We start from the raw sequence: 72,089 nt of genomic DNA, 5'->3' as shown, positions 1-72,089 counted from the left end.
TTCCCAAGGAGCAAGCAACAAACAATACTGCAGAGTATGAAGGCTTGCTTGCCGGTCTCAGGATCGCGGCAGACCTTGGGATCAAGAAGCTCATTGTCAGGGGTGACTCGCAGCTTGTCGTCCGCCAAGTGAACAAGAGCTATCAGAGTCCATTGATGGAAGCCTACGTCGACGAAGTGAGGAAGCTAGAAGAGCACTTTGACGGCCTGCAGATGGAGCATGTTCCAAGAGCTCAGAACGCCATTGCCGATGGCCTATCAAATTGCGCTGCACTTAAGTTTCCTGTGGAACCAGGGATCTTTGCGCTCAAGCTGACTCGACCGTCTGTAACGCCATCAACTGGACAGAGCAAGAAGAGGACGTTGATTTCTGGTGACTATTTTCCGGCAGAGCTTCCCAAAGCCGCCGCCAAGAAGGTCCCCAAGATCAACGCCAAGAGTGCTGAGGAGCAGTCTGCTCCGGCAAGCCCTAGGGTTTGTTCCGTTGAAGCAGAAGCTCCCGACAAGTTTTGCTCCACCAAGCTTGCCGGGGAATGTCAAGCTCCGGCAGAGCCGCAGGTTCTCGCCGTAGAAGCGGATGTTCCCGCAGCAGCAGATTTGCCTTTAGTCCTTGTTGTCGAGCCACAAGCTCCAGCATGGGCACAACAGATTGTCCGTTTCCTTCAGACAGGAGAACTTCCCGAAGAGCAAGAAGAAGCGAAAAGAGTAGCCCGGCAGTCAAGTATGTACCAGTTTGTCGACAACACACTGTACAGAAGAAGACTCAACGGTGTGAAATTGAAGTGTATTCACCGGGAAGACGGACAAAAGCTGTTGGCAGAGATACATGGAGGCATATGTGGTCACCACATTGGCGCAAGAGCACTTGCCGGCAAAGCATTTCGGCAAGGTTTCTTTTGGCCGACAGCCCTCCAGGATGCAACTGCACAAGTAACCAAGTGTGAAGCGTGCCAGTTCCATTCCAAGCAGATACACCAACCAGCTCAAGCTCTCCAGATGATCCCTTTATCCTGGCCATTTTCGGTCTGGGGGCTCGACATCCTCAGCCCCTTTCCCCGAGCAGTCGGGGGCTTTGAGTACTTGTACGTTGCAATCGACAAGTTCACAAAGTGGCCGGAAGTGGAAGCAGTGAGGAAGGTGACAGCACAGTCAGCAGTCAAGTTCTTCAGGTCGATTGTTTGCCGCTTCGGGATCCCTAACAGGATAATCACCGACAACGGTACGCAATTCACGAGCCGCACCTTCATGCAGTACGTCCAAGATCTTGGCGCCAAGGTCTGCTTCACTTCTGTTGCTCACCCGAGAAGCAACGGTCAAGCGGAGAGGGCAAATGCTGAAGTGTTGCGTGGGCTCAAGACTAGGACTTTCGATAGGCTGCACAAGTGCGGAAGAAACTAGATCGAGGAGCTGCCGGTGGTTCTTTGGTCGATCAGGACGACGCCAAATCGAGCCACTGGCCAGACACCTTTCGCTTTAGTCTATGGAGCAAAGGCAGTTCTCCCCACGGAACTCGTATACGGGTCACCTCGAGTGCTCGCTTATGATGAGCTTGAGCAAGAGCAGCTCCGACAAGATGACGCGCTACTCCTTGAGGAAGACCATCTTCAGGCTGCTGTACGAGCTGCTCGCTACCAGCAAGCTTTGCACCGCTACCATAGTCGCAAAGTTAACGCCAGAAGTCTCGAGGAAGGCGACCTTGTTCTTTGGCGTGTTCAGTCCGCCAAGAATTCCAACAAGTTGACGCCGAAGTGGGAAGGCCCTTACCGGGTGAAACGAGTCACTAGGCCTGTCGTTGTCCGCCTTGAGACCGAAGATAGCATTCCGGTGAGCAATTCCTGGAACATTGAGCATCTTCGTAAGTTTTACCCGTAAGGCGCACTTGCCGGAACCTGTTCCGGCAACCACCTTTTGTATAAGTCTTGCCACTGTTGCATGTAATCCTTTGTACAAAGCCGGGCGCAGACCCCGTGCATAAGTAAAGCTCATATGCTCCGCACATCTTGTCAATTTCATGCTTTTTATTTTTTGCATATGTGATCTGACACTTTGTGCAGCACCTACTCCCCGGTAAGCAATAACGAGCCGTCAGGCTCCATATCTTTATTTTCTCCTCTTTCTTTTTTCTCAAGGAAAGGAAGGTTCCCTTGCCCACAAGTTTGCCGGGGGGAAAGGAGAAGATAATGGTATGGACCAGGCGTCGTTCAAGAAAGTTTTGCCTTACCGGGAAGCAAACAACAGAAAAGCTAAGTTGCCAAAGTTTGAGCAATCAGATTTTTTAAATTTTTAAGTTATCTCCCTTGAACGACCGCACTTTGTATGGAAAACCTGTGCGCGGAGGAACCAACTCGTAGCTAGTTGCGCCCTTACTTTGTTTCGAGTCCACTCAACAACTTAAGTGAGCTGCGACTAGTTGCGACAAAGTTTCTTGTCGGTAGCGGCACCGCCAGCAGGCTGCTGACGTCCCGCACTCAGGGCTCGCGGCTAAGGTGCCTGCACCGGCAAGTTCCCTAAAAGCATAGGGCAAAAACATACAAAGGGAGGAATCAAGTAAAGGGAATAACATTACAATCATTACCCGGAATAGAGTTATATTACAAGGTAGCTTGTCGCGGCTCTAACAGATTGTTCTCATAACATGACTAGCAGCGACAAGAAAAGAAGAAAACGGGCGGCCTAGTCTACGCGATCGCCCTCAATCCTCTTGATCCCGCTCACCTTTTCCACAATGGGTGCGACAAGGGTCTTGAGCGCCTCCAGATCAGCATCCGGCGGTAGGGTCTTGAGGACGTTGGTGAGGTTGAGGCCCGGGTTGCGGAAGGCCACCTTCACCAACACCTTTTGAAGAGCTCCCGCGCAGATCTTGCGCGACTCGTCAGCCAGCTGCTTTGGGATCTTCTCCCGGAGCCGCTGGAGGGCCGTCGCCACGCCTTTGGAGAACAAGATGAGCTTGGCGCTGGGTTGGAGGTTCTCGTCGGAGAAATACCCGAGACCCTCCATCCCCAGCTGCGCTAGCTCCCTGTCAATGTCTGCGGCAACATTCACGAGACCCTCCGTCCAGTGCTCCACATTCTCCCTAAGAGCATTCTGGGCGGCGGCAGCACTCGCCAGCAGTGCCTTGTCGGCCTTGATCTCCTCCTTCAAGGCCACCTCCTGCTCCCTGGCGCCGTCCAGCGTCTTGGTCAAAGTGGTCAACTTCAACTCAAGATCTGCGTTGGAGTCCTTGGCGGCGCTGAGCTCCTTGCCCTTCTCGGCGAGACGAGCCTGCAGCTCTGAGTGGCTGTAGGCGTCCTTCTCCCGCTCACGCTTGAGCGCGGCAAGCTCCTCACCGCTCGCCTTGAGATCGTCCTCCAGCTGCGCCACCTTCGTCTCCAGCTCCTTCTTGGCGGCCTCGGCGGCTGCGGCAGCATCCTCCGCTTGCTTGAGGGCTCCGCCAAATGTTCGCTCGCGCGTGGCAAGCTCCTCCTCGTGGGCGTCAAGGTTGACCTTCCGCTGCACCAGCTCGCCCTCCTGCGCAGACAGCTTCTCAACGGCAAGCCGCTGTTGCTCTTCAACTTCGGCCTTCTCGAAGAAGAAGGCCTTCTGCTCTTCGGTGAGTTGCTCCCGCTCCTCTGCCAGGGACCGGAGAGCTTCCTGGTTGAGACCACGAAGCTCCTCCGCGCGCTTCTCGATATCCGCTCCCGCCTTTGCGACAAGCGTCTCGCGGGATTCCAGCTTGGCTTGCCGTGCGCGGTAGAGCGACAACAGCTTCCGCAGCAGCCGCTCCTCCTCAGGCTCGCCGCTGCTGCTGCTCGGCGCGTCAACTAGCGTCAGCCCAGCGGAGGCGAGCACCTCTCCATCAAAGCTCTCTCCCTCGACCGGCGCACTGGAGCTTGACGCCCAAGGGAGGTTGATGAAGACGCCATCGCCGGCCTTCAAGTAGACACCTGGCTGGGGCTCTTCGGAGCCTGGCGCTGCGGCAGCGGCGGACAGGTCGGCGGTCGACGTAGCGCCTGGCGCTCCTGCGGCCTCACGGCCGTCAGTGCGATCGCCAGACCCCTCGCCAGCTGCTGTGGCGGCAACTTTGGCGGCCTCATCGCCGGCGGGATCATCAGCGCCGGCTGTTTCTTCAGTGGCAGCGGCGTCGTCGGCAGCAACCTCGGTCTCCATCAGCTCCGCAGCAGATGGGTCTGATGGCCGGAAAAGTGAGAAAAGTCAAGCAAATATCCAAAAAAAGAAGATCAAAATAAGAAGAACCCAAGGGAAGTTTTGAAGCGAGAGGATTACCTGTACCGGGTTCTGCAGTCATTGTCTTCGCCGCCGGGGGGCCGCTGGTGCTGTCCCTTGCCGGAGAACTCTCCCTTGCCGGAGACTTCTCCCTTGCCGAAGAACTCTCCCTTACCGGAGACTTCTCCCTTGCCGGAGAACTCTCCCTTGCCGGAGGACTCTCCCTTGGCATTTCGGGGGCGGCCTCCGGGCGCTCCTGGTGGGGCTGCTCTGCTCCTACACAAACCAACAGTCAGATGTCAGCAAAGAAAGAGTATCCATGCGCGCCCAACAGCGGAAAGTGAACCATATACTTACGCTGGGGGCTGCTCTGGAGAACAGTTGCCGGGTCCGGCAAGGTTGTCTCGGACGCACCCCTGCTGTCGCGGTGGGTTCATCCTCGATGATAATCACCGGGACCTTGGCCCTCTTCGTTGCTCTCTAGGCCAGAGTCCTAAAAAGGAATAAGGTCAGAGTAAAGCAAATGAGATACAAGACAAAACAACAAGAATTGAAGAACTACAAGTACAACAAGAGAATCTTACTCTTCTTCTTCCTCATCAGAGCTAAACGCGGAGAAGTCGAAGTCCGGCTCATGTCCGGCGCGAGGAGGCGGAACCCGTAGGTGTTCATAATATCACAGAAGAACTCAGAGAAAGGCGGGCAGAGCCCGCAGTAGAAGAACAAGGCGAAGAAAGGATATCCATTTGGAGCCGTTTTCCAAGCGGCATCTGGAAGTACCTTCGTGCGCGGATGCACTCACGTCTCCGTCGACCAGAAGAGGTAGTAATTCTCCCTCAGCTCCCTCGCGGCGAGCTTGGGGGGGAAGATTGCTTGCTCCTTTCGCAGCGCCGCAAGCCGCTGCGCCTCGGTCGACTTCACAACCTTCCCTTTGTCGGTTCTCGGAGCCATGGTGGAAGTGGTGGAGGAGGTCGACGGTGTTGGTGGCGCTGGTGGTGATGGGGGGCGGGGCGCTGCTCTCTTTCAGCTTTGGGAAGACGAGGGAGCGGCGGAGATTTCCGAGTTGGAGTAGCAACCGGCGAATGGGCGAACTACCCCTGTTTCCCATGCTTATAAAGAGGGAGGGGGCGGACATTCCGCCTTTCCGAATAATGAAACCACCCACGATCTCTCCCACGATGCCGCATTCACCGCGTGCCGTTCGGGGAGGGCGCGGTGGATACAGGGAGATATACAGCGTAACCCAGGCCGCGCCTGCCCGTGCCCTGTTTTGGGCCTGGCCCAACAGCGCTCGGCACTGTGTATGGCCCAGGCCCGGGGGCTCCTGTCGGTGTACTAGAGTAGGGGTACCCTAGTATCCCGAACTTGTGCACGGGCAGTCGCAGCATCCCGCGGCAAGGCTTGCCGGGTGACCGCCAAGGTCCTCCGTGGTTCCTTTGGAGCCATTCAAGGACAAATTATCCAAGCCAAGGAGACAAGACCCCGGCAAGAGGAGCTTGCCGGGAAGGCCAACCAAGACATCTCAAGGAACTTGCCGCGACGCGCCACGCGTCCCGGCAAGGCCCGGTGAGCGACAAGCTCCCGGACACGACAAGACAACGACCGCGGCAAGGCGCTTGCCGCGGCAAGCTACCACTCTGTGCCCGCGCTCCAGCACATCCACCAACGTGTCGCTCTGGGACCCTTCCAGGCGTACGTGGCGGGAGGCTGTGCAGCCAGCGGTGCGCGGTGGCAAGCGGCGCTGACAAGATTGCCTTCGTGGCGAGCGGTGGCGTCCCTGACGGTCCCTTTTGCACTATTTAGGCGACGCAGACGGGCATTTAATGCCCTTGTCCCCTGCCGTCAGGGTTAGGTATGATACACTGTAGCAGGTAGCTATACCTACTGCAACACCTTCCCATTTTTACCCTTGTCTACGTTGCCACCTGTCGGTGACCCCTTGAGCATATAAAAGGAGGCCCATGCGCAATGTAGAGGGGGGAAGGCAGGAAGAGAACACTCGGGGAAGGGAGGAAGAGAACACTCAGGCTCGGTTTCGTTAGCTGCTGGGGTGTACTGTAGCACTCCGCGCTCCCAAGCAAGAACTCAATACAAACTACAAAGCAGGAGTAGGGTTTTACGCATCCGTGCGGCGCGAACCTGGGTAAACCGCTCGTGTGCTTCGCCTCGATCCGCTCTTCGTGCGACCCTCGCCCCCGCTGAACCGAAAGGGACTCAGTCCGCCGGTCCCATAGGTGCTCGTGGATTAGTCCCCCGGCATCCACTATCGAGGACCCACTCAGTGGCTTTGGGTTGATCATCCTGCAGTTGAATTAGTGCAACTTATGAACTCATATACTTCATCAGTGAAGAATATGACATCAATTCATCAGATCAATTTCATCAAGAAGAAGAACAGATAAAGCAGTATGAGGACGTGAGAAATGAAGGTTCATTTCTTCATGATTAGCCTGCGTCCTTTCAGGCATACTCAGGTCTCTAGCAAATTCTTCAGACAATTACGTACGTCTAGAGACCGGACCCTGCAGAAGAGATTATTTCTTTTTCATCACCACCCACATCTAAAGGGGTGGCAAAGAGTTCATCATTCTGCGAGCTCCATACGAGAAGGATGGCATAGAAGCCAGTCCATTTCGTTTCACATAAGATGGGTTAGAGTAAGCATAAGAGTAAGCAGAGAAATTCTTCGAGGACTTATGGACATAATGATTTGAAGAATAATGCACATATCCATAATCCTTAGATCTTCCCTGCGAAACAGACGGGTTAGCACGATGTTGTTCATATGAGGACTTTATCCATATGACGAATATGATCCATGTGAGGAGTTTGGTCCGTATGAGGACTTGGATCCATATGAAGAATTTGGTCCATATGAAGAATTTGATCTGGGGTTCCTATTCTTCACAGGTGGCGTCATGATGACATTCACCTGAAGATTTTCAAGGCATCTTTTGGGAACCCAGATTTTCTTCATAGGGGGACCGTTCCTGCAGTTAGTGCCAACATATCTAGCAAATACTTCACCATTCTGATTTTTGAACAGTTTATAGTTGGAGTCAATTGACTCATCATCAGAATGAGGAGATTCACATGCAAATCTAGATAAGTTAGATGGATCAACTGGAGGTCCCTTTGCAGCAACCCAAGTAGTTTTGGGGTACTGCTCAGGCTTCCAATACGTACAATCAGCATTGAGTTTCCTCTCAAAGGCAATACCCTCTTTCCTAGGGTTCCTGTTGAGGATTTGCTTTTTAAGCACATCACAAAGAGTCTGATGCCCTTTGAGGCTTTTGTACATGCCTATCATGTACAATTCCTTCAGCCCTGCATCGTCAGTGATACTAGCAATGTCCTCAGATGAGGAATTACTGATAGCAGAGGCATGTGAAGAATTTGAAACATTAGAACATTTGAACATTCAGGTGAAGAATTAGCAGATTCACGTTCAATGCACTTCAAGCATGGAGGAACAAATTCTTCCTGAGAAGCGCTGATTTGTTGAGCAAGTAATGAATCGCGCTCCTTCTGAAGATCTTCATAACTCACTCTTAGCTTCTCAAGGTCTTGCTTTCTTTGAAGAAATTCATTAGAAAGCTTCTCATGATCCGATAAGAGAGTGTTATGATTACTTTGAAGTTTTTCAAGCTAGGACTGAAGTCTCTGAAGATTTTCAGTCAAAGTTTCAGTGCGATCCATTTCTTCACCCAACATATCATCACTTTTATCTAGCATGTTTTGAACCTTTTCTAAAGCCCTTTGTTGTTTTATAGCAATCTTAGCAAGTTTAGAATAGCTGGGCTTAAGGTTTTCATCAAATTCATTCTCACTTGATTCAGAGGAGGTATATTTGAGTACCTTGGCACCCTTTGCCATGAAGCAATAGGTGGGAGCGTAGTCATCATCTCCTTCATCAGCCTTGTTGGTGAGGTCATTTTATTCAGTGTTGAAGATAGACTTGCTGACGAATGTAGTAGCGAGAGCTAGGCTCGCCACTCCGGATTCGGATTCCTCAGATGTCTCCTCTTCCTCATTTTCTTCAGATTCGGCCTCAGAGTCCATTTCCTTGCCAATGAATGCCCTAGCCTTCTTGGTGCTGCTCTTCTTGTGATATGAAGACTTTGAGGATTTTGATGATGAAGATTTTGTGGATTTCTTCTTTTTCTTTGCATCATTAGAACTGTAATCCTTGTATTTCTTCTTCTTTGATTCCTTTTCCCACTAAGGACAATCTTGAATGAAATGTCCAGGTTTCTTGCACTTGTGACAGAGCCTATTCTTGTAGTCATTGGGTGAGGAATCATTGCTCCTTGAGGATCTTCCAAGGCGACCACGTCTTGAGAACTTTTTGAACTTCTTCATGAGCAAAGCCAGATCATGGCTCAGTTCTTCAGGATCACCAAGGCTACTACCAGAGTCTTCATCTTCGGACTCAGATACTACCTTGGCCTTCAGTGAACGTGATCTGCCATAACTTGAACCATAGAGATCTCTCTTTTCAGCAAGTTGGAACTCATGAGTATTTAGCCTGTCGAGAATATCAGTGGGATCAAGTGACTTGTAATCAGCATGTTCTTGTATCATCAATGCCAGAGTGTCAAATGAGGAATCAAGCAATCTCAGCAATTTCTTCACCACCTCATGGTCGGTGATGTCAGTGGCACCAAGTGCTTGAAGCTCATTTGAGATGTCAGTGAGACGATCGAAGGTTTGTTGAACATTTTCATTGTCGAGTCTTTTGAAGCAGTTGAAGAGATTGCGAAGAACATCAACTCGAGAGTCACACTGAGTTGAGACTCCTTCATTCACTTAGGACAACCTGTCCCAGATAAGCTTCGTTGTCTCCAAAGCACTCACTCTGCCATGCTGTCCTTTGCTCAGATGGCCACATATGATGTTCTTTGCTTGAGAGTCGAGTTGCTTGAATCTCTTCACATCAGCAGCATTCAGAGAAGGTGTGACTGAGGTAACACCATTTTCCACAACATACCATAGATCGTTATCAATTGCTTCAAGATGCATTCGCATCTTATTCTTCCAGTAGCAGTAGTCTATCCCATCGAACGTAGGACACCCAGCAGAGACCTTGATCATACCTGCGGTCGACATAACTAAAACTCCAGGCGGTTAAAACAAAATCACACAGAACAAGGGAGTACCTTGCTCTGATACCAATTGAAAGTGCATTATATCGACTAGAGGGGGGTGAATAGGCGATTTTTATGAAATTCTTCACTGAGGAATTTGCCGGTGAGGAAATTCCTTAGCGAAGAACTACTAGCAGCGGAATAAGTACTCAAAAGTAAACATGACAGAATACAAGCATGGTCATCATGATGAAATGAAGATAGGCACAGAGTACAGGTAGCATGAGCACAAGATAACACAGGATGAAGACAAACAGACTGAAGAAATTGAAATGAGGAAATTAAGAAAGTCTTTAGTCAATGTCTTCAAGCACAGATATGAACAAGCACACAACACAGTTATGGGGAAATGAAAGAGTTGAGGAAATAGAACTAGTAAGCTTGGTGAAGACAATGATTTGGTAGACCAGTTCCAACTATTGTCTCAGTTGTACGTCTGGTTGGAGCGGCTGAGTACTTAAACTCGAGGACACACAGTCCCGGACACCCAGTCCTGAACACGCAGCTCAGGACACCCAGTCCTCACCGTATTCTCCTTGAACTAAGGTCACACAGACCTCGTCCAATCACTCGTGGTAAGTCTTCAGGTGACTTCCGAACCTTCACAAACTTGGTCACTCGGCTATCCACAATTCCTCTTGGATGCTCTAGACCATGATGCCTAACCGTCTGGAAGAAGCACTGTCTTCAAAGGTAACAAGCGTCGGATCCACTCAGGATCAATCTCTTCAGTGATGCTCAATAACTTGGTGTTTGTAGGTGTTTGGGTTTTGGGTTTTTCCTCACTTGATGATTTTCGCTCAAAGTCCTTGGAGGATGGGTTGCTCTCAAATGACAAGTGTCAGTTTCGCTCGGAGCAGCCAACCAGCTAGTGGTTGTAGGGGGCGGCTATTTATAGCCTAGGGAGCAGCCCATCATGATAAGACATAAATGCCCTTCAATGATATGACTGTTCGGTGGATAGATATTTTGGGACAGCTGGCGCATAGCACAACAACGGTCGGAATTTCGAGTAGCAACATCCTCAGGGCTATCATGTTCCTCACTGTGTAGGCAATCCGCACTGGCGAATTCCTAACTTCTCAGTCAGAAAAAATTCCTCAGAGACCAGAAGAACTTCGTCTCTGTCACTGAAGAATATGACTGGACTGTATGAGATTTCCAATGGCTTCACTCGAAGGGATTGGTAGGTGTAGGATTTTGAGTTGAGCATCACATGGAAATTTTTCCTTAGTATTTCCTCGACCCCCTTTGACAGTACGGTGTTTCCTATGACTCAAGAAAGAGAAAATGAAACTACAAAAACAAAAGTCTTCATGCTTCATGTTCCTCGAAAGAATACCAAGTCTTCAAGGTCACACCAATTTCTTCACTTTCAATGTCTTCAAAGATCCAAAGTCTTCAGTCGAAGAACTTCATTTTTAGGGGTCAACTTTCTCTGTAAATATCAAACTCCTCATAGACTTATAGACCTGTGTACACTCACAAACGCATTAGTCCCTTAACCTATAAGTCTTCAATACACCAAAATCACTAAGGGGCACTAGATGCACTTACAGTCTTATTTATTCCGGCGTTTATTATTGTTTGTTGCGCCGTGATTTCCCGTTTCCATCTCTAACTTCGGATGTACTGGGGTCGCTGGTGCTGCATCTGGCTAGCTAGCTATCCTCACCCGCGCAAAAGCGGGTCATGAGGCTTGTTAATGATGCCATTGTTCTCGGCTTTTCTTGGCCGAGGTGTCTGGCAAGCCATTCATCACGGACGCTATGCTTAAAAGCTGCCAAGGCTTCGGCGTCCGGACAGTCAACTATTTGGTTCTTTTAGTAAGAAACTTGTTCCAAAGCTTTCGGGCTGACTCTCCGGGCTGTTGAGTTATATGACTCAAATCATCCGTGTCCGGAGGTCGGACATAAGTCCCTTGAAAATTTGCCAGAAAAGCATCTTCGAGCTCTTCCCAGCTTCCAATGGAGCTTTCGGGGAGGCTTTTAAGCCAGTGCCGAGCTGGCCCTTTGAGTTTGAGGGGTAAATACTTAATGGCGTGGAGATCATCTCCTCGAGCCATATGGATATGGAGGATATAGTCCTAAATCAAGACCCCACGGTCTGTTGTTCCGTCGTATGCCTCTATGTTTACGGGTTTAAATCCCTCTGGAAATTCATCGTCCATCACCTTATCGGTGAAACATAGGGGGTGTGCGGCACCCCTGTATCTGGGTGTACCGTGTTGTTCGGATGTTTGTTTGTGTTGCATCGTATGCTGGAGCAAGCTTGCGTGGTCCATAGATGGATCTGGTTGCGCCGTCCTTTTGATGCGAGCCCTCGCGTGGATCGCGTATTGGCTTATGTGCGGCCTTGCTTGCCGCTCTATGTTGGCCGTGAGGTCGTCTATCCGGCCAGATGGCTGTTTTAATTTTTGGTTGTGGGGGATCTAAGGCCTCCTCATCGAATTCAGGTAGCAACTTCCGCTTCGGGTAGCTCTTGGTGGGGCGATTACCGCCGTACTTCGCTGTTGTGTCGAGTACTTTACTCCATCTGATTTGGAGTGTGTCTTGCGCAGCCTTGAGCCTTTGCTTCTGCATTTTTAGACTCCTCGCGGTGGCAACAAGCCTTTGATGGGCATTCTGTTGCTCCAGGTGTCTGTTCGGTGTGATGTCGTCTAGACTATTATCTTTGACAGAGTCGGGTTGTTCGGTTTGATTCTCCGTGTTGCCGTGGTCCAGAAATGGTTCACCCTGATCTAATGCTGGGTCTGTATGATCGTTGTTTCTACCGAGGCGGGATTTCGGGCGGCGCTTACGCCGCCGCTTTGACTGCTTCTCGAGGGGACAACCCTTCGTTGCATCCATCCGTTCCTCGTCGTCGTTTTCTTTTGGTGTGTCCACCATGTATACATCATGTGGTGAAGTGGGTGTCCAGTGCCCTGTGGGCAGTGGTTCCTGTTCGTCTCCTGCATCGTCGTCCATACCGTCGATGTCTTCGGAGTCAGAGTCGAGCATGTCGGTTAAGTCATCAACAGTGGCTACTAAGTGGGTGGTGGGTGGGCGGCGAATTTCTTCGTCATCCGCATCCCAATCCTGCCGGGCATAGTTCGGCCAGGACTCTCCTGACAAGGAGAGAGACTTTAATGAATTCAGTATGTCGCCGAAGGGCGAGTGCTGAAAGATATCCGCGGAGGTAAACTCCATGATCAGCGCCCAACCGGATTTGATAGGAACGGGCGCAGGCGGTTCGGAGTCCATGGCCGGAGAAGTATCCGACAATTTAACAACACGGCTCTTGTGAAGGGTAAGGTCGATATTCGGCTCGATCGCCACTGAGGATACGACCTCCGTGACGGGGTCTATCCACCCGTCCATGGATGGCGCAACTGGCTCCGAATTGAGGCTCGGAGCGGCTGCCGGTGCAATCTCCTGAATGTGGTCCGATGGTAGAGCTAAATCGTACTCATCATGACCGTGTGGTGCACAAGGCAGGGGCTCGAATCCGTCGAAGATCAAGTCTCTGCGGATATCGGTTGTGTAATTTAAGCTTCCAAACCTGACCTGACGGCCAGGGGCGTAACTTTTGATCTGCTCCAGATGGCCAAGCGAGTTGGCCCGCAGTGCGAAGCCGCCGAACACAAAGATCTGTCTGGGGAGAAAAGTCTCACCCTGGACTGCATCGCTATCGATGATAGAAGGAGCCATCAAGCCTAACGACGACGGCACAGAGGAACTCTCAATGAAAGAACCAATGTCGGTGTCAAAACCGGCGGATCTCGGGTAGGGGGTCCCGAACTGTGCGTCTAAGGCGGATGGTAACAGGAGGCAGGGGACACGATGTTTTACCCAGGTTCGGGCCCTCTTGTTGGAGGTAAAACCCTAGGTCCTGCTTGATTAATATTGATGATATGGGTAGTACAAGAGTAGATCTACCACGAGATCAGAGAGGCTAAACCCTAGAAGCTAGCCTATGGTATGATTGTATGTTGTCCTACGGACTAAAACCCTCCGGAAAGGGATAGGGTTACACCAGGTCGGTTACAAAGGAGGAGATACACACATCCGTATTGCCTAGCTTGCCTTCCACGCCATGTAGAGTCCCATCCGGACACGAGACGAAGTCTTCAATCTTGTATCTTCATAGTCAAACAGTCCAGCCAAAGGATAGAGTCCGGCTGTCTGGAAACCCCCTAATCCAGGACTCCCTCAGGGATATCTTGTTCATGAATGTGAATCTGATGATAGCCCATACGGAGGTCAAGCTTGGAGAATACTTGAGCACCTTTGAGTTGTTCAAAAAGCTCATTGATGTTGGGAAGTGGGTACTTGTTCTTTATGGTCTTCTTGTTCAATGGATGGTAGTCGACACAAAATCGGTCCGTGCCATCTTTCTTCTTGACAAAAAGAACACCACAACCCAAAGGAGAAGAACTCGGTCGGATCAGACCCATACGCTCTTGTATATCGAGTTGTTTCTTCAGCTCCTTCAACTCTTCTGTTCCAAGCTTGTAAGGACGTTTGCAAACAAGTTCCGTGCCAGGCTCAAGATCGATGATGAATTCAACTGGCCGGTAAGGAGGCATTCCTGGAAGCTCTTCTGGAAAGACGTCTTGATATTCACAAACGACTGGAATCTCAGAGATGGCATTCAACTCGCCCTTCTCATTGAGAGAAAATAGTCGAATTGTATCATCACGAGCGGCAAAGACGATCACATCCTCAGACGAGTGTGTCAATTGAATCTTCCTGGCAGCACAATCAAGCTGAGCCTTGTGCTTAGAAAGCCAGTCCATGCCGAGAATTATATCAATATCCGAGTCACCAAGAACAATTGGAGAAGCTAGAAATTTGTAGTCACCCATCTTGATAGAAACATCCGGAACCATCATGCTAGAACTCAAACGCTTAGCCGGAGAAACAACTTGCAATGCTTTAGGTAATGCCTTAGTGTCAAAGTTGTGCTCCGATGCAAATGGGAATGACATGAAAGAATGCGATGCACCAGAGTCAAGAAGAACTTTTGCAAGAATATCGTTAACAGGAAGGTTACCCATGATCACTTCTGAAGAGTCCTCTGCCTGAGCTGCGTTCATCATGTTGACCTTTGCAAACTTGGGATTATGCTTGACCACTTCATTGCTAGCAGATCTCATAGGAGGAGGAGGCAGAAGACGCCTCTGGTTGAAGCATTTGTTCGCATAGTGACCCTTCTGCTGACACTTGTTACACGTAACCTCTGAGAGCAGACGGTGATATGGAGCACTTGACCTTGGAGCATGAGACAAAACTTTGTTCTGAAAGCCTGGGTTGGGTGGGTGGGAAGATCCATTACCACCTTTGCTCTTCTGGTGATAAGGCTGACGGAACGGAGGAGGAGGAGGCAACCAGTACTTTTGCTGCTTAGCTGCCACTTGAATTGAAGAAGGAGGAGTTGCATCCCTGACTCTCTTCTTAGAAGCATCACACTTGAGCTGAGCAGCCTCTTGCTTTAGTGCCATGTTGTAGAACTCATCATACTGTTTCGGCTCAAAAAGCATGAGAACTAGTTGCTGATCTTCTTTGAGGCCACCTCTGAATTGATAAATCATGCTCTTCTCGTCAGGAATGTCTTGCTTGGCGAAGCGAGCGAGCCTCTGAAACATGATGTTGTATTGGTAAACAGACATACTGCCTTGCTTTAGATTGCGGAACTCCTCACGCTTACTCTCAACAACACCTTGAGGAATGTGGTGAGCTTTCAAATCTCGGCGGAAATCATCCCAGGTAATCACACGAACTCCTCTAGAATCTTTGTATTGTTGATACTACTCAGCAGCTTGGTCTTTGAGTTGGAACAAAGCAAACTTGAGAAAGTCCTCAGGCCTGACGTTGATACACTCAAAATGTTTGCAGATATCCACGAGCCAATCATCAGCGTCTATGGCCTCGACACAGTTACTGAAGGACTTCGGCTGGTTTTCGAGGAACTGGTTGAGGGTAGCAAATTGAGATTGATTATTGCCCATGGCCTTGATTTCCTTGGTTGCGCTCTTGCAAGATTTGCAAAAGCATTTGCGTGTTCGCGTTGGTGGCGGCCATCATAGCTTGCCATGCCTCTGGAGGTGGAGGAGGCCGCGGAGGTTCTGGATTTTGACGCGTTGGAGGAGCCATCCTGAATAGGGTGACATCCGTTAGCATCTTGAAAGACATATATTCAAGCTGAATCAAATGGATCGGAATTGCAACATATAGCCTTAATATTCGAACAAGAATGAACGAATGAATTCCAAATTAAATGATCACACTTCCATAAATTGAGAAGCCACTTAGATAGAGGTAGATGACTAAAACAACAAGGTACAGATATGAACAAATAATTGGTAAGTATTACCCAATCAAAAACCAACTATCTGCGGAAAGAAATAATAGAGCTAAATGAATTCCCACCTATGAAACTCCCGAAATTTTTTGGTTATGCAATCAGGTGTTGGGGATACAGGGGAAGCATAATATCTCACCCAAAACTAGCAAATCCTACATCCAGTTGTATCCATCCTTCAACACATAACCAAGAAAACTTCGGAAATCATTTACCTCAATCTTCGAAAAGCATCCGTTATACGAGTTATGGCAATACTCCCGAACTCCCGCCCCAGTACTGGGTGGCATCGAGGTTATCTCACCAATAACTGCATAAAGGAGATTTTCAATGTCGGCGAAACTTAGGTATTCCAGAACTGCAAGAATAAAATTGTGACGACAACACCTCGGAGCTCAACTCCCCGGGACACTGCCACAACCCCTAAATGTCAGGAGGCACCAAGAACAATGTTCTCGTCACAAAACCATCGGAACGATTCCAAGATACCCACATGATCCTAAATTTTTTTTGTGAAATTTGAGAAGAGAATAGTCAAAACTCTACGTCAGGAGGCCTCACCAGAGTGACGAAGGGACTGCGGAGTAAAGAGAATCCTACTCTCTGATATATATAATCCTAAAAGACTCAAAACATTTTTCTAGACTCAACAATGCTAGCGATTCGATCAAGCAGGGGGCTCCTAAGTCGGGGAAGGCTCTGATTACCAACTTGTAACACCCACAATGCGGTTATATCTCCCACGTGTCGGAGCACGACTTAGAGGCATAACCGCATAGTAGGCATGTCGCAAGAGGGGTAATCTTTACACATCCCATGTACTGAATAAGATAGAGATAAAGAGTTGGCTTACAATCGCCACTTCACACAATACATAAATATAGCATTACATCATCCAGAATACAATCGAGATCCGACTACGGAACCAAAATAAAGACAACCCCAAATGCATAAGATCCCCGATCGCCCCAACTGGGCTCCACTACTCATCGTCTGGAAAGGGAACATAGTAACATCCTGAATCCTCGTCGAACTCCCACTTGAGTTCGGTCGCATCCCCTGGACTGGCATCACCGACACCTGCATCTGGTTTTGGAAGTAATCTATGAGTCACGGGGACTCAGCAATCTCACACCCTCGCGATCAAGACCATTTAAGCTTAAGGGGTAGGAAAGGTAGTGAGGTGGAGCTGCAGCAAGCACTAGCATATATGGTGGCTAACTTACGCAAAAGAGAGCGAGAAGAGAAGCAAAGCACGGTCGAGAAGCTACAAAGATCAAGAAGTGATCCTAAAACTACTTACGTTCAAGCATAACACGAGACCGTGTTCTCTTCCCGGACTCCGCCAAAAAGAGACCATCATGGCTACACACGCTGTTGATTCATTTTAATTAAGTTAAGTGTCAGGTTTTCTACAACCGGATATTAACAAATTCCCATCTGCCCATAACTGCAGGCACGGCTTTCGAAAGTTCAAAACCCCGCAGGGGTATCCCAACTTAGCCCATCACAAGCTCTCACGGTCAACGAAGAATATTCCTTCTCCCAGGACGACCCGATCAGACTCGGAATCCCGGTTACAAGACATTTCGACAATGGTAAAACAAGACCAGCAAAGCCACCTGATGTGCCGACAAATCCCGATAGGAGTCACACGTATCTCGTTCTCAGGGCAACACCGGATGAGACTAGCTATGAGTAAAACCAAACCTCAAGTTTCCCCGAGGTGGCCCCGCAGGCAGCCCGGTTCAGACCAACACTCAGAGGAGCACTGGCCTGGGGGGGTTAAAATAAAGATGACCCTTGAGTCCGCGGAACCCAAGGGAAAAAGGCTTAGGTGGCAAATGGTAAAACCAAGGTTGGGCCTTGCTATAGGAGTTTTATTCAAGGCGAACTGTTGTCACGACCGGTTTTCCAATAAAAATATTTATTGAGAAACCAATCTTTTGAGTCCAGTATGAGAGAAATCCTCCTCACTGGTAGACAATTTCTTGATACAATAAGCCAGTAGCATAAAATATATTACAGGGTCGAACTGCGGTTGCTCAACCAAATTATTACAAGCACGCCAATAATTATACATAATGGCGGACATGACACAGTGGTGTGGAGACATACTACTGACTCGAGGATAGGGCGGTGGTGGAAAAACACAGCGGGGAGAGAAATACAAGACTCTAAGTCTATCATCTCATCGAGCGTCGAGGTGAGGCTCGATGAATTTATTTGGTAGCGGAAGCGGATATAAAACAGTGACCAAATCCAAGGTCGCACGAGACTGACTGGGACTCCTCTAAGTGTCGGACTCGCTATCAAACTCTTCATCCATGAGATCGCCTTCGTCAGCATCTGGCCAAATCAACAAGCCAGTGAGTACTTTGAAAGTACTCGCAAGACAGTTCGGACATAAGATATAACAAATGCATGCATGGATGCGTCATGATTAATTCACCAATGTACAGTCAAAATTAACTTAACAAGGTAAGTAAAAGGGAAACGGCGGTAGTACGCCTGAAATCCCAACAGAACATAAATAATTACCGATCGGGTGTCTGAAGCGACGCCTCGAAAGGTGAACAAATAACTATAAGGAAAAAGATGCCACAGTCGGGCGTCTTAGCGACACCACATAAAGGGCTAAAAAAGAAATACCTCAGTCGGACGTCGGGGCGACGTCACAGAAAGGGCTTTAAAAGAAATGCCACAGTCGGACGTCAGGACGACATCACAGAAAGGGCTTTAAAAGAAATGCCACAGTCGGACGTCGGGGCGACATCACAGAAAGGGCTTTAAAAGAAATGCCACAGTCGGACGTCGGGGCGACATCACAGAAAGGGCTTTAAAAGAAATGCCACAGTCGGACGTCGGGGCGACATCACAGAAAGGGATTTGATTCACAAGTAAATAATACTCATAATAAACATTTAATTCATGACAATAAATGGGTTAGTCCGTCCACAAGAATATTCAATTAACCGGAATTAGCACTCATGCGAATCATCAGAGTCTCTATCATCAAAACTGACATTGTTAGGACAAGATAATACGAATTTGGACATGGAATAGATGATTTGGAGGGATATATGACTCTGCAGAGTTTGTACAAAATTATTCCCACAGCCAACGGATTTCCGTAGTCACGAAGGACTAGTTCCGTTTACGATATTTCGGAAGAAAACACAGCTAACCAGTACACACCCATCCTACCTCTCGATGCTAGGAATCACCCTAGACATCGTCCAAGAAAAACTTTTGAGACGGGGAGATCACAATCTCGAATAGCATGGGATCAAATTTATATACGCGCGCTCTAAGGGGTGCCCCCCTCTCGGTCCCAACCGGAAACACCCATGCCCCCTGACCAGATGACTGGCTTTAATCCAGGGCCATGGAACCATCATCACGGCCTCTCCTTTTGGTGTGTACCAGAAAAGCGGTTTGCAACTTACTAAACCATATTCCTTGCGGAAAACATGTGGTAGTACAGGGAAGGAAATGAAAGGAACTGGACCGATACGGTTTGACACTGAAGTCACATAGTCTGGCATAAGACTGGCATGCTACGACACTGCCATCTTACCCATCCTCATGCCAACACATGGCCATTCATACTCACATCCATCCACTTATGGATCATCGAACTCACTTACCTCATTATCGCATAAAATGACATTCATCGATATGCTTATCAACATGCCATGAAACTAACTAAATGCAAAACATGCCAAGACACTCATCATATCAAAAGTTCAAACATGCTTGCCTGGTTCAGAGTAGTCGGAGCCTAGCTCGGTGAAGTTTGCGGCTCCGTCACCTCCTTCGGTATCTACGGTATAAAGAAAGTATATGCGCTATCGTAAATACCAAGAGGTGCACAAAAAGTATACCAAATATTTTTCAAATAAATCTTATAAAAAACTAGACAAATTTTTAAAGAGAACAGAAAAAGAATCAACCAAAAATACCTTTGTGTTTAAAAGTTATAAAGGTTTTTGTCCAGGGACTCATCTGTAATGAAACAGAAGTTTTCTAGGGGCTAGTTTATAAAAACAGAAAGCGCTTCGGTAGCGACTATGCCAGCCCAGAGGGAAAGCGCATTCGGCAGAAGACGTTTTCAGAAAACGCTTCGCTCCGACAGGATAGAGAGGCTGACAGGCGGGTCCCGCCCGTCAGGTTTAAATATTCAAATGGGGCGGCAGAGTTCGCCGGTGCCCGAGAGCCGCGGTGGTCGCCGGCGGCGATCCACGGCGAGGCAGAGAGATCGGAGGGTACCTCCGTGTTCAGGGCACCCTTCCGCGTCGGTTGGTGGTGGTGGTGGCGGTCGGCGAGCAACACGTCGACGGCGAGCTTTGCTCCGGCGGATGGCGGTTCGGGTGGTTGCGGACTTCGTCGGAGAGAGCTGCAGTGATCAAATTGAGGAGAGGGTTAGGCTTCTGGTAGCTAGAGGGAGTAACTGACGGGGTTTGGGCGCCGGAGATGGCCTCACCGGAGCGAATCGTGGTGGAGGCCGAGGCGGATCGGGGCGGCCGAAGCTGGGGGGCCCTTTTTATAGGAGGTCCGAGGCGGTGGCCGTGAACGGGGATTTCCGGCGATGGTTACGGTGGCGCAGTGCTCGGTCGGGGGTGATTAGGGAGTTGAGCGCCGTCGTGGGAGTTTACTGGGTCCGTTTAGACGCTAACCGGACTTGGATTAGAAGCTTAGGGCAGGCTTTGGTCGGAACGGGACGGCGCGGGTCCGTTGGCGGCAGAGAGCGCGTCCAGTGCTGTCGGGCCACGGCGACGGTGCAGCGGGGGTGCGCTGGCATGCATGAGGCCACGCGGAGAGCCAGGGAGCGATGGGCGGCACGGAACGGCGTTGAGCCGCCGTTCTTGTCCCCTGTCAGCCGCCACGGGAGGTCCCGACGCCGCAGAAGACTCCGGCGAGGGCGGGCCAGCGTGCCACCGACGCCAGGAAGAGGCCAAGTGAGCGTGTGGTGCTCCAGACAGTAGGAAGAGGCGGAGAGGAACGTGCCAAATGCACTGTGAACGCGTGAGTGAAGCTGACGAACGAAAAATAACACCGAAGACTGAATTTTTCTGAATTTTGAACAGTAACAGTGCCCGCAAGGTGTTCGACAGAATGCTTTTGGCCTCTGCAGATTTTTCCTTGAGCTGAAACTTGGTGCGGTGGCTTCTCATTGCTCACATAGGTTGCCTGAATTTTGGTGGAATTTTTGGAGTAGTGTAGATATGAATTTCATCAAATTTGGCAAATCTGGTCCAAACTTGCAGAGACTGAATTTTGAAAATTTTGAAAAGAGGAGGAGTGGATCAAGATGGTTCTGGGTTGTGGGTACAAAGGACTATCCAGGAGAGTTGGTTTCAGGTCAAAACTCAAATGCAATATGGTACTTGCTTTGAAAATCATTTGGGTTCAAAATAATTTTCAGATTTGTTTTGAGAGGAAAAATAATTAGAATAAAATCCAAAACTTGTTTGGATTAGTTGGGACAGAGGACTTAGGTTGATCACAAGGTGTAGGGGAGGTTTTGGAGGGGTTTTACCACATGGGAACAATGCAAAGACAAGGGTGGTTCCAAGATATGAAAATCCCCAAATTTTCATGGAGTTTCATTTTAAAAGAAAACAATTTAAACTCAAAAATTAAATTTGAGAGAGAACCAACAGAGAAGAAGTTTCAAAAGATCAAACACCAAGGTTTGAAAAAATAAAATCCTTGCCAAAGCAAAGGAAGTTTTTAAGTGGAAGGTTTTTCCGAAAAAGAAAAATTTTAAATAGCCTCTCCTCAAAAACCACAAAGTTTTGGATAAAAACCAAATAAAAAAATTTAGAGTGTCACAACACCTACCCCCTTAGGAAAAATCTCGTCCCTGAGATTTTAGCTGATCCTTAAATAGGTGTGGATGCTCAGTCCGAAGAAAATCCTCGCTTTCCCAAGTTGCTTCACTGTCGGTGTGATTGCTCCACTGGACTTTGAAAAACTTGATGGTCTTCTGTCGGGTCCTCCTTTCAGACTCCTCTAATATTCTTATGTGACGTTCTCGATAAGTGAGGTCTGGCTGCACGTCAATGTTCTCATGGGATACTTGTTTCTCTGGGTTGCTTACGCACTTCCTTAACTGAGAGACGTGGAACACGTCGTGAATGTCGGACAAGTCTTCGGGTAAGTCTAGCTGGTAGGCTACAGTGCCTCTTCGTGCCACTATGCAGAATGGTCCAATGAATCTTGGTGCTAACTTTCCTTTAATCTTGAATCATTGCAATCCTCTCATAGGGGATAGTCTCAGGTATACGAACTCACCGGGTTCGAAGCTGACCCTACGATGTTTCTGATCATAATAACTCTTCTGTCGACTTTGAGCGGTCTTAAGTCGGTCTCTGATTAGCTTGACCTTTTCCTCGGCTTCTCTGGGCATGTCTGGTCCGAAGATGCGGCTGTCTCCGGTCTCTGACCAATTTAACGGGGTACGACACCTTCGTCCGTATAAGGCCTCAAATGGTGCCATTTGTAGGCTGGCCTGGTAGCTATTGTTATACGTGAACTCGGCGTATGGCAGGCTTTCTTCCCAACTGGTTCCATATGTGAGGACACATGCTCTCAGCATGTCTTCTAAAATTTGGTTTACGCGTTCAGTCTGTCCATCAGTCTGTGGGTGGTATGCGGTACTGAAGGCTAGTTGGGTTCCCAGAGCCTGTTGTAAATGCTCCCAAAATCTTGAGACGAACTGAGTGCCTCTGTCGGATATTATAGTCTTCGGGACACCGTGCAGACAAACTATGCGGGAAAGATAAATCCTGGCAAGCCTCTGAGTGGTGTAGGTTGTCTTCACTGGAATAAAGTGTGCCACTTTGGTCAACCTGTCAGTGATGACCCATATGGCATCATTCCCGTGTCGTGACCGAGGTAGTCCGACAATAAAATCCATCCCTATTTCATCCCATTTCCACTCAGGTATTTTGTTAGGTTGTAGTAGTCCGGCTGGTCTCTGATGTTCAGCTTTTATGCGTTGACATGAGTCGCAACATGCAATGAAGGCGGCTATGTCCCTCTTCATACCGTGCCACCAAAATCTTTCCTGAATATCCTTATACATTTTGGTTCCTCCAGGGTGGATCGAATATGGAGTGGTGTGTGCTTCAGCTAAAATTTGTTGTTTAAGGTTTTCTATGTTTGGCACGCATAGCCTTTCTCCGCACCATAATATTCCTTCATTATCTATGACGAATTCCGAGGCCTTGCCCATACTCAACTTTCTTTTAATTCCTTCAATGCTGGGGTGACCGGGCTGAGCTTCTTTAATTTTCTCCACAAGGTTGGGTTGTATTTCCAAGTTTGATATGGTGCCTTCTGCTACCATTATCAAGTTGAGCTTGGCAAGTTCTTGATGGAATTCGGGCCTCAAGATGTGCAGATAGTTTTCGTCGGAGCTGGGGTTCCGACTCAGGGCATCGGCCACTATATTTGCTTTCCCTGGATGGTAATGGATACCAACATCATAATCCTTTACCAATTCCAACCAGCGTCGTTGCCGTAAATTTAGTTCTGGCTGCGTGAAAATATATTTAAGACTTTTGTGATCCGTATATATTTCACATCGATTCCCAAGTAAGAAATGCCTCCATTCCTTGAGTGCATGAATAACTGCTGCCATTTCTAAGTCATGAGTGGGATAATTTTCCTCATGCTTGCGAAGTTGCCTTGAAGCGTAGGCGACAACCTTGCCTTCCTGCATCAACACGCATCCGAGACCCTTTCTGGACGCGTCACAATATACTTCAAAATTCTTGTGTATGTCGGGTACAATTAATACCGGTGCTGTTGTTAATTTCCGCTTTAGCTCTTGGAAACTTTTCTCGCAGGCTTCTGTCCACTCAAACTTCTTATCTTTCTTGAGCAACTGTGTCATAGGCTTGGCTATGGTGGAAAATCCTTCAATAAATCTGCGGTAATATCCTGCCATTCCCAAGAAACTTCGTATGTCCGTTACGCTGGCTGGTGATTTCCAGTCAAGTACGGCCTTGACTTTCTCTGGGTCCACTGCGATACCTTCTTGAGTCAGCACGTGGCCTAGAAAACCTACTTGTCTTAGCCAAAATTCGCACTTGCTGAACTTGGCATACAATTGGTGTTTTCTTAGCTCTACTAGCACAATCCTGAGATGTTCTGCGTGCTCTTCTGGTGTCTTGGAGTATACCAGAATATCGTCGATGAATACCACGACGAACTTGTCCATAAACTTCATAAATACTTTGTTCATGAGGTGAACAAAATATGCTGGGGCGTTAGTTAATCCAAATGGCATCACTGTGAACTCGTACAGTCCATATCTGGAGGTGAAGGCTGTTTTGGGGATATCTTCCGTTCGTACCTTCAATTGATGGTATCCTGACCTTAAGTCAATTTTTGAGAATACCTTGGCCTGAGCAAGTTGATCAAACAAATCGTTTATCCTTAGCATCGGGTATTTGTTTTTGACTGTGACCATGTTAAGTGCTCAATAGTCAATACACAATCTCAGCGTTCCATCCTTCTTTTTGGCAAATAAAATTGGTGATCCCCAAGGTGAGGAGCTGGCTCAAATGTATCCTTTTTCCAGTAATTCCTTTATTTGCTTCTTCAACTCGATCAACGCGGATGGTGCCATTCTGTATGGTTTCTTGTATATGGGGGTGGTTCCTGGTGCTATCTCAATGCGGAATTCTATCTCTCGGTCTGGTGGCATGCCTGGTAGCTCTTCAGGGAATACATCTGGAAATTCACACACTACTGGAACCTTGTTTAGCTCAGAAACGTCCACCTTATTTAATCTCGGTTGCCGGGGTATTTTTCCTTCCTTGGCTGATACTCTTATTGTCTTCCCTTGGTGGTGTGTGAGAATTACGGTCCTGTTGAAGCAGTCGATAAAACCCTTATTGGTGGTTAGCCAATCCATCCCTAGGATGACATCTTGTCCTTTATTTTCCAACACAATAAGATTTGCGTGAAACTCCAATCCTTCGAACTCAATGACCACATTCTGACAGTAATTCTGAGTAACTTGCTGAATCCCAGGGGACTTGATGGTCATGGATTTCTCCAAAGGAAGCATCGAAAAATTATTTTGCAAAGCAAAGCTTTTCGAAATGAAAGAGTGAGAAGCTCCAGAATCAAACAAAACCATTGCAGGTATTGTGTTGACAGGAAACGTACCGAGTACGATATCCGGAGCATTTTGTGCCTCCTCTTTGGTTACGTGGTTCAGATGACCCTTCCTGTGGTTATTGTTGGGATTGAAATTGTTTCGCTTGGGCGCTGAATTATTGCCGCCGTTGTTCGGCTTTGGGGTTGAACTCCTTGGCTTGGGGCACTGTTTGGCATAGTGCCCTTCTTCTCCACAAGCGTAACAAGTAACGCCGGGGCGATAGGTGAATTCCTTGTCCCTTGCATGAAAATTCTTGATTGGGCGTGAGACATTGGATGAGAATTTGTGTGTCCCACCCTTTTGAAAATCTGTCTTGCTTCGGTGATTGCGAGCGTGATTAGTCTGGTCCCTTTTTCGCTTGCGGATATCTTCCAGACTGCGTCTCTCATTTTCCAGAGTAATGGCCTTGTCCACCAGTGTTTTAAAATCAGGAAAAGTGTGCACGACCAGTTGGCATTTAAGCGCGGGCGCCAGACCGTCAAGGAATTTCTCCATCTTCTTGATTTCAGTCATACGCTCCTCATTGGCGTAGCGGGATAATAGGGTAAATTGACTGTTGTAATCTGACACTGTCATGTTCCTTTGTTTGAGGTCATCGAATTCTCTCTTCTTGATTTTCATAATACTCTTAGGAATATGTGCACCACGGAAACCTTCCTTGAAATCATCCCAGGTTATGTCATTTTCGTTGGGATGCATGTGCAAAAAATTCTCCCACCACGATGCGGCTGCTCCTGTGAGATAGCATGGAGCATATAATACCTTCTCGGGGTCTGAACATTTTGCAATAATTAATTTTCTCTCCATATCTCGAAGCCAGTCCTCGGCTTCAAGAGGCTTGTCAGTATGAGAAAATGTTTGAGGACGTGTCTTCTGTAGTTCAGATAACTTGGAATGCTGTTGATACTGTCCATGGTGATTTCCCATGTTGATGACTTGGTTCATCATTTCCCGATGTTGTTGCTGACTCTGCTCATAAAGGCGGCACATTTGTGAAAGTGCCGATTCACTGCCCTGTTGGCTTGACTGTCCCTGAGTGAACTCGTTGTTGGGTTGTGTATCATAATTTTCCTCTGGTGGAGTTGGCATGGAGCGTGTCCAAGGATGAGACATTTTTCACTCTGGGGATGTATTTTTTAAAACTCATAAGAAAAGCGGAAAGAGTCGCAAAACAAAACCATAAATGCATAAAGCTGGCAGATAGAATTAAATAACTCGGCTTACTTAAGAAAAACAAATCGACTTGCGCACGGAGAAGGACTGCTCATTACATATCTTACACGCGGGCGGTAATTATACAATACATCACTCAGGATATGCGTACATAATCCTGACATGTTATTTAGGCTAGTGCACTTCTCCAGATCCTACATGATGCGCAAACAGGCTACTTCTCACAACCTACGTACATATCTTACAAAGCGGTGCAATATACGGCAGCTAAGCGTACTCAGGCAGAGATGTGGACGACCTCCTTTGCCCTGCCGAGGGCGAGGCGTAGCGAGGTTGGGGACTCAACTTCCTCCTCGCTAATAGGCTCCATACGTGTAGTGTTGCGCAGAGTGGACGGAGCGGTTGCCAGGGGCGGAGCAACACGTACAGGAGTGGGCGCGAAGGGTGGTGCAGTGCGCGCTGAAGTGGGTGCAATGACTTGGTTGAATTCTTCGGTAGAAGGCAGGCGACGAGTAGGCGTATAAGATGCTGAGGACGAGACCAAAGTCAGTGGCGGAGCGATGGGTAGGAGCTCCCTCCTGTTGGCAGCACAGCCATGGACTGATTCCATGCGGGTAGCTACGAATTCGTCCACCAGGTTGTCGAAGGCTGCCTCCAGGGCCCGGAGATACTCAATGAGCATCTCAAAAGCCTCGTCTCGTTCCCCTCTGGGATAGGAGTATGCGTAGTGACAGGTGTAAGGCACATGGCACGGAAGATAATGGTAACGACGAGTCTTCATCACGGGAAGGACATCCCTGAGACGGGCTATCGCCTCGCGGGCTGCCATCTGCATAGCATGCCTCTCCGTAGGCATGGCTCTTCCCACGAACCGGAAGCGGCGTAACTCACCACGCCCTCCCTTGAACTGTACCGCGGCCTGGTGCATGGTCAGACTGTCGTTGACTCGGTGCTGGCAGAGTGTGAAGACTGGGCGCACGGATGGCCCCATCGCGACCTGAACGATGAAAGAAAGAAGCTTGACGAACCCATCGGGCACGTTGGCGAAGGTCTGAGACTCGCAGCTGTTGTCGGCCATCTACAAAAGTAGGTAAAAATTCTGCAGGGTCAGATCATAAATTTATGCTGACTGACAGAAAATGACTACAATCGCAAAAATATAAATTAGCTCTATCATGCTAATAACTAATTAGCGATCGCACCTAGTGGCTTCCTACAATCAGCCTGGCTCTGGTACCAAGCTTGTCACGACCGGTTTTCCAATAAAAATATTTATTGAGAAACCAATCTTTTGAGTCCAGTATGAGAGAAATCCTCCTCACTGGTAGACAATTTCTTGATACAATAAGCCAGTAGCATAAAATATATTACAGGGTCGAACTGCGGTTGCTCAACCAAATTATTACAAGCACGCCAATAATTATACATAATGGCGGACATGACACAGTGGTGTGGAGACATACTACTGACTCGAGGATAGGGCGGTGGTGGAAAAACACAGCGGGGAGAGAAATACAAGACTCTAAGTCTATCATCTCATCGAGCGTCGACGTGAGGCTCGATGAATTTATTTGGTAGCGAAAGCGGATATAAAACAGTGACCAAATCCAGGGTCGCACGAGACTGACTGGGACTCCTCTAAGTGTCGGACTCGATATCAAACTCTTCATCCATGAGATCGCCTTCGTCAGCATCTGGCCAAATCAACAAGCCAGTGAGTACTTTGAAAGTACTCGCAAGACAGTTCGGACGTAAGATATAACAAATGCATGCATGGATGCGTCATGATTAATTCACCAATGTACAGTCAAAATTAACTTAACAAGGTAAGTAAAAGGGAAACGGCGGTAGTTCGCCTGAAATCCCAACAGAACATAAATAATTACCGATCGGGTGTCTGAAGCGATGCCTCGAAAGGTGAACAAATAACTATAAGGAAAAAGATGCCACAGTCGGGCGTCTTAGCGACACCACATAAAGGGCTAAAAAAGAAATACCTCAGTCGGACGTCGGGGCGACGTCACAGAAAGGTCTTTAAAAGAAATGCCACAGTCGGACGTCGGGACGACATCACAGAAAGGGCTTTAAAAGAAATGCCACAGTCGGACGTCGGGGCGACATCACAGAAAGGGCTTTAAAAGAAATGCCACAGTCGGACGTTGGGGCGACATCACAGAAAGGGCTTTGATTCACAAGTAAATAATACTCATAATAAACATTTAATTCATGAGAATAAATGGGTTAGTCCGTCCACAAGAATATTCAATTAACCGGAATTAGCACTCATGCGAATCATCAGAGTCTCTGTCATCAAAACTGACATTGTTAGGACAAGATAATACGAATTTGGACATGGAATAGATGATTTGGAGGGATATATGACTCTGCAGAGTTTGTACAAATCTATTCCCACAGCCAACGGATTTCCGTAGTCACGAAGGACTAGTTTCGTTTACGGTATTTCGGAAGAAAACACAGCTAACCAGTACACACCCATCCTACCTCTCGATGCTAGGAATCACCCTAGACATCGTCCAAGAAAAACTTTTGAGACGGGGAGATCACAATCTCGAATAGCATGGGATCAAATTTATATACGCGCGCTCTAAGGGGTGCCCCCCTCTCGGTCCCAACCGGAAACACCCATGCCCCCTGACCGGATGACTGGCTTTAATCCAGGGCCATGGAACCATCATCACGGCCTCTCCTTTTGGTGTGTACCAGAAAAGCGGTTTGCAACTTACTAAACCATATTCCTTGCGGAAAACATGTGGTAGTACAGGGAAGGAAATGAAAGGAACTGGACCGATACGGTTTGACACTGAAGTCACATAGTCTGGCATAAGACTGGCATGCTACGACACTGCCATCTTACCCATCCTCATGCCAACACATGGCCATTCATACTCACATCCATCCACTTATGGATCATCGAACTCACTTACCTCATTATCGCATAAAATGACATTCATCGATATGCTTATCAACATGCCATGAAACTAACTAAATGCAAAACATGCCAAGACACTCATCATATCAAAAGTTCAAACATGCTTTCCTGGTTCAGAGTAGTCGGAGCCTAGCTCGGTGAAGTTTGCGGCTCCGTCACCTCCTTCGGTATCTACGGTATAAAGAAAGTATATGCGCTATCGTAAATACCAAGAGGTGCACAAAAAGTATACCAAATATTTTTCAAATAAATCTGATAAAAAACTAGACAAATTTTTAAAGAGAACAGAAAAAGAATCAACCAAAAATACCTTTCTGTTTAAAAGTTATAAAGGTTTTTGTCCAGGGACTCATCTGTAATGAAACAGAAGTTTTCTAGGGGCTAGTTTATAAAAACAGAAAGCGCTTCGGTAGCGACTACGCCAGCCCAGAGGGAAAGCGCATTCGGTAGAAGACGTTTTCAGAAAATGCTTCGCTCCGATAGGATAGAGAGGCTGACAGGCGGGTCCCGCCCGTCAGGTTTAAATATTCAAACGGGGCGGCAGAGTTCGCCGGTGCACGAGAGCCGCGGTGGTCGCCGGCGGCGATCCACGGCGAGGCAGAGAGATCGGAGGGTACCTCCGTGTTCAGGGCACCCTTCCGCGTCGGTTGGTGGTGGTGGTGGCGGTCGGCGAGCACCACGTCGACGGCGAGCTTTGCTCCGGCGGACGGCGGTTCGGGTGGTTGCGGACTTCGTCGGAGAGAGCTGAAGTGATCAAATTGAGGAGGGGGTTAGGCTTCTGGTAGCTAGAGGGAGTAACTGACGGGGTTTGGGCGCCGGAGATGGCCTCACCGGAGCGAATCATGGTGGAGGCCGAGGCGGATCGGGGCGGCCAGAGCTGGGGGAGAAGACCTCCTCGAGGTCCCCCTAGTGGCCTGGCGGGGCGTTGGTGAGGTGTAGTGATGATGCGTGCACGAGGGTGAGCTCGGGGGCCCTTTTTATAGGAGGTCTGAGGCGGTGGCCGTGAACGGGGATTTCCGGCGATGGTTACGGTGGCGCAGTGCTCGGTCGGGGGTGATTAGGGAGTCGAGCGCCGTCGTGGGAGTTTACTGGGTCCGTTTAGACGCTAACCGGACTTGGATTAGAAGCTTAGGGCAGGCTTTGGTCGGAACGGGACGGCGCGGGTCCGTTGGCGGCAGAGAGCGCGTCCAGTGCTGTCGGGCCACGGCGACAGTGCAGCGGGGGTGCGCTGGCGTGCATGAGGCCACGCGGAGAGCCAGGGAGCGATGGGCGGCGCGGAACGGCGTTGAGCCGCCGTTCTTGTCCCCTGTCAGCCGCCATAGGAGGTCCCGACGCCGCAAAAGACTCCGGCGAGGGCGGGCCAGCGTGCCACCGACGCCAGGAAGAGGCCAAGTGAGTGTGTGGTGCTCCAGACAGTAGGAAGAGGCGGAGAGGAACGTGCCAAATGCACTGTGAACGCGTGAGTGAAGCTGACGAACAAAAAATGAAACTGAAGACTGAATTTTTCTGAATTCTGAACAGTAACAGTGCCCGCAAGGTGTTCGACAGAATGCTTTTGGCCTCTGCAGATTTTTCCTTGAGCTGAAACTTGGTGGGGTGGCTTCTCATTGCTCACATAGGTTGCCTGAATTTTGGTGGAATTTTTGGAGTAGTGTAGATATGAATTTCATCAAATTTGGCAAATCTGGTCCAAACTTGCAGAGACTGAATTTTGAAAATTTTGAAAAGAGGAGGAGTGGATCAAGATGGTTCTGGGTTGTGGGTACAAAGGACTATCCAGGAGAGTTGGTTTGAGGTCAAAACTCAAATGCAATATGGTACTTGCTTTGAAAATCATTTGGGTTCAAAATAATTTTCAGATTTGTTTTGAGAGGAAAAATAATTAGAATAAAATCCAAAACTTGTTTGGATTAGTTGGGACAGAGGACTTAGGTTGATCACAAGGTGTAGGGGAGGTTTTGGAGGGGTTTTACCACATGGGAACAATGCAAAGTCAAGGGTGGTTCCAAGATATGAAAATCCCCAAATTTTCATTGAGTTTCATTTTAAAAGAAAACAATTTAAACTCAAAAATTAAATTTGAGAGAGAACCAACAGAGAAGAAGTTTCAAAAGATCAAACACCAAGGTTTGAAAAAATAAAATCCTTGCCAAAGCAAAGGAAGTTTTTAAGTGGAAGGTTTTTCTGAAAAAGAAAAATTTTAAATAGCCTCTCCTCAAAAACCACAAAGTTTTGGATAAAAACCAAATAAAAAAATTTAGAGTGTCACAACTGTCAAGGGGTTCCCATTATAGCCCAACCGCGTAAGGAACGCACAATCAAGGAACATAACACCGGTATGACGATAACTAAGGCGGCAAGAGTGGAACAAAACACCAGGCATAAGGCCGAGCCTTCCACCCTTTACCAAGTATATAGGTGCATTAACGTAAACAAGATATAATAATGATATCCCAAAAATAAACATGTTCCAACAAGGAACAAACTCCAAACTTCACCTGCAACTAGCAACACTATAAGAGGGGCTGATAAAAGCGGTAACATAGCCAAACAACGGTGTGCTAGGACAAGGTGGGTTATAGTTTTGACATGGCAATATGGGGGACATGATAAAGCAAGTGGTAGGTATCGCGGCATAGGCATAGCAATAGAGCGAGCAACTAGCAAGCAAAGATAGAAGTGATTTCGAGGGTATGGTCATCTTGCCTGCAAAGTTCTCCGAGTTGACGTAAGCTTAATCCTCGTAAGCGTACTCAACGGATTCCTCGATCATGTACTCGTCTCCTGGCTCTACCCAAGGCAAGAACAGAAGCAAGGTAAACACAATCAACCACGGTGCAATGCGCAAGCAACATGATGCAAAACATGTCATGATATGCAGGATGCAATATGCAATGTGTATGCGTGCTCCGGAAGGAAAAGATTGAACCAGGCCTCAACTTGGCAAGCCAAGTACGCCGCTGGAAAGATGATTGGATTTCGGTCGAAATCGATATAAAGATCACCGGAATCGGATGCACGGTTTGCAAATGGCAAGCAAAACAATAATGGCACTATTCTGTGATTAACAACATGATGCCATCTAGAATGCAACAAGAAACTAAGCTACTGCACTCCAACATAGCAACAAAGCACATGGCAGTGATCTACTCAAGATGCTTGACAAAAGGTGAACACTGAGCTACGGCTAAATCACACAATAGCAGGTTCAAACAAGCATGGCAAAAGTGCAAAAGATATCAGCTTCACAGACTTAGTGGAAATAAGATGTCAGGAATTAACATCAGGAAGCAATGTTTAGAGCAAGATTACAACATGCTACAGGAACAGAACATAGAAAATAAAGGCATGGAATGAATCTACTCAAAGCATATAACAAAAGTCCCTTACTGACCATAAGCCAAAAAGGATCATAAAATATGATGGCACCCATGTAAACATAGCAAGTTTCGTTAACAGATTCAGACTTAGCAGAAAAACTGGACATCGCATCAATAGAATTACGAAGGCCTCTTTGCGAGCTCGATGCACTCAACACAAGGCATTGCATGACAAACTAAGCATACACCCATCAAGATGACATGATCAAGAAGCTAAACATGGCAAGAACAAACTTATAGCACGCATGGATCAACTACAACAACCTTGGCAAAATTGATTAACACGTAAACAATCTGCCAGGAACATTTTATAGCAAAAGTAGAGCAATATTGAGTCATGCTAGGGTACTCCATAAATGCAAACAAGGACATGGATGGATAGAGCACAATCATATGCCCAAATCATCCTTACTGAACATGCTCAAAAGAGGCATGGATCACTCTGTAGAACCATGAATACATGGCATAAAAATAACATCAGGGAAATGACTTAGTAGAATTCTAAGTCCCTGAAATCAGCAATATTACGAGAGCTAATTTGCATGCATGTGCTAGTCACCACATTGATCACAAAAATACATGGCATACACCCCTGTAAAGATGGCATGGCATAGCCCAAAACACATGTAGATCTCAAGTCCATAGGAAGCATACAATAATCGTGGCAAAAATGAAAAATGCTCATAAGCTGATAAGAATCAGGAACTAACATTTTATAGCACTTTTGCAACAGTCATTAGGGCATCAAGATGGACTCAAACAAGCATGGTGCAATGGAACAAAATGAAGAGGACATCCTAACGAACATTTTGATATGCCACACACACACGAAACAGAGCTACGATGACAGAGTTATGATGCAATGAACATGGCTAAAAAATAACAAAAAAAGACTTAGAGGAAAACAGGTCAACCCTAGGGTTTCGGATCCGATCCAGATCTGGGCGCATGGTCTTCGAGGATCCCCGGAGCTATGCCGGAGTTGCCACCAGAGAGGAAGAAGAGGCTGCCGGCGTCGAGGAAGTGGAGGAGCAGGGAGGCGGGGAGGTCCCTCGCGAGGTGCGGGCGGCACCGCAGCGAGGTCCGGCGTGGAGGAGTGCCGGTGACGGCGGGCGAGGTCGGCGGCGGCAAAGCCGAGGCGCAGGCGGCGGAGCTCTCCGGCGGGAATTCGCGGGGAAAGGGGCGGCGTGGGCGGCGGGGAGCCACGGGCTTCGGGGGCCAGCGTCGGGCCTGGCGGGCCGCGGCGCGCGCGGGTCGGCGGTGGTGACGTGGCGGTGCGGGAGTAGCTGAGGCGGCGGGGCGGACGCGTCCGGCGGCGCGCGGAAGAAGAGACTAGGGTTTCGCCCAAAAATTTCGGAGGGGTGCATATATTTATAGGTAGAGGGAGCTAGGAGAGTCCAAATGAGGTGCGGTTTTCGGCCACGCGATCGTGATCGAACGGCCGAGAGGATGGAGGGGGTTTGGATGGGTTTCGGTCCACCTTGGAGGGGTGTTGGGCTGCAACACACACAAGGCCTTTATGGTTCCCCGGTTAACCGTTGGAGTATCAAACGGACTCCAAATGGCACGAAACTTGATAGGCGGTCTACCGGTGGTGTACCAAGGCCGCTTGGCAAGTCTCGTTCCAGTCCGAGAATGTTTAACACCAGCACATGAAAAGAGACAAAAGGGGACGCCGGAGGACATAGGAGTGTCGGAATGCGAAAAGGACAACGGGGAAAATGCTCGGATGCATGTGACAAAGATGCATGCAAATGTGATGCACATGACGACATGATATGAGATGCATGACATGAACAAAATGCAAAACCAAGACAAAATCCAACCACGAGGGAATATTATAACTTAGAGCCGAAAATTGCAAGAGTTGGAATACAAATATGGCAAGTTACATACGGGGCATTACAACTATTGCAGATGGAAAAGAAAGAGGCGACATACATTCTGGTTTGTGAACAAGGTGAATTGGAATGGCCCTATTGTGCTCTCCTGAATGCAGAAGGCACACATGACTCTAGTCCAACCCCTTGTGATCGCCGGCCACCAATCATGTAGTTTGAGAGGTAATATTGAGTAAACTGCTTCAGGATCCGCTGCAATGGAAAAAAGATTTAGACATTGTCATCTAACACAACTCATTATGGGTAGTAAAAAGTAGGCTACCGGGTTCTTACTTACCATCCCTCAGTTCACTTTTGTCTTGCATAAAGTGTCAACAAATAGTTCGATTGACATCTTTTGGCCCATTTCAATAACAATCTTTATCAGTTTCCTCACTTGATGCTGGTTCACGAATATCTCATTGCCCCATATGCAGAAAGGGTCGAAGTGTGGATCTTTGGCAATGACATATGTACCTAAAAGCACTAAGTTAATATTGGAAGCTAAATAACAATTGCAAAATGATGCAGTACAACACTCCCTCCATCTCATTATATAAGATTTTATTACATGTATATCTAGACATCCTCAGAACATTAAGGTAACACTCTTCCTTGTTGCTATGTAGCCTGGGATTGCCTATTTAGTCATTAAGTATAATGCATGTAGCTTCAATGTGTGGGATTAAGCACGCTAGTTAAGCAAAACAAGAAGTGGAAATGTGTGTTAACCGCATCAGGCATAACATTTAAAAACAAGCAAATAGTCATTCAAACTAGTATTGTGCAGGTCTAAAGTACACTAGTTATTGTTAAAAAAACGATAAGGCATGTTAACTGCAATATCCTTAACAGCAACAAAATATCGTAATTCATAGTGGTATTGTCGAAACTATTATTGATGAAATTGAATTGCATGGCAAATAATTGCACATATAGAGCATCACATTGTGAAGAACTAAAATAAACAAGGCATAAGGCCATCTCTAGCCGATCCTTTAAATGTTGAAGGACTAAAACCCTTAGTGGATATATATATACTCTAGCAATTTTTGGCCTTTTCTAGTCGATCCCCTAAACTTAACATTGTAAACTTCAATTTGATCAAGTTCAAATCAGGATCAACCGAAAGTAGCATGCATTCAAACATAAATATAGATAGTTTTGCATAACCCAACATAAAACATAAATTTATACTAAGCTAAACTACTTTCAGTCGAAGTAGAGGTCGAGCCAATCCTTCATCGTCATGTACGGTGTGCCGCGAGCTGGGTCTGGGCCGGTGCCATTGTCAGGGTCGTCGGGGAAGGCACTATTGCACTCATCGATGTTGATCTCCTAATCCTTGGGGCCAACCTCGACGCCCTCCGCGCCACTGTACTTGCTTCCTTTGATCTCCTCATCGGAGGAGAGCGCGATAACCTCGCCACCGTCCTTGCTGCCTTTGACCTCGTCATCGGAGGAGAGCGTTAGAACCTCGCCGCCCTCGGCGGCGGCAAAGATCGCCTGATGAAGCCATGTACCTAGGGTAGGGTCATGGATCTGTCAAAGATACCCTCCCCAAGGACATCTCTAAAAGAACTAGAAGCAGTCGAAGAAAAATCATCATCCCCTCGACCATGAAGCCATGTTCCACTCGACAGTCTTGAAGACACTCGACCGTACGGACAACCACTCGACTACCGAAGATCTAGAGCCACTCCACTCTGCAACGGTTGGGATTTAAGTCATAGCCTTAATGGTCATTATGTACTTTTATTACGGGCGTTACCAGTAACGTCCCCATCTTTATGTACCTTAAACCCTTTGTAACTGAGGGCATGAGGGGTCTGGCGAACTCTATATAAGCCACCCCCCTCCTTGGGGACAAGGGTTCACACTTTCTATAGCACACACGCATATAATCTAGTCGACTGCCTCCGGGCTCCGAGACGTAGGGTTGTTACTTCCTCCGAGAAGGGCCTGAACTCGTAAAACTCCCGAGTACAACTCCTCCATAGCTAAGATCTTGCCTCTACATTCCTACCCCCATTCTACTGTCAGACTTAGAACCACGACAGTTGGCGCCCACCGTGGGGCAGGTGTCTTAGCGACTTTTTGGAGAAGTTGCCATTTTTCCGATCCCCTTCATCATGGTTTTAGGCGGAGGTTTGGCTGAGGGTCGCGGGATCCGTTTCGGCGCGCTCATGTTTGTCACCGACGACTCCGCTTGGCTTCAGGAGGCTCCACTTGACGTCGACGCACTCCCGGTCTGCGGGGCAACGCACTTTCGCGCGTGCGTCCGTGGCATCCTCCTACGGTAGCCGTCGACCCAGTATCGGTCGGCTCCTGTGGCTTCCTCCCTCCCTGCGGACCGCCGGAGCAAATGTTCCGGTCGATCGAGGCTTCAGCGGTGGGTGAAGCATGCGGTGGCTCGCCAGTCGGCCACCCCCAAGTGGCGGCAATCGAGCCCGACGAAACCCTCTATGACCTGTTCGATCTATCGACTGGCTCCATAGAGACTGCATCTGAGTGCGACAGCTGCGACCCTGCGGCGGAAGTTTTGATGGTCAATGGACCACGCAGTCCTCCTGGCTTCACCCGTGAAGACGAAGGAGATGGGGGCAGTGATCCGTCGCATGTTCGTGAAGAGTACCGCCTCGAATCCCTCTCTTCGGAGCGGAGAGAAGAACTGCGCCGCCGGAACATGGATGCACTTCACACTCCTATCGTTGGAGAAACCCCTGAGGCCCATGCCTTGGAGGTGGCGCGCTTGGCCAACTTGGCTGAGCGCACTCGACTGGAGAACCTCCAGCGCGCACTCGACGAGCATACTCGGCAGCGTGCTCCTGAATCCAGTCGACGTCAACTTTTTCCGCCTCCGACTCAGGTATACCGAACTCCAATTCAGAATCTCGCAGCTGTGGCACGAATAGAGGAGTCAATTCAACCTTCCCAGTCAGAAGCTGGTCGGGGTTTGGTGTAGATCCGGGCCTTGCTCCGAGCCGCGGGTGAGCAGAACACAGTAGTATCTCAGTCGCGGAATAGGATTCACAACAGATCCATGGTTGTAGACACAGTGCAGTCGGCTCATAGTCCAAGATCGCCCCCGAGGCGTGAGGGACGTGAAGATCGACGAGATCAGTATAGAAACCGTGAGCAGTATGATCACTGAATCAATCGCGGTGATCCTCGTCGGGTGCCCACACCTCCCCCAAGGAGTGGGTCATACGTGCCTCGGCAACATGATGACAGGCATCCTCATAGTGTTGGGCGAGGGATTCCAGTCGACCCCAGAGAGCCAGGCTTTGATGCGAGATCTATTCTCGTTCAGGGCTTGGTCGACAAAAACAGAGCTCACTAAGAAGGTCACGACAGAGACCTACCAACCAGCAGCAGAGTGCATGTCTCAGGTCCGGAGTGCTTCAGTAGAGCCATCAGGGCTGCAGTGATTCCCCCCAACATTAGGTTGGCGACTGGAGTCAGTAAGTTCACTGGTGAGTCCAAGCCTGACACTTGGCTAGAAGACTACCGAGTGGCTGTTCAGATTGGTGTCGGCAACGATGAAGTGGCGATGAAACACCTTCCTCTGATGCTGGAGGGCTCGGCCAAAGCATGGCTGAATCAGTTAGCACCTAGTAGTATTTATACTTGGGAAGATCTTGCTCAAGTATTTGTTAGGACATTTGAAGGTACTTGCAAGTGGCCAACAGGGTTGACAGAATTACAGTGTTGCGTTCAGAAACCGAATGAAACTTTGAGGGATTATATCCAGAGATGGATCACATTGCACCACACGGTGGAGAATGTGTCTGATCATCAGGAAATTTGTGCCTTTAAAGAAGGCGTCAAATATCGGGAGTTGAATCTGAAATTCGGTCAGACAGGAGATATGACTCTGACTCGGATGATGGAAATTGCAACCAAGTACGCCAACGGTGAAGAAGAAGACCGACTCCGGAGTGGCAAGCACAAAACAACCGCCCACAAAACCGGAGGAGGAAACTCCAGTCAGAAGCAGAAGCGCAAAGCTGAGCCAGCCGCTCCTGGTGAAGCCTTAGCCGTGACTCAAGGAAAGTTCAAGGGGAAGCCCAAAGGGCCATGGAACACCAAGAAAGTAAAAGATCAAGATGGAAATGATGTGCTGGATTTACCATGCCACATTCACACCAAAAAAAGATGAAGAGGGTAATTTCATTTACCCGAAGCATACCACTCGACAGCCCTCAAAGGATGATAAAGGGGGGAATAACGAGGGCGAGAGCGGGCCCCCATCGCTACCAATTCCAATAGAGGGAATGAGCGCCTCCGTGAAGGAGGATAACCAAGGGGAAGAATCCGACCTTCTCTCACTTCGGGGAAGGAAGAGGACTGCCTCTGAAGATCCGGAAACTAATGTCTCCACACGGGAGAAGATATCTCCACCAGAGGGTCCTGCCTTGGAGGGTGCTCTTGCTGCACAAAGTCCCCGCGGGGTCAGCCCTCCAACGAGCTGTAAGTAATCAAAAAGTACTTTAATAGTGAAGATATACTACCTTACCTCTGAGGAAAATAACCAAAGCCTTTATCTTGCAGTTCGGACCTTAGCCCCTCTCAGCAGAGCTCGTCTTTGGGGGATCTTCTTCCGGAGATGATGGAGAGCAAAACGCCTCCCCTGGACTCCCCTGCTCAAGAAGCGGGCGACCTTGAAGTGTCGTCACGGAGGACCTCTCCGGATCCGATGAGGCCAGAAGATAATCCTATAGTCACCCGAAGTCCCCAGCGTCTGGCTCTCGAAGAGAGCAAACAAAAGAGTCCAGCACCATCTGGTATGCGGTCGGACGTACTGAGGGAGCTGTTGGAGCGAGCGGCCATCTCAGAAGAACACCGTACGTTGATGGGTACAGTGATGGAAAGAATTTCGCCCGCCAAAAGCAGATTACATGAAGCCTTTATGAGTCTACTGACGGGCTTTGAGGCACGTGAAATGATATACTTTTTTAATAGTACCGCACATGTTTAGGTGTGCCCTGTGTAGATAGTAGCCCCTGAGACTCTGGTTGTCGTCGAGAACGGTGGCAAACAGAGGATCATAGTCCCAGGTAATAACCAAACTGCCTTTATGTGCGGGTGGTGGAAGCTCCGGTGGCTAGCCGGACTAATGAGTTTGCCAAACTAAAGCGACAACTGGATGCGGCAGACGCCAACATCGAGCTTGTTAACAAGCGGCTTGACGAGTCACAGGGTAAGTAATGTTTTCTGGTGAATGTCACATGGTAAGAGTAGCATGATGCCAGTATCTTTAATATGTTGTGACTGCAGAAGGAGCTGCCACCATGGAGATCCTTCGGGCGGAACTTGCCCGAGCCAAGGAACAAGCAAGAATTAGCAATGCGGCTGCTTTGAAGGCGGCCGAAGAGCTAAGAGCCGAGAAGGCCGCGCATTGCGAAAGCAAAGAGAAGATGGCCAAGATGGCCGTAAAATTAAAAGACATTGCCGACCGTTGCCATTTCCTTGAAGAAGAGAACCGAGTGAAGGCAGCGGACCTTCAAAAGGCCACGGCGACGACCAAAGACACCCGCTCTGCTATGAGGGCGAAGAAGGAGGAGCTGCGTGAAGCCGGGGATGGTGCGGCTGGGAAGCCCTTTCTGCTGCAGAGGAAGTTCGGAGATTTGCGGTATGCCCCTCAGGATCGGCTGTGGAGTTTGACAGACGCATATATGGACTAGGCAGCGAGCGCTGTCGATGCGGTCGAATACTTGCGAGATCAGACAGATCGTGAAGTGGACAAGCTGTTCTGGTCGCAATTAACGTTCCAGAGGGTCCGCTTCCCTTGACTGATCAGCTAGCCGAATGGGCCGAACTTAATAGATTGTCCGGACTTGCCATGAGGTCTGTCGTAGATCATATGTGGTCGGAGAAGCCGAAGCCGAACAACTATTTCAGTTTAGTGCAGCAGTTCCTTCGTGTGGTGCCGCGTATCAATGCGATGAAGAGGTCGGCGTGCATAGAAGGCTCGCGGATGGCCTTTGCCCGTGTCAAAGCATACTGGGCGGAGATGGATGCTACCACTGTTGCGGCGCAGGGTTCGGCCGTAGGCCGAGTGGCTGCCGAGCACTATTTTGAAGAAGTTCTTGAGGGTGCTCGTTTGATAGAGGCCCAGTGCTCGAAGAATATTATGTTTGAGTGACATGTATTCCCATTGTAAACACAATGTTTATATGAAATGTATTAAGGCTGTATTTATACTTTTTCCTGAAAGTAATATGATGCCTCCTGTGCGGCCGTTTATGTATATATGTATATAACCTGAAAGATTGCAGTCGTCAGCTTCAACCCCCACGCATATAATGCGGAGGTGCTCGCAGAAGACGCGTGTTCACACTTAACCCAACGTCTTGGTCCAATTAAGGAGGTGATAGCGCATCGAACGAGGCAACCGGACTATAATGCTTTAACACTTTCACTTAGCCATAGGAGTTTGACGGTGGGGCTACTATATAGCCCCTGGTGGCACCGCACTCTCCCGAACTCAGGGTGCGTATATGCCTGGTCGAGAAACGGCCCTTCGTTAAAGCGGAGGAATTCTAACATTCCGATAGGTCATCGAGTGGTTGACCAATCTCGCGCTATATCATGACAGTCAATTTTCGGCTTTCTCTACTGAGGTGCTTGTCCGGATGAACCAGGGCATAATCACAGTAGTTCTCCAGGTGCCGCCTTAGACGATAGAGCAGAACGTAAGGCACCAAAACACAGGAGCCGGGCAAACCCAACATTTGACCAAAGACATGATTCGGAGCTGATGCATATAAGGCAAAACTCACGACGCCGAACACTCCCTAAGGTATTCAGTCTTTATGGTATAAACCGGGCCTAAATAGTGCCCTTTGTAAGAAGCCCCTTGTGTCTAGGTATGTGCATTATTCTGACGTGGCCACATGCCAAGACGTCAGCATCCTTCTCAATTGTAATGAGGATCTGAGGGATGTGTATCAACAAGAGACAGTAAAAAGGTTTACGCAGGGTCTTAATCTAAAAAGAATCCTTGGAACGGGTCCCTGCTGCATGTCTGCGCCTGTGTCTCCGTTGTGCCGTATCCTGGACGGGTGTAGCACGATGGTCATCTGTAAAAGAGAGGAACTTAGTGAAAAGTTGTCGTGCAAAAAGGTAGTTTGAAAGAAACCATGTATAATTCAAGATGAGTAAAAATTGCCACTTGTTTGCGCGCATTGAGCCCCTTGTATTTGTAATAGGGGTGTGGCCATCAATCCTGTATGAATTACACATAGCTGCGCCGGACTCATCTAACTGTGTCCGTGGTCTTGACGACCTATCAAATGCTTTAGTTGGTGAGGCCGTTTTTAGTGTGCGGCTGCCAAGGCAGTCACACTCTCTTCGGCGCGCAAAGATCGCTCAATATTTCCATTCACTATAATGATGCCACATGGACCCGACATCTTGAGCGTGAGGGAAGCGTAATGTGGTATTGCATTAAAGCGAGCAAAAGCTTCGCGTCCAAGTAATGCTTGATAGCCACTTTGGAAACGGAGCAACGCGGAAGGTTAAATGTTCGCTACGGAAGTTATCGGGGAAGCCGAATATAACCTCTAGTAGCAGGGAGCCCGTGCAATCTACCACTGGGCCTGGCGTTACTCCTTTAAAGGTAGTATTGTTGTGGCAAATTTTTGTTGGGTCTATCCCCATTTTGCGATTGTGTCCTAGTATATTAGGTTTAGACTGCTACCACCATCCATCAGGACTCGTGTGAAGTGGTATCCGTCAATTATTGGGTCTAACACCAAGGCAGCCCATCCTGCACATCGGATACTTGCTGAGTAATCCCGATGGTCGAAAGTGAACGGTTGAGACGACCAGTGGCAGGACTCCGCGGTGATAGGCCCTTGGGCATATTTCTCTGGGAGTGCCGCTTTGTTTCTCCCCTTGATCACGTGTAACACATTTACTGTTTTGACTTCTGGTGGAAATTTCTTTTGTTCCCCAGTGTCTTGCTTGAGAGGCTCATCCTTGTCTTCACTTGGTGTATCCTCCCCCTTGTGTACGGCGTTGAGCTTGCCGGACTGCTTGAAGACCCAACATTCTCTGCGGGTATGATTAGCGGGTTTACCAGGGGTTGTATGGATTTTACATATTTGGACTAGAATTTTGTTTAGGCTGGACAGTTCATCTCTAGCGCCTTTAGAGGGCGGCTTTTGCTGACCTGGCCGAGAGCTTCTGAATCCGGCGTTTACTGTCGTGCTCTTCGGGCTGTCTTTGAAAGTGCGTTATATCGACTAGAGGGGGGGTGAATAGGTGATTTTTATGAAATTCTTCACTAAGGAATTTGCCGGTGAGGACATTCCTTAGCGAATAACTACTAGCAGCGGAATAAGTACTCAAAAGTAAACATGACAGAATACAAGCATGGTCATCATGATGAAATGAAGACAGGCACAGAGTACAGGTAGCGTGAGCACAGGATAACACATGATGAAGACAAACAGACTATAGAAATTGAACTAAGGAAATTGAGAAAGTCTTCAGTCAAAGTCTTCAAGCACAGATATGAACAAGCACACAACACAGTTATCAGGAAATGAAAGAGTTGAGGAAATAGAACCAGTAAGCTTGGTGAAGATAATGATTTGGTAGACCAGTTCCAACTGCTGTCTTAGTTGTACGTCTGGTTGGAGCGGCTGAGTATTTAAACTCGAGGACACACAGTCCCGGACACCCAGTCCTGAACACGCAGCTCAGGACACCCAGTCCTCACTGTATTCTCCTTGAGCTAAGGTCACACAGACCTCGTCCAATCAGTCGTGGTAAGTCTTCAGGTGACTTCTGAACCTTCACAAACTTGGTCACTCGGCTATCCACAATTCCTCTTGGATGCTCTATACCATGACGCCTAACCGTCTGGAAGAAGCACTGTCTTCAAAGGTAACAAGCATCGAATCCACTCAGGATCAATCTCTTCAGTGATGCTCAATCACTTGGGGTTTGTAGGTGTTTGGGTTTTGGGTTTTTCCTCACTTGATGATTTTCGCTCAAAGTCCTCGGAGGATGGGTTGCTCTCAAATGACAAGTGTCAGTTTCTCTCGGAGCAGCCAACCAGCTAGTGGTTGTAGGGGGCGGCTATTTATAGCCTAGGGAGCAGACCGACATGATAAGACATAAATGCCCTTCAATGATATGACCGTTAGGTGGATAGATATTTTGGGACAGCTGGTGCATAGCACAACAACGGTCGGAATTTTGAGTAGCAAAATCCTTAGGGCTATCATGTTCCTCACTGTGTAGGCAATCTGCACTGGCGAATTCCTAACTCCTCAGTCAGAACAAATTCCTCAGAGACCAGAAGAACTTCGTCTCTGTCACTGAAGAATATGACTGCACTGTATGAGATTTCCAATGGCTTCACTCAAAGGGATTGGTAGGTGTAGGATTTTGAGTTGAGCATCACATGGAAACTTTTCCTTAGTATTTCCTCGACCCCCTTTGATAGTACGGTGTTTCCTATGACTCAAGAAAGAGAAAATGAAACTACGAAAACAAAAGTCTTCACGCTTCATGTTCCTTGAAAGAATACCAAGTCTTCAAGGTCACCCCAATTTCTTCACTTTCAAAGTCTTCAGAGATCCAAAGTCTTCAGTCGAAGAACTTCATTTTTAGGGGTCGACTTTCTCTGTAAATATCAAACTCCTCATAGACTTATAGACCTGTGTACACTCACAAACGCATTAGTCCCTTAACCTATAAGTCTTCAATACACCAAAATCACTAAGGGGCACTAGATGCACTTACAATCTCCCCCTTTTTGGTGATTGATGACAATATAGGTTAAGTTTTCAACGGGGATAAACATATGAAGTGTAAATACTAATATTGAGGAATTGGATTGCAAGATATAGAAGAACTCCCCCTGAAGATGTGCATAGTCAGGAATTTGCTTTTGAAGTAATGCACATTTGAAGAATTGAATCATGGAGATCTCCCCCTATATCTTGTAATTCATACACGCATTTGTCATATAACAGTGAAGAATTTGAAATGCATGATGAAATATGGTGACTGATGTAGTTCAGCATGCGTGCAATAATATTTAACGAGGAATAAGCATGCAGAAAAACGTCTCAAAAGTATCAGAGCACCATCAGGTTTAAGATTACAATTCGATCCAATAAAGTCTCAGAAGAACGAGAGTTGTATCTTAACAAAAAAATGCCCATATAGAAAGAACCGCTTGAAGACTAACTCATAATTCCCCCCCTTTGTCATCAAATTACCAAAAGGATCGAATATGAGGACTAACGCCCCTGAAGAATATCAAGTTGATGAAGGAGCGCCAGCATTGTTGGGGTCATTTGTTGTAGTTGGGCCTGCCGCAGTGTCGTCCAAGTCTTCATTTTCATCAGTGTCGCGCGATGAACAATATGAGCTGGCCACCAGAGAAGGAACCTTGACCTTCTTGAATTTCTTCGGTGGAGGTGCAGACCAGTCAAAATCTTCTTTGAGACCCATTTTCTTCAGATCGTCTTCACCATAGAGATGTGACAGGATTGCCCAGGTGCGACCGAAGACTTGATGGAGGTAGTAATGGTTTTTCTTCACTGCATTGTGTGTGGCAGTCATGTTGTGAAGAAGTGAACCAAACTGACGCTTAACCCATTTGTGATTTCGATGCACCTTATGGTGAAGACTAAGCAGAAGTTCATGGTCAGTCATCAAGCGCGGAGCAGTGGCTTGAGGAGTGGACTTGGGTGCATTGGCAGAGTCATGTGTGGCAGAGTCATCATTGGTGGAATAAGATGCAGCTTTGCGAAACTGACCATCCAATGGACGAATGCCTTCATCTATTACAGCTGGTGCCATGCCCTTTCCATCAACTGAGGAATATGTCTGCTTGAGGACTTCAATTGGGGGAAAGTAGCTGAGGTGATTCTGGAAATTAGCTTTGTAGTTGAGTGAAGACCTTGTCCTGAGAAATCTCATAATCCAAGGTGCATAAGGCTTCAGCTCAAACGGAGACAGTGCAACATTTGCCATAGTCCTCATGAAGAAATCGTCATAGTTGACAGGAATGCCTTGAACGATGTTGAATACCAGATTCTTCATGATGCCAACAATTTCCTCATCAGATGAGTCGTGGCCTTTGATAGGACTGATTGTCCTCATAAGAATACGAGAGACAGTTCTGGGCACGTAAAGCAATTCCTTCACGAGGAATTTGGTTCTTGGTGCTTGACCTGGCTTCAAGGGTTTCATCAGCACCTGCATGTAATGATGTGTGAGCTCAGGTTCACTGTAGATGCAGCGAGCTTCTCCAAGGAGAGGACTGAGTGGTAGAGCACGAAGCAATTCAGAGGCTGGTGCAGTGTAGTGAGTGTTTTTAGACATCCAATCCAGCACCCATGAATTCACATCTTCAGCATCTCCTGTGATGTGCAGCGTTGCATAGAATTGAAGAATCAGTTCTTCATTCCAATCACAGATGTCAGAGCAAAAGTTTAGCAGTCCAGCATCGTGAAGAACACTGAGGACTGGTGCGAAGCACGGCAGAGATTCCATATCCACGTGAGGAATATGCTCATGGTAGAAGATTTTCTCCTTGTTGAACATCACTGAGGAGTAGAAATTGGCTTGACTAGCAGTCCAGAAATGCCTCTTCCTAATGCAAGCAGAGTTATATGGGTTGTAATCTTCGAAGAATACATGCTCGCCGAAGAAATCATCGGCCTTGAACTTTTGTTTGCGTGAGAACGGATCCTTTGGCTTTGGCAGAGGAGTGTCAGTGAGTTGCATCATGACCTCAGGAATCTCAATTGCAGGTTCTTCAGGCTGAGAAATTTTTGGTTCCTCCTCAGTGGCAGTCTGCGTCGTTGGTTGTTCAGCAGCAGCAGTTTCTTCAGCGCTAGTGGCTGGAATTTCCTCATGTACAGATGCAGTGGAGTGAGTCTCATCAGAGCTCATTTGAATAGATGTTGCGGGGGACTAAGGAATTTTCTGTAGAGGGGTGAAGAGTGGAGAGTTGGGGTGCTGACTTTCCCTAAAGTCATCAGTCATCACTGGTGTGGAGCAGCCAACGTCCACATCTTCATCTTCCATTTCTTCAACGCCAGCCTCTTCAGCTATGAACTGAGGCATGGGCGAGGAGATGACAGGTGTTGAAGGGATCACATCCACTTCAATTTCTTCATCAATCTTCTCCGATGAAGCAGCAGAGGGAGTTTCTTCATCAGATCCGCTGGGGATCACATATTCTCCATCAAAAGGAACAAGGTCCTTTGATGGCATGGTTGAGATGGGAACAACATCAATGGGATTTGCAAATGAACTTGTCATAGGCTTCATTTTCTTCGGAGCTGAAGAATCTGAAGCAGCTGATGCTTTCATTTTCTTCACTGCAGCACGTTCTGCAGCCTTGGTCTTCTTCACATCTGATGCAGATAGAAGGATTGGAGTTGAAGTTGGTGCAGGAGCAGCTGAGGAATCTGGTTGATTTTCTTCATTTTCTTCAGGCGCACCACTAGTGGGTGCCCTGGCAATTTATTTAGTGGCTGGAATGCAGTCATCATCCCTGGAACTCACATTTTCTTCAGCAGCCTAATTTTCATCAGCGGTGCTGGCATGTTCTTCAGTCGGCTGAGCAGATGCTTCAGCCTGAGGAATTTCCTATTGCGTTGGGGCAGCAACATTGGAAGTGAAGTTATCAGCAAGTTTCACAAAACGAACCTTGGCTCCAAGCCAATCAGCGCGATATGCGTCAAAGTCATCACTGAGTTTCTTGATCTCAGTCTGAATAGTGACAAGTTCTTCAGTTGTCATAGAGATAACATTTTTTCTTTAGATAGCGCTCTTTCTTGTACTGCACTTTCTTGATCTGCCTGGCCTTCTCAAATTTCCACTTTTCTTCTTGAATGAAGTGGGTCAGCATGTGACTTTGACCAGGAGTCAGCTTGAAATCAGGCATGGGAGTGTTGGGGTCCTTGTGCCAAACATCAATGTATTCGAGGATCAACTTGGGATCCAAAAGCAGTGGCACCTCTGTTCCCTTGGCTCTAGCGGCCCTGACTTGCCTGTCTCTGATGATTTCTGCAAGTTGATCATCATCAGCTTCATCTTCTTCAGATGGCACTTGGAAAGCGACTTGTTTCTTCTGAGGACTTGGGCGAGGACCTCGTCCAGCAGTGGCCTTTGTCTTCAGCAGTGAGGGGCCAACTGAGGAACTTGGTGCATCTGAGGAACTAGGTGCAGCTGAGGAACTAGCTGAGACACCTGAGACAATGGAGATGCCTGCAGTCCTTTGGTACGAGGCGAGATGCACTGGTGCTAAGGATTTAGTCGAAACAACTAGGGGCTTTGGAGGAACAGGAGCAGCATGAGGAATTGGCCGTGAGGGCTTTGAGGATTCTGGCCGTGAGGGCATTGCTGATGAGCTTGGCCTTGAGGGCATTGTTGGTGAAGCACTTGGCTTTCGCGCAGGCTTCTTTGACATAGCCTTCTTTGTCTTGACAGCAAAGGTCTCGGGAGAGGCAGCAGCAGCAATAGAGTCTTCATTGAATTTCCTCACTGCCTCTTTGGCTTGCTTAGCCAACTTGGCTTGGCGCTTGGCTCATTCATCAGGATAGTCTTCACCATGCTTGAGGCTGGTGGGATCAGCGATTTGGCCAGGTGCCAATGGAGGTCTTGGGCATGGAGGATTGAGTGCGAATTTCTTCATATATTTAGGAGTGACATATCTGTACTCCCTCCATTCTCTTGCCCATCTCCTCTCTATCTTTTGAATGCGCACCTTGCGCTCATTCTTGGTTTCCTCAGTAGGTGTGCAGTACCCAGCATATATTTCATCAGGGATTTCAAATGCTGTATTGACCTCAGGCCTCTTTGTAACTATTCTCTGAGGAACGCTGCAAATGAGTTAAGTTGATGAGAACCTAGTGATTCAGCAGCTGACATGTGTACCTGTGAACAGAGTATAGTTGCGAGGAATTTGGAGAGGTCAGATGCGTTCTCAGAGGGTTTTTCAAAAGGAACAAGTTTGAGGAATTTGACCAGATGAGTCTTGAAGAATTTCACTAAGCATTCTTTGTCTTAGGTTCCAGAGATGTGTAGATTAAAAATCCACACATTTGAGGAATCTTGAAGAAAAACATACCTTAGAGAAACGAATCAAGAACGGATAATATGTGAGGTGTTTTAGTGTGTGAAGATATGAAGAAAAACACCTTTGGAGATTTTGTAGATAATCACTCGAATCAACAAGGGCAGTAAAAGTAACCTTTAATTACCCTGGACAAAGAACACGACGAACTGGAGTGAGGAGATGTGAAGTTCGTATGTGCAGATCTTCCACGCCCTAACTTGGCGGAGGAAGACAGCTACGGCGGCGGTAGAGTGAAGATTTTCGCGGTCGGCGCGAGTACGTCGGTGACGAGGTCGAGGCAGTGAAGCTCTTCCTCACCGGCGGCGATGAAGTAGCGGCGGCGCTAGGGTTTGAGAAGCTCGAGCTTGAGAGAGATCGAGCGGAGTAAAAGAAGTGAGGAAGGGATGGAGGGGTATTTATAGCCACGGTGAAAAACTGCTCGCCTGAAGAAATTGGACGAACGTGCCCCTGACCCTTCTCATTCGCATGACATGTGTCACCCACGTAGTGAGAGGTGGAGATTGTGTTAGATCGTGGGTGAGTGGATAAGTATATCATGGGATGCGGAACGGTTTGAGCGGCAAAGCCGAAAATTTAGATAAGATAGGTTTTACAGTTCCGTTCACAATTTCTTCAGCTGACAAGGACACAGTGAAGATTTTGAACGAGTTTCAAATAGAACGCACATGAAGAATTTGTGAATAGATTGGGTTGAGTATAGCATAGAGGGGGAAGGGTCCGATCACATTCACTTAGCAGAAAAACCAACTTGAAGAATTAGCAATAAGTGAATGCTGTAGAGGACATAAACTCATATATATATATAGCCAATGAAGAAAAACGACGGAAACAATGAAGACTATGCAAAGTTTGAAGAATATGAATGATTGAGGAATTTCAACTTTTGGTGGTGGCGTGACCCACCATATAAGAATGATGATTTCAGACACCGCGTACAATTATCGTAGGGTTCTGAGAATCAAATTCTTCATTAATTTCTTCACACTAAGAGTGTTATTCTTCATTGATTGAAGAAAAACGTTTCTTCATGTGTTGCACATCTAAGTCATCAATTTTGCATAAGTGTTAGGATGAGTGTCCTTTTCAAAGAACATTCGAAGATTATAGGATATTTAGCTCACACCGCAACTTGCTAAATCTCTTCTCATCCAAGGGCTTTATGAAGATATCGGCTAGCTGTTCTTCAGTCTTCACATGCTCAATAGAAATGTCGCCTTACAACACATGATCACGAAGAAAATGATGACGAATCTGAATGTGCTTTGTCTTCGAGTGTTGAACAGGGTTGTGAGCAATTTTGATCGCACTCTCATTGTCACAGTAGAGAGGCACATTCTTCATGTTGACGTCGTAGTCCTTGAGAGTTTGCTTCATCCATAGCAATTGAGCACAGCAAGAACCAGCAGCAATATACTCAGCTTCAGTAGTAGATAGTGATACGCAGTTCTGTTTCTTCGAGGACCAACAGACCAAAGATTGCCTGAGGAAATGACATGTACCAGATGTTGACTTTCGGTCCACACGATCACCAGCATAGTCAGAGTCAGAATATCCAATGAGATCAAAAGCCGAGCCGTTGGGGTACCATAATCCAAGTGTTGGTGTGTGAGCTAGATATCGAAGAATATGCTTCACAACCTTATGGTGTGATTCCTTCGGTGCAGCTTGAAATCGGGCACACATGCAAACACTAAGCATTATATCTGGCCTAGATGCACATAGGTACAATAAAGAGCCAATCATGGAGTAGTATACCTTATGATCGAAGTCGATACCATTTTCATCAGTGCACAGATGGCCATTTGTGGGCATAGGAATTTTGACGCCTTTGCAATCTTGCATGTCGAATTTCCTCAGTACATCCTTGAGGTATTTCTCCTGAGATATGAATATGCCATTGCGTTGTTGACGAATTTGAAGACCTAAGAAGAATTTCAACTCTCCCATCATTGACATTTGATATTCTTCACTCATCATATAGGAAAATTCATCACTATAACGTTGGTCAGTACAGCCAAAGATAATATCATCAACATATATTTGGCACACAAACAATTCACCATCATAAGATTTAGTGAAAAGAGTAGGGTCGAGTGAACCAGGTTTGAAGCCTTTCGTCTTGAGGAATTCCTTCAAAGTATCATACCACGCCCGTGGGGCCTGCTTGAGGCCATAGAGGGCCTTGTTGAGTCTGAAGACTTTGTCAGGATTCTTTGGATATTCAAAACCTGGGGGTTGAGCAACATATACTTCTTCCTCAAGCTTACCATTGAGGAATGAACTTTTCACATCCATTTGATATAAAGTGATATCATGATGGTTAGCATAAGCAAGTAATATGCGAATAGCCTCAAGTCTAGCAACAGGTGCAAAAGTTTCATCAAAATCAATTCCTTCAACCTGTGTAGCCTTGAGCTACGAGCCGTGCCTTATTTCTCACCACAAGGCCATTTTCATCTTGCTTGTTGCGGTAGATCCACTTTGTGCTGATGATATTGTGCTTGCGAGGATCCGGACGTTTGACAAGTTCCCAGACATTGTTGAGCTCGAACTGATGTAATTCTTCTTGCATGGCCTGAATCCACTCAGGCTCCAGAAATGCTTCATCTACCTTAGTGGGCTCTGTAATAGAGACAAAAGCATAGTGCCCAAAAAAGTCAGATAAATGTGAAGCTTTTGAGCGTGTGAGAGGACCTGGCGCTTTGATGTCATTGATGATCTTTTCAACTTGCATTTCTTTTGCAATACGAGGATGAGCTGGTTGCCGTTGAAGAATTTGATCAGCGTTTTCTTCAGCACCATTTTCTTCAGTATTTTCTTCAGGTGCATTAGCTCGACGTTTTTCATGTTCTGGAATGAATTCTTCAGCAGATTCTTCAGTAGGAATGACATCCTCAGTAGCCTTGAACTTGATAGTTTCCTCAGGTGCTGGTTCATCTATCATAGTAGGTAGGTGCTCTCTTTGCGAGCCATTAGTTTCATCGAACCGCACATCTACAGTTTCAACAACCTTGTGAAGAACGTTGTTGAAGACTCTATAGGTGTGCGAGTCCTTTCCGTAACCAAGCATAAAACCTTCATGTGCTTTCGGTGCAAATTTTGAGTTATGATGAGGATCTCTAATCCAGCATTTAGCACCGAAGACTTTGAAATAACTTACATTGGGTTTCTTATCAGTGAGGAGTTCATAGGCAGTCTTCTTGAAGAATTTGTGAAGATATACTCTGTTAATGATGTGGCACGCAGTGTCAATTGCCACAATCCAAAATTGACGAGGCATTTTGTATTCATCAAGCATAGTGCGAGCCATCTCAGCAAGAGTCCTGTTCTTACGCTCCACGACTCCATTCTGCTGAGGAGTGTAAGGAGCAGATAACTCATGAGGAATACCAAGTTCATCAAGATAGTCATCGAGACCAGAATTCTTGAACTCAGTGCCATTTATCACTTCTGATGTGCTTGATCTTCACTCCAAAGTTGGTTGAAGCCCTTGAGGAAAATCGTTTGAAGATTTCCTGCACTTCATGTTTGTAAGTAACAATGTGTACCCATGTGTATCGAGAATAATCATCAACAATAACAAAGCCATATTGAGATGCTTCATTTGAAACAGCAGAATAATGATTAGGACTGAAAAGATCCATGTGAAGCAATTCAAATGGACGAGTGGTGGTCATGATAGTCTTCGCTGGATGCTTGTCCTTGGTCATTTTTCCAGCTTCACAGGCTCCGCGTAAGTAATCCTTGAGGAATTTGACATTCTCAATGCCAATGACATGCTTCTTCTTCGCAAGCATGTGCAAATTCCTCATGCCTGCATGACCAAGCCGTTGACGCCAGAGCTAGCCTTCTGAACCTTTTGCAAGTAAGCAAACGGCTGGTTGTGGTCCTGTAGAGAAATCAACAATATACAAGTCTCCTCTCCTAAAGCCTTCAAAGCCTTTGGAATTGTCAGCTTCCATAACCACAACACAACGGTACTTGCCAAAGACAACAACCATATCAAGATCACAAAGCATTGAGACAGACATAAGGTTGTATCCTAAGGACTCAACAAGCATGACTTTGTCCATGTGTTGATCCTTTGTGATCACAACCTTACCTAGACCCAATACCTGACTTTTTCCTTTGTCGGCAAAGATGATATGCTTCAGATGCGACGGAGATAATGGAGCATCCATCAATAGATTCTTGTCACCAGTCATGTGATTTGTACATCCACTATCGAGGACCCTCTCAGTGGCTTTGGGTTGATCATCCTGCAGATGAATTAGTGCAACTTACGAACTCATATACTTCATCAGTGAAGAATATGACATCAATTCATCAGATCAATTTCATCAAGCAGAAGAACAGATAAAGCAGTATGAGGACGTGAGAAATGAAGGTTCATTTCTTCATGATTAGCCTGCATCCTTTCAGGCATACTCAGGTCTCCAGCAAATTCTTCAGACGATTACGTATGTCTGGAGACCTGACCCTGCAGGAGAGATTAGTTCTTTTTCATCACCACCCACATCTGAAGGGGTGGCAAAGAGTTCATCATTCTGCAAGTTCCATACGAGAAGGATGGCATAGAAGCCAGTCCATTTCGTTTCACATAAGATGGGTTAGAGTAAGCATAAGAGTAAGCAGAGAAATTCTTCGAGGACTTATGGACATAATGATTTGAAGAATAATGCACATATCCATAAGCTTTAGATCTTCCCTGCGAAACAGACGGGTTAGCACGATGATGTTCATATGAGGACTTTGATCCATATGACAAATATGATCCATGTGAGGAGTTTGGTCCGTATGAGGACTTGGATCCATATGAAGAATTTGGTCCATATGAAGAATTTGATCTGGGGTTCCTATTCTTCACAGGTGCCGTCATGATGACATTCACCTGAAGATTTTCAAGGCATCTTTTGGGAACCCAGATTTTCTTCATAGGGGGACCGTTCCTGCAGTTAGTGCCAACATATCTAGCAAATACTTCACCGTTCTGATTTTTGAACAGTTTATAGTTGGAGTCAATTGACTCATCATCAGAATGAGGAGATTCACATGCAAATCCAGATAAGTTAGATGGAACAACTGGAGGTCCCTTTGCAGCAACCCAAGTAGTTTTGGGGTACTGCTCAGGCTTCCAATATGTACAATCAGCATTGAGTTTCCTCTCAAAGGAAATACCCTCTTTCCTAGGGTTCCTGTTGAGGATCTGCTTTTTAAGCACATCACAAAGAGTCTGATGCCCTTTGAGGCTTTTGTACATGCATGTCATGTACAACTCCTTCAGCCCTGCATTGTCAGTGATACTAGCAATGTCCTCAGATGAGGAATTAGTGATAGCAGAGGCATGTGAAGAATTGGAAACATTAGCAGCATTTGAACATTTAGGTGAAGAATTAGCAGATTCACGTTCAATGCACTTCAAGCATGGAGGAACAAATTCTTCCTGAGAAGCGCTGATTTGTTGAGCAAGTAACGAATCACGCTCCTTCTGAAGATCTTCATAACTCACTCTTAGCTTCTCAAGGTCTTGCTTTCTTTGAAGAAATTCATTAGAAAGCTTCTCATGATCCAATAAGAGAGTGTTACGATGACTTTGAAGTTTGTCAAGCTAGGACTGAAGTCTTTGAAGATTTTTAGTCAAAGTTCCAGTGCGATCCATTTCTTCACCCAACATATCATCACTTTTATCTAGAATGTTTTGAACCTTTTCTAAAGCCCTTTGTTGTTTTATAGCAATCTTAGCAAGTTTAGAATAGTTGGGCTTAAGGTTTTCATCAAATTCATTCTCACTTGAGTATATTTGAGTACGTTGGCACCCTTTGCCATGAAGCAATAGGTGGGAGCGTAGTCATCATCTCCTTCATCAGCCTTGTTGGTGAGGTCATTTTATTCAGTGTTGAAGATAAACTTGCTGAGGAATGCAGTAGCGAGAGATAGGCTCGCCACTCCGGATTCGGATTCCTCAGATGTCTCCTCTTCCTCATTTTCTTCAGATTCAGCCTCAGAGTCCATTTCCTTGCCAATGAATCCTCTAGCCTTCTTGGAGCTGCTCTTCTTGTGATATGAAGACTTTGAGGATTTTGATGATGAAGATTTTGTGGATTTCTTCTTTTTCTTCGCATCATCAGAACTGTAATCCTTGTATTTCTTCTTCTTTGATTCCTTTTCCCATTGAGGACAATCTTGAATGAAATGTGCAGGTTTCTTGCACTTGTGACAAAGCCTATTCTTGTAGTCACTTGGTGAGGAATCATTGCTCCTTGAGGATCTTCCAAGGCGACCACGTCTTGAGAACTTTTGGAACTTCTTCATGAGCAAAGCCACATCATGGCTCAGTTCTTCAGGATCACCAAGGCTCCTACCAGAGTCTTCATCTTCGGACTCAGATACTACCTTGGCCTTCAGTGAACGTGATCTGCCATAACTTGAACCATAGAGATCTCTCTTTTCAGCAAGTTGGAACTCATGACTATTTAGCCTCTCGAGAATATCAGCGGGATCAAGTGACTTGTAATCAGCACGTTCTTGTATCATCAATGCCAGAGTGTCAAATGAGGAATCAAGCAATCTCAGCAATTTCTTCACCACCTCATGGTCGGTGATGTCAGTGGCACCAAGTGCTTGAAGCTCATTTGAGATGTCAGTGAGACGATCAAAGGTTTGTTGAACATTTTCATTGTCGAGTCTTTTGAAGCGGTTGAAGAGATTGCGAAGAACATCAACTCGAGAGACACACTGAGTTGAGACTCCTTCATTCACTTTGGACAACCTGTCCCAGATAAGCTTCGCTGTCTCCAAAGCACTCACTCTACCATGTTGTCCCTTGCTCGGATGGCGACATATGATGTTCTTTGCTTGAGAGTCGAGTTGCTTGAATCTCTTCACATCAGCAGCATTCAGAGAAGGTGTGACTGAGGGAACACCATTTTCCACAACATACCAGAGATCGTTATCAATTGCTTCAAGATCCATTCGCATCTTATTCTTCCAGTAGGGGTAGTCCGTCCCATCGAAGGTAGGACACCCAGCAGAGATCTTGATCATACCTGCGGTCGACATAACTAAAACTCTAGGCGGTTAAACCAAAATCACACAGAACAAGGGAGTACCTTGCTCTGATACCAATTGAAAGTGCGTTATATCGACTAGAGGGGGGTGAATAGGCAATTTTTATGAAATTCTTCACTGAGGAATTTGCCGGTGAGGAAATTCCATAGCGAAGAACTACTAGCAGCGGAATAAGTACTCAACAGTAAACATGAAAGAATACAAGCATGGTCATGATGATGAAATGAAGACAGGCACAGAGTACAGGTAGCGTGAGCACAGGATAACACATGATGAAGACAAACAGACTAAAGAAATTGAACTGAGGAAATTGAGAAAGTCTTCAGTCAAAGTCTTCAAGCACAGATATGAACAAGCACACAACACAGTTATGAGGAAATGAAAGAGTTGAGGAAATAGAACCAGTAAGCTTGATGAAGACAATGATTTGGTAGACCAGTTCCAACTGTTGTCTCAGTTGTACGTCTGGTTGGGGCGGCTGAGTATTTAAACTTGAGGACACACAGTCCCGGACACCCAGTCCTGAACACGCAGCTCAGGACACCCAGTCCTCACCATATTCTCCTTGAACTAAGGTCACATAGACCTCGTCCAATCACTCGTGGTAAGTCTTCAGGTGACTTCCGAACCTTCACAAACTTGGTCACTCGGCTATCCACAATTCCTCTTGGATGCTCTAGACCATGACGCCTAACCGTCTGGAAGAAGTACTGTCTTCAAAGGTAACAAGCGTCGGATCCACTCAGGATCAGTCTCTTCAGTGATGCTCAATCAGTTGGGGTTTGTAGGTGTTTGGGTTTTGGGTTTTTCCTCACTTGATGATTTTCGCTCAAAGTCCTCGGAGGATGGGTTGCTCTCAAATGACAAGTGTCAGTTTCTCTCAGAGCAGCCAACCAGCTAGTGGTTGTAGGGGGCGGCTCTCAAATGACAAATGCCCTTCAATGATATGACCGTTCGGTGGATAGATATTTTGGGACAGCTGGCGCATAGCACAACAACGGTCAGAATTTTGAGTAGCAAAATCCTCAGGGCTATCATGTTCCTCACTATGTAGGCAATCCGCACTGGCGAATTCCTAACTCCTCAGTCAGAACAAATTCCTCAGAGACCAGAAGAACTTCGTCTCTGTCACTGAAGAATATGACTGGACTGTATGAGATTTCCAATGGCTTCACTCGAAGGGATTGGTAGGTGTAGGATTTTGAGTTGAGCATCACATGGAAATTTTTCCTTAGTATGTCCTCGACCCCCTTTCACAGTACGGTGTTTCCTATGACTCAAGAAAGAGAAAATGAAACTACGAAAACAAAAGTCTTCACGCTTCATGTTCCTCGAAAGAATACCAAGTCTTCAAGGTCACACCAATTTCTTCACTTTCAAAGTCTTCATAGATCCAAAGTCTTCAGTCGAAGAACTTCATTTTTAGGGGTCGACTTTCTCTGTAAATATCAAACTCCTCATAGACTTATACCTGTGTACACTCACAAATGCATTAGTCCCTTAACCTATAAGTCTTCAATACACCAAAATCAGTAAGGGGCACTAGATGCACTTACAGTCTTAATTATTCCCGCGTTTATTATTGTTGTTGCGCTGTGATTTCCCATTTCCATCTCTAACTTCGGATGTACTGGGGTCACTAGTGCTGCATCTGGCTAGCCATCTATCCTCACCCGCGCAAAAGCGGGTCATGAGGCTTGTTAATGCTGCCATTGTTCTCGGCTTTTCTTGGCCGAGGTGTCTGGCAAGCCATTCGTCACAAACGCTATGCTTAAAGGCTGCCAAGGCTTCGGCGTCCGGACAGTCAACTATTTGGTTCTTTTTAGTAAGAAACATGTTCCAAAGCTTTCGGGCTGACTCTCTGGGTTGTTGAGTTATATGACTCAAATCGTCCGCGTCCGGAGGTCGGACATAAGTCCCTTGAAAATTTGCCAGAAAAGCGTCTTCGAGCTCTTCCCAGCTTCCAATGGAGCTTTCGGGGAGGCTTTTAAGCCAGTGCTGAGCTAGCCCTTTGAGTTTGAGGGTAAATACTTAATGGCGTGGAGATCATCTCCTCGAGCCATATGGATATGGAGGATATAGTCCTAAATCAAGACCCCAGGGTCTGTTGTTCCGTCATATGCCTCTATGTTTACGGGTTTGAATCCCTCTGGAAATTCATCGTCCATCACCTTATCGGTGAAACATAGGGGGTGTGCGGCACCCCTGTATCTGGGTGTACCGCGTTGTTCGGATGTTTGTTGTGTTGCATCATATGCTGGAGCACACTTGCGTGGTCCATAGATGGATCTAGTTGCGCCGTCCTTTTGATGCGAGCCCTCGCGTGGATCGCGTATTGGCTTATGTGCGTCCTTGTTTGCCGCTCTATGTTGGCCGTGAGGTCGTCTAAAGCCTCCTCATCGAATTCAGGTAGCAACTTCCGCTTCGGGTAGCTCTTGGTGGGGCGATTACCGCCGTACTTCGCTGTTGTGTCGAGTACTTTACTCCATCTGATTTGGAGTGTGTCTCACACAGCCTTGAGCCTTTGCCTCTGCTTTTTTAGACTCCTCGCGGTGGCAACGAACCTTTGATGGGCATGCTGTTGCTTCGGGTGTCTGTCCGGTGTGATGTCGTCTGGACTATTATCTTTGACAGAGTCGGGTTGTTCGGTTTGATTCTCCGTGTTGCCGTGGTCCAGAAATGGTTCACCCTGCTCTAACACTGGGTCTGTATGATCGTTGTTTCTACCGAGGCGGGATTTGGGGCGGCGCTTACGCCGCCGCTTTGACTGCTTCTCGAGGGGACAACCCTTTGTTGCATCCATCCGTTCCTCGTCGTCATTTTCTTTTGGTGTGTCCACCATGTATACGTCATGTGGTGAAGTGGGCGTCCAGTGCCCTGTGGGCAGTGGTTCCTGTTCGTCTCCTGCATCATTGTCCATACCGTCAATGTCTTCAGAATCGGAGTCGAGCATGTTGGTTAAGTCATCGACAGTGGCTACTAAGTGGGTGGTGGGTGGGCAGCGAATTTCTTCGTCATCCGCATCCCAATCCTGCCGGGCATAGTTCGGCCAGGACTCTCCTGACAAGGAGAGAGACTTTAATGAATTCAGTATGTCGCCGAAGGGCGAGTGCTGAAAGATATCCGTGGAGGTAAACTCCATGATCGGCGCCCAACCGGATTCGATAGGAACGGGCGCAGGCGGTTCGGAGTCCGTGGCCGGAGAAGTATCCGGCAGTTTAACAACACGGCTCTTGTGAAGGGTAAGGTCGATATTCGGCTCGATCGCCGCTGAGGATACGGCCTCCGTGACGGGGTCTATCCACCCGTCCATGGATGGCACAACTGGCTCCGGATTGAGGCTCGGAGCGGCTGCCGGTGTGATCTCCTGAATATGGTCCGATGGTAGAGCTAAATCGTACTCATCGTGACCGTGTGGCGCACAAGGCAGGGGCTCGAATCCGTCGAAGATCAAGTCTCCGCGGATATCGGCCGTGTAATGTAAGCTTCCAAACCTGACCTAATGGCCAGGGGCGTAACTTTCGATCTGCTCCAGATGGCCAAGCGAGTTGGCCCGCAGTGCGAAGCCGCCGAACACAAAGATCTGTCCGAGGAGAAAAGTCTCACCCTGGACTGCATTGCTATCGATGATAGAAGTAGCCATCAAGCCTAACGGCGACAACACAGAGGAACTCTCAATGAAAGAACCAATGTCGGTGTCAAAACCGGTGGATCTCGGGTAGGGGGTCCCGAACTGTGCGTCTAAGGCGGATGGTAACAGGAGGCAGGGGACACGATGTTTTACCCAGGTTCGGGCCCTCTTGATGGAGGTAAAACCCTACGTCCTGCTTGATTAATATTGATGATATGGGTAGTACAAGAGTAGATCTACCACGAGATCTGAGAGGCTAAACCCTAGAAGCTAGCCTATGGTATGATTGTATGTTGTCCTACGGACTAAAACCCTCCGGAAAGGGCTAGGGTTACACAAGGTCAGTTACAAAGGAGGAGATACACACATCCATATTGCCTAGCTTGCCTTCCACGCCAAGTAGAGTCCCATCCGGACACGAGATGAAGTCTTCAATCTTGTATCTTCATAGTCTAACAGTCTAGCCAAAGGATATAGTCCGGCTGTCCGGAGACCCCCTAATCCAGGACTCCCTTAGGGATATCTTGTTCATGAATGCGAATCTGATGATAGCCCATACGGAGGTCAAGCTTGGAGAATACTTGAGCACCTTTGAGTTGTTCGAAAAGCTCATTGATGTTGGGAAGTGGGTACTTGTTCTTTATGGTCTTCTTGTTCAATGGACGGTAGTCGACACAAAGTCGGTCCGTGCCATCTTTCTTCTTGACAAAAAGAACACCACAACCCAAAGGAGAAGAACTCGGTTGGATCAGACCCATACACTCTTGTATATCGAGTTGTTTCTTCAGCTCCTTCAACTCTTCTGTTCCAAGCTTGTAAGGACGATTGCAAACAGGTTCCGTGCCAGGCTCAAGATCGATGACGAATTGAACTGGCCGGTGAGGAGGCATTCATGGAAGCTCTTCTAGAAAGACGTCTTGATATTCACAAACGACTAGAATCTGAGAGATGGCATTCAACTCGCCCTTCTCATTGAGAGAAAACAGTCGAATTGTATCATCACGAGCGGCAAAGACGATCACATCCTTAGACGAGTGTGTCAATTGAATCTGCCTGGCAGCACAATCAAGCTGAGCCTTGTGCTTAGAAAGCCAGTCCATGCCAAGAATTAGATCAATATCCGATTCACCAAGAACAATTGGAGAAGCTAGAAATTTGTAGTCACCCATCTTGATAGAAACATCCGGAACCATCATGCTAGAACTCCAACACTTAGCCGGAGAAACAACTTGCAATGCTTTAGGTAATGCCTTAGTGTCAAATTTGTGCTCCGATGCAAATGAGAATGACATGAAAGAATGCGATGCACTAGAGTCAAAAAGAACTTTTGCAGGAATATAGTTAACAGGAAGGTTACCCATGATCACTTCTGAAGAGTCCTCTGCCTGAACTGCGTTCATCATGTTGACCTTTGCAAACTTGGGATTATGCTTGACCACTGCATTGCTAGCAGATCTCACAGGAGGAGGAGGCGGATGACGCCTCGGGTTGAAGCATTTGTTCGCATAGTGACCCTTCTGCTGACACTTGTTGCACATAACCTCTGAGAGCGGACGGTGATATGGAGCACTTGACCTTGGAGCATGAGACAAAACTTTGTTCTAAAAGCCTGGGTTGGGTGGGTGGGAAGATCCATTGCCACCTTTGCTCTTCTGCTGATAAGGCTGACGGAACGGAGGAGGAGGAGGCAACCAGTACTTTTGCTGCTTAGCTGCCACTTGAATTGAAGAAGGAGGAGGAGTTGCATCCCTGACTCTCTTCTTAGAAGCATCACACTTGAGCTGAGCAGCCTCTTGCTTTAGTGCCATGTTGTAGAACTCATCATACTGTTTCAGCTCAAAAAGCACGAGAGCTAGTTACCGATCTTCTCTGAGGCCACCTCTGAATTGATAAACCATGCTCTTCTCGTCGGGGTCGTCTTTCTTGGCGAAGCGAGCGAGCCTCTGAAACATGATGTTGTATTGGTAAACAGACATACTGCCTTGCTTCAGATTGCGGAACTCCTCACGCTTATCTCAACAAAACTTTGATGAATGTGGTGAGCATTGAAGTCTCGGCGGAAATCATCCCAGGTAATCACACGAACTCCTCTGGAATCTTTGTGTTGTTGATACCACTCAGCAGCTTGGTCTTTGAGTTGGAACAAAGAAAACTTGACAAAGTCATTAGGCCTGACGTTGCTACACTCAAAATGTTTGCGGATATCCATGAGCCAATCATCAGCGTATGTGGCCTCGACATAGTTACTGAAGGACTTCGGCTGGTTTTTGAGGAACTGGTTGAGGGTAGCAAATTGAGATTGATTATTGCCCATGGCCTTGATTTCCTTGGTTGCGCTCTTGCAAGATTTGCAAAAGCATTTGCGTGTTGGCGTTGGTGGTGGCCATCACAGCTTGCCATGCCTCTGGAGGTGGAGGAGGCCGTGGAGGTTCCAGATTCTGACGCGTTGGAGGAGCCATCCTGAAGAGGGTGACATCCGTTAGCATCTTGAAAGACATATTCAAGCTGAATCAAATGGATCGAAATTGCAACATATAGCCTTAATATTCGAACAAGAATGAACGAATGAATTCCAAATTAAATGATCACACTTCCATAAATTGAGAAGCCACTTAGATAGAGGTAGATGACTAAAACAACAAGGTACATATATGAACAAATAATTGGTAAGGATTACCCAATCAAAAACCAACTATCTGCAGAAAGAAATAATAGAGCTACATGAATTCCCACCTATGAAACTCCCGAAATTTTTTGGTTATGCAATCAGGTGTTGGGGATACAGGGGAAGCATAATATCTCACCCAAAACTAGCAAATCCCACATCCAGCTGTATCCATCCTTCAACACATAACCAAGAAAACTTCAGAAATCATTTACCTCAACCTTCGAAAAGCATCTGTTATACAAGTTAAGGCAATACTCCCGAACTCCCGCCCCAGTACTGGGTGGCATCGAGGTGATCTCACCAACAACTACATAAAGGAGATTTTCGATGTCGGCGAAACTCAGGTATTCCAGAACTGTAACAATAAAATTGTGACGACAACACCTCGGAGCTCAACTCCCCGGGACACTGCCACAACCCCTAAATGTCAGGAGGCACCAAGAACAATGTTCTCGTCACAAAACCATCGGAACGATTCCAAGATACCCGCATGATCCTAATTTTTTGTTGTGAAATTTGAGAAGAGAATAGTCAAAACTCTACATTAGGAGGCCTCACCAGAGCGACGAAGGGACTGAGGAGTAAAAAGAATCCTACTCTCCGATATATATAATCCTAAAAGAGTCAAAACATTTTTCTAGACTCAACAACACCAGTGATTCAATCAAGCAGGGGGCTCCTAAGTCGGAGAAGGCTCTCATTACCAACTTGTAACACCCACGATGCGGTTATATCTCCCACGTGTCGGAGCATGACTTAGAGGCATAACCGCATAGTAGGCATGTCGCAAGAGGGGTAATCTTTACACATCCCATGTACTGAATAAGATAGAGATAAAGAGTTGGCTTACAATCGCCACTACACACAATACATAAATATAGCATTACATCATCCAGAATACAATCAAGGTCCGACTACGGAACCAAAATAAAGACAACCCCAAATGCATAAGATCCCCGATCGCCCCAACTGGGCTCCACTACTCATCGTCTGGAAAGGGAACATAGTAACGTCCTGAATCCTCGTCGAACTCCCACTTGAGTTCGGTCGCATCCCCTGGACTGGCATCATCGACACCTGCATCTGGTTTTGGAAGTAATCTGTGAGTCATGGGGACTCAGCAATCTCACACCCTCGCGATCAAGACCATTTATTCTTAAGGGGTAGGAAAGGTAGTGAGGTGAGCTGCAGCAAGCACTAGCATATATGGTGGCTAACTTACGCAAAAGAGAGCGAGAAGAGAAGCAAAGCACGGTCGAGAAGCTACAAAGATCATGAAGTGATCCTAAAACTACTTACGTTCAAGCATAACACGAGACCGTGTTCTCTTCCCAGACTCCGCCGAAAAGAGACCATCACGGCTACACACGCTGTTGATTCATTTTAATTAAGTTAAGTGTCAGGTTTTCTACAACCGGATACTAACAAATTCCCATCTGCCCATAACCGCGGGCACGGCTTTTGAAAGTTCAAAACCCCGCAGGGGTATCCCAACTTAGCCCATCATAAGCTCTCACGGTCAACGAAGGATATTCCTTCTCCCAGGACGACCCGATCAGACTCGGAATCCCGGTTACAAGACATTTCGACAATGGTAAAACAAGACTAGCAAAGCCACCTGATGTGCCGACAAATCCCGATAGGAGTCACACGTATCTCGTTCTTAGGGCAACACCGGATGAGACTAGCTATGAGTAAAACCAAACCTCAAGTTTCCCCGAGGTGGCCTCGCAGGCAGCCCGGTTCGGACCAACACTCAGAGGAGCACTGGCCCGGGGGGGGTTAAATAAAGATGACCCTTGAGTCCGCGGAACCCAAGAAAAAAGGCTTAGGTGGCAAATGGTAAAACCAAGGTTGGGCCTTGCTGGAGGAATTTTATTCAAGGCGAACTGTCAAGGGGTTCCCATTATAGCCCAACCGCGTAAGGAACGCAAAATCAAGGAACATAACACCGGTATGACGGAAACTAAGGCGGCAAGAGTGGAACAAAACACCAGGCATAAGGCTGAGCCTTCCACCCTTTACCAAGTATATAGGTGCATTAACGTAAACAAAATATAATAATGATATCCCAAATATAAACATGTTCCAACAAGTAACAAACTCCAAACTTCACCTGCAACTAGCAACACTATAACAGGGGCTGAGAAAAGCGGTAACATAGCTAAACAACGGTATGCTAGGACAAGGTGGGTTAGAGTTTTGACATGGCAATATGGGGGACATGATAAAGCAAGTGGTAGGTATCGCGGCATAGGCATAGCAATAGAGCGAGCAACTAGCAAGCAAAGATAGAAGTGATTTCGAGGGTATGGTCATCTTGCCTGCAAAGTTCTCCGAGTTGACGTAAGCTTGATCCTCGTAAGCGTACTCAACGGATTCCTCGATCATGTACCCATCTCCCGGATCTACCCAAGGCAAGAACAGAAGCAAGGGAAACACAATCAACCACGGTACAATGCGCAAGCAACATGATGCAAAACATGGCATGATATGAATGATGCAATATGCAATGTGTATGCATGCTCCGGAAGGAAAAGATTGAACCAGTCCTCAACTTAGCAAATCAAGTGCGCCGCTGGAAAGATGAGTGGATTTCGGTCGAAATCGATATAAAGATCACCGGAATCGGATGCACAGTTTGCAAATGGCAAGCAAAACAATAATGGCACTATTCTGCGATTAACAGCACGATGCCATCTAGAATGCAACAGAAACTAAGCTACTGCACTCCAACATAGCAACAAAGCACATGCAGTGATCTACTCAAGATGCTTGAGAAAAGATGAACACTGAGCTACGGCTAAATCACACAATAGTAGGTTCAAACAAGCATGGCAAAAGTGCAAAAGATATCAACTTCACAGACTTAGTGGAAATAACATGTCAGGAATTAACATCAGGAAGCAATGTTTAGAGCAATATTACAACATGCTACAGGAACAGAACATAGCAAAGAAAGGCATGGAATGAATCTACTCAAAGCATATAACAAAAGTCCCTTACTGACCATAAGCCAAAAAGGATCAGAAAATATGATGGCACCCATGTAAACATAGCAAGTTTTGTTAACAGATTCAGACTTAGCAGAAAAACTGGACATCGCATCAATAGAATTACGAAGGCCTCTTTGTGAGCTCGATGCACTCAACACAAGGCATTGCATGACAAACTAAGCATACACCCAGCAAGATGACATGATCAAGAAGCTAAACATGGCAAGAACAAACTTATAGCACGCACGGATCAACTACAACAACCTTGGCAAAATTGATTAACATGTAAACAATCTGCCAGGAACATTTTATAGCAAAAGTAGAGCAATATTGAGTCATGCTAGGGTACTCCATAAATGCAAACAAGGACATGGATGGATAGAGCACAATCATATGCCCAAATCATCCTTACTGAACATGCTCAAAAGAGGCATGGATCACTCTGTAGCAACATGAATACATGGCGTAAAAATAACATCAGGGAAATGACTTAGTAGAATTCTAAGTCCCTGAAATCAGCAATATTACGAGAGCTAATTTGCATGCATGTGCTAGTCACCACATTGATCACAAAAAAACATGCCATATACCCCTGTAAAGATGGCATGGCATAGCCCAAAGCACATGTAGAGCTCAAGTCCATAGGAAGCATACAATAATCATGGCAAAAAATGACAAATGCTCATAAGCTGATAAGAATTAGGAACTAACATTTTATAGCACTTCTGCAACAGTCATTAGGGCATCAAGATGGACTCAAACAAGCATGGTGCAATGGAACAAAATGAAGAGGACATCCTAACGAACATTTTGATATGCCACACGCACGAAACAGAGCTACGATGACAGAGTTATGATGCAATGAACATGGCTAAAAAAATAACAAAAAAGGACTTAGAGGAAAACAGGTCAACCCTAGGGTTTCGGATCCGATCCAGATCTGGGCGCACGGTCTTCGAGGATCCCCGGAGCTACGCCGGAGTTGCCACCAGAGAGGAAGAAGAGGCTGCCGGCGTCGAGGAAGTGGAGGAGCAGGGAGGCGGGGAGGTCCCTCGCGAGGTACGGGTGGCGCCGCGGCGAGGTTCGGCGTGGAGGAGCACCGGCGATGGCGGGCGAGGTCGGCGGCGGCAAAGCCGAGGCACACACGGCGGAACTCTCCGGCGGGAATTCACGGGGAACGGGGCGGCGGGGAGCCACGGGCTTCGGGGGCCGGCGTCGGGCCTGGCGGGCCGCAGCGCACGCGGGTCGGTGGCGGTGACGTGGCGGTGCGGGAGTAGCTGAGGCGGCGGGGCGGACACGTCCGGTCCGATCCGGACGTGTCCGGCGGCGCGGGGAAGAAGAGACTAGGGTTTCGCCCGAAAATTTTGGAGGGGTGCATATATTTATAGGTAGAGGGAGCTAGGAGAGTCCAAATGAGGTGCGGTTTTCGGCCAGGCAATCGTGATCAAACGGCCGAGTAGATGGAGGGGGTTTGGATGGGTTTCGGGCAACCTTGGAGGGGTGTTGGGCTGCAACACACACGAGGCCTTTACGGTTCCCCGGTTAACCGTTGGAGTATCAAATGGACTCCAAATGGCACGAAACTTGACAGGCGGTCTACCGGTGGTGTACCAAGGCCACTTGGCAAGTCTCGGTCCAGTCCGAGAACGTTTAACACCAGCACATGAAAAGAGACAAAAGGGGACGCCGGAGGACGTAGGAGTGTCGGAATGCAAAACAGACAACGGGGAAAATGCTCGGATGCATGTGACGAACACGTATGCAAATGTGATGCACATGATGACATGATATGAGATGCATGACATGAACAAAATGTAAAACGAAGACTAAATCCAACCATGAGGGAATATTATAACTTAGAGTCGAAAATTGCAAGAGTTGGAATACAAATATGGCAAGTTACATACGGGGCATTACAACTATTGCAGATGGAAAAGAAAGAGGCGACATACATTCTGGTTGCTGAACAAGGTGAATTGGAATGGCCCTATTGTGCTCTCCAAGATGCAGAAGGCACGCACGACTCTAGTCCAACCCCTTGTGATCGCCGACCACCAATCATGTAGTTTGATAGGTAATCTTGAGTAAACTGCTTCAGGATCCACTGCAATGGAAAAAAGATTCAGACATTGTCATCTAACACAACTCATTATGGGTAGTAAAAAGTAGGCTACCGGGTTCTTACTTACCATCCCTCAGTTCACTTTTGTCTTGCATAAAGTGTAAACAAATAGTTCGATTGACATCTTTTGTCCCATTTTAATAACAATCTTTATCAGTTTCCTCACTTGATGCTGGTTCATGAATATCTCATTGCCCCATATGCAGAAAGGGTCGAAGTGTGGATCTTTGGCAATGACATATGTACCTAAAAGCACTAAGTTAATATTAGAAGCTAAACAACAATTGCAAAATGATGTAGTACAACCCTCCCTCCATCCCATTATATAAGATTTTATTACATGTATATCTAGACATCCTCATAACATTAAGGTAACACTCTTCCTTGTTGCTATGTAGCCTGGGATTGCCTATTTAGTCATTAAGTACAATGCATGTTGCTATGTAGCTTCAGTGTGTGGGATTAAGCGTGCTAGTTAAGCAAAACAAGAAGTGGAAATGTGTGTTAACCGCATCACGCATAACATTTAAAAACAAGCAAATAGTCATTCAAACTAGTATTGTGCAGGTCTAAAGTACACTAGTTATTGTTAAAAAAACGATAAGGCATGTTAACTGCAATATCCTTAACAACAACCAAATATCGTAATTCATACTGGTATTGTCGAAACTGTTATTGATGAAATTGAATTGCACGGTGAATAATTGCACATATAGAGCATCACATTGTGAAGAACTAAAATAAACAAGGCATAAGGCCATCTCTAGCCGATCCTTTAAATGTTAAAGGACTAAAATCCTTAGTGGATATATATATATATATATATATATATATATATATATATATATATATATATATATATATATATATATATATATATATACTCTAGCAATTTTTGGCCTTTTCTAGTCGATCCCCTAAACTTAACATTGTAAACTTCAATTTGATCAAGTTCAAAGAAGGTTCAACCGAAAGTAGCATGCATTCAAACATAAACATAGATAGTTTTGCATAACCGAACATAAAACATAAATTTATACTAAGCTAAACTACTTTCAGTCGAAGTAGAGGTCGAGCCAATCCTTCATCGTCATGTACGGTGTGCCGCGAGCTGGGTCTGGGCCGGTGCTGTTGTCAGGGTCATCGGGGAAGGCACTACTGCACTCGTCGATGTTGCTCTCCAAATCCTTGGGGCCAACCTCGACGCCCTCCGCACCACTGTACTCGCTGCCTTTGATCTTTTCATCGGAGGAGAGCGCGATAATCTCGCCACCATCCTTGCTACCTTTGACCTCGTCATCGGAGGAGAGCACGAGAACCTCGCTGCCCTCGCGCCGGCAAAGATCGCCTGATGAAGCCATGTACCTAGGGTAGGGTCATGGATCTGTCAAAGATACCCTCCCCAAGGACATCTCTAAAAGAACCAGAAGCAGTCGAAGAAAAATCATCATCCACTCGACCATGAAGCCATGTTCCACTCGACAGTCTTAAAGACACTTGACCGTACGGACAACCACTCGACTACCAGAAGATCTAGAGCCACTCCACTCTGCAATGGTCGGGATTTAAGTCATAGCCTTAATGGTCATTATGTACTTCTATTACGGGCGTTACTAGTAACGTCCCCATCTTTATGTACCTTAAACCCTTTGTAACTGAGGGCGTGAGGGGTCTGGCGAACTCTATATAAGCCACCCCCCTCCTAGGGGACAAGGGTTCGCACTTTCTTTAACACACACGCATATAATCTAGTCGACCGCCTCTGGGCTCCGAGACGTAGGGTTGTTACTTCCTCCGAGAAGGGCCTGAACTCGTGAAACTCCCGAGTACAACTCCTCCATAGCTAAGATCTTGCCTCTACATTCCTAACCCCATTCTACTGTCAGACTTAGAACCACGATAGTTGGCGCCCACCGTCGGGCAGGTGTCTTAGCGACTTTTTGGAGAAGTTGCAATTTTTCCGATCCCCTTCATCATGGTTTCAGGCGGAGGTTTGGCTGAGGGCCGCGGGATCCGTTTCGGCGCACTCATGTTTGTCACCGACGACTCCGCTTGGCTTCAGGATGCTCCACTCGATGTCTACGCACTCCTAATCCGCGAGGCAACGCACTTTCACGCGTGCGTCCGTGGCGTCCTCCTGCGGCAGCCGTCGACCAAGTATCGGTCGGCTCCTGTGGCTTCCTCCCTCCCTGCGGACCGTCGGAGCAAACGTTCCGGCCAATCGAGGCTTCAGCGGTGGGTGAAGCATGCGGTGGCTCGCCAGTCGGCCACCCTAAGTGGCGGCAATCGAGCCCGACGAAACCCTCTACGACCTGTTCGATCTGTCAACTGGCTCCGTAGAGACTGCAGCCGAGTGCGACAGCTGCGACCCTACGGCGGAAGTTTTGATGGTCAATGGACCATGCAGTCCTCCTGGCTTCACCCGTGAAGACGGAGGCGATGGGGGCAGTGATCCGTCACGTGTTCGCGAAGAGTACTGCCTCGAATCCCTCTCCTCGCAGCGGAGAGAAGAACTTCGCCGCCGGAACATGGATGCACTTCACACTCCTATCGTTGGAGAAACCCCTGAGGCCCAGGCCTTGGAGGAGGCGCGCCTGGCCAACTTGGCTGAGCGCACTCGACTGGAGAACCTCCAGCGCGCACTCAACGAGCATACTCGGCAGCGTGCTCCCGAATCCAGTCGACGTCAACTTTTTCCGCCTCCGACTCAAGTATACCGAACTCCAATCCAGAATCTCGCAGCTGTGGCCCGAATAGAGGAGTCAATTCAACCTTCCCAGTCAGAAGGTGGTCAGGGTTTGGTGTAGATCCGGGCCTTGCTCCGAGCCGCGGGTGAGCAGAACACAGTAGTATCTCAGTCGCGGAATAGGATTCACAACAGATCCATGGTTGTAGACACAGTGCAGTCGGCTCATAGTCCAAGATCGCCCCCGAGGCGTGAGGGACGTGAAGATCGACGAGATCAGTATAGAAACCGTGAGCAGTATGATCACCGAATCAATCGCGGTGATCGTCGTCGGGTGCCCACACCTCCCCCAAGGAGTGGGTCATACGTGCCTCGGCAACATGATGACAGGCATCCTCATAGTGTTGGGCGAGGGATTCCAGTCGACCCCAGAGAGCCAGGCTTTGATGCGAGATCTATTCTCGTTCAGGGCTTGGTCGACAAAAACAGAGCTCACTAAGAAGGTCACGACAGAGACCTACCAACCAGCAGCAGAGTGCATGTCTCAGGTCCGGAGTGCTTCAGTAGAGCCATCAGGGCTGCAGTGATTCCCCCCAACATTAGGTTGGCGACTAGAGTCAGTAAGTTCACTGGTGAGTCCAAGCCTGACACTTGGCTAGAAGACTACCGAGTGGCTGTTCAGATTGGTGTCGGCAACGATGAAGTGGCCATGAAACACCTTCCTCTGATGCTGGAGGGCTCGGCCAGAGCATGGCTGAATCAGTTAGCACCTAGTAGTATTTATACTTGGGAAGATCTTGGTCAAGTATTTGTTAGGACATTTGAAGGTACTTGCAAGTGGCCAGCAGGGTTGACAGAATTACAGTGTTGCGTTCAAAAACCGTATGAAACTTTGAGGGATTATATCCAGAGATGGATCACATTGCACCACACAGTGGAGAATGTGTCTGATCATCAGGCAATTTGTGCCTTTAAAGAAGGCGTCAAATATCGGGAGTTGAATCTGAAATTCGGTCAGGCAGGAGATATGACTCTGACTCGGATGATGGAAATTGCCACCAAGTATGCCAACGGTGAAGAAGAAGACCGACTCTGGAGTGGCAAGCACAAAACAGCTGCCCACGAAACTGGAGGAGGAAACTCCAGTCGGAAGCAGAAGCGCAAAGCTGAGCTAGCCGCTCCTGTTGAAGCCTTAGCCGTGACTCAAGGAAAGTTCAAGGGGAAGCCCAAAGGGCCGTGGAACCCCAAGAAAGTAAAAGATCAAGATGGAAATGATGTGCTGGATTTACCATGCCACATTCACACCAAAAAAAGATGAAGAGGGTAATTTCATTTACCCGAAGCATACCACTCGACAGTGCCGACTCCTAACTAATCCAGCAATTCTGAGAGAAACAGCCCAAGGAAAAGGAGAAAGAAGCAGACAAGGTTCAGGACGAGGAAGAGGATGATGATGGTTATCCCCACGTGAATTCCACTCTGATGATATTTGCTGATGTTGAGAGTAAGAGTCGATTGAAAATCATCAACAGAGAAGTGAACATGGTCGCTCCGGTGACACCCAGTTATTTGAAGTGGTCCCAGACTGCCATTACATTCGACCAGTCTGATCACCCAGCGCACATAGCCACCCCTGGAAGGCAAGCGTTGGTGGTCGACCCAGTAGTCGAAGGCACCCAACTGACTAAGGTTCTGATGGATGGTGGCAGTGGCTTGAATATACTGTATTCAAAGACGTTGAAAGGAATGGGCATTCCAATGTCCAGACTTAGTGAAAGCAATATGAGTTTCCATGGGGTCATTCCCGCAAGAAGGCAACATCACTCGGCCAGATTGCTCTCGACGTGGTTTTCGGTGATTCCAAGAATTACCGCAAAGAAAAGTTGACATTTGAAGTTGTGGATTTCCAGAGTGCCTATCATGCTATTCTGGGCAGGCCAGCTTATGCAAGTTTTATGGCTCGACCATGCTACGTGTACCTCAAATTGAAGATGCCTGGTCCCAAAGGGGTGATCACTATCACTCGTAGTCGGAAGAAGGCGGAAGAGTGCTTCCAGAAGGGCTCAAAGATCGCCGATGCACAGATGGCCGTAGTAGAATTGCAGGAATATTCAAAAAATGCAGATCCGAGTGATTTGTTGTGAGCCAAGAAGCCTGCCACGGATTCAGCATTCCAGTCGTATGGCGAAACACAGTCGATTCACATTCATCCGACGGACCCCAATGCTGCTCTGACTCACATTTCAACAACACTTGACTCCAAATAGGAAGAAGCGCTCATCCAGTTCCTCTGTGAGAACTGGGACATCTTTGCATGGAAACCTTTGGACATGCCAGGTGTTCCTAGGGGACTGGCTAAGCATCGTTTGCGAGTCGACCCAAAAGTGAAACCAGTCAAAGAACATCTTCGACGGTCCGCCGTACAGAAGAAGAAGGCAATCGGTGAAGAGGTGGCTCGGCTTTCGGCAGCTGAGTTTATCCGTGAGATTTACCACTCCGAGTGGTTAGCTATTGTTGTCATGGTCCCAAAGAAGGACGACT

Source organism: Triticum dicoccoides, chromosome 1A, assembly GCF_002162155.2.
Source record: "Triticum dicoccoides isolate Atlit2015 ecotype Zavitan chromosome 1A, WEW_v2.0, whole genome shotgun sequence".
Classification (NCBI taxonomy): Eukaryota; Viridiplantae; Streptophyta; class Magnoliopsida; order Poales; family Poaceae; genus Triticum; species Triticum dicoccoides.
This window is presented reverse-complemented; position numbering follows the sequence as displayed.